The sequence below is a fragment of the Lytechinus variegatus genome, chromosome 16 (genome assembly GCF_018143015.1).
Source record: "Lytechinus variegatus isolate NC3 chromosome 16, Lvar_3.0, whole genome shotgun sequence".
NCBI classification, from domain to species: domain Eukaryota; kingdom Metazoa; phylum Echinodermata; class Echinoidea; order Temnopleuroida; family Toxopneustidae; genus Lytechinus; species Lytechinus variegatus.
The window spans coordinates 12,710,590-12,765,402 of NC_054755.1; the positions used below are offsets into that span (position 1 = coordinate 12,710,590).

The following is a 54,813-nucleotide window of genomic DNA, read 5'->3' on the forward strand; positions in this document are numbered from 1 at the left end:
TAGTATTTATCTTCCTCTCTATATTTCGCATTTACATCTGCTTGTATATTCATATAATGGATGTTTCACTGTAATATATGTCCATTTAAGTGTTTGTTTGTAAAATTGAAAAGGATCCAATATGTGTGGATTTTGACCAATGAATTTTGAAACTTGAAATTCTCATTCTCTTTCCATATCTTACTCTCTCCATCTCTTTCCATATTTCAATCTCTCCATCTCTTTCCATATTTCAATCTCTCCATCTCTTTCCATATTTCAATCTCTCCATCTCTTTCCATATTTTAATCTCTCCATCTCTTTCCATATTTCAATCTCTCCCTCTCTTTCCATATTTCAATCTCTCTCTCTACTCCACTTCTCTCCATCTCTTTCCATATTTCAATCTCTCCATCTCTCTCCCTACTCCACTTCTCTCCATCTCTTTCCATATTTCAATGTTCCTCCTTATTCCATTCCCTCTCTCCCCCTGTGTCTTTATGTCCCTCTATCTGTCTCTATCTCGCTCTCCCTCTCACTACGAATGCCCAATTTACTACAGACACACAAAGCAATAGACAAACAAATATTATTATGCTTTTCAGGATGCAACGTGATTTTTTTTCTTTATTCATGTATGTCTTATATGCAGTACTGTATACCCCAAAAAATTCTTAAATCAAAGTTGTTTTTTTCAATATTTCACACACAGGTTGGTTCCAACAAAGTAACAGCATCCAGCCTTAATTCTGCGATGCCAAATGCTTGTTGCCAAAGGCAACAACATCTCATCGAACAAATACGCTAACACAACTGTCATAACAATATCAACTTTCAATTCAAGATCTTCTGTCGTTCTGGCCATAAACAAAAAATTCAAAACTGAAGTGAATAGCTATCTAAACCTACCTATAATAGTAAGACCATCATTCATCATATTTTGTGTAAATAGAATTGGAATATATTTTTTATCTCATACATTGTGTGGGTGTAGAAACGAGAATGAAACCCCATTGTCTATTTTGAGACTATAGGACTTGCTATCTTCAAACACACAAAGGACGTAATGCATTCTCTTCTCAATGACTGGATATGATGATATGAAATATAACATGGAATACCTATCTCTCTACGATCATACGATTATATTGTAATCTAAATTGTCTATGTGAGATTAAAATATTAGTGTTAGCAGAGAAATTCCTACAATTGATATACTATGAAAGTTATGTAGAGGGCAACGTATGCTTGCATGCCAGTTTCAACAAAGTATGACACTAATTTTAGATATGACAATGTTTTAGATGCTACATAATCTATTGTCCTACCCCAATACATGGAAAGCTACACTCACTCAGTCTGCTAGTGATTTGCGAAAACAGAGTAACGTCTCGTTTTAAGGAGTGAATTTGAACTGGGATATATAGAGTGCACTGTAGGAATTTCACCAAATGTCAGAGCAGTGTCTTTCCTGCAGGTATCCCACAAGCGCCCTTACGTCGCTAATCCTCCCATTTCATCACCGACAAACACGGAGGCTGCGGGTAAAGACGCAGTAGTGACTTTTTTGCAGTAATCTTGCTGTAAAGGCATTGTGCGACTTTCCCGCAGCCCTGCTGCCTCGTCTTTGACGAAACGTCGAGATTCGCGATGAAAAGTCGCTAGCGCCTAGCGACATTCCTACGAAAAGAAACGAGTCTGACCGTCAGTGAGGTGCCTTAGAAAGAACGTGCTACTAGTGCTCCAAGAAACTACCCAGCAAGATACACAACTGTAAGCCTTGTAATTGTAAACAACACTGCCGGTAGTAAATTACAGCATGATATATAAATCCATGTATTGCAAGACTGCGGTTGAAACAAACTAAGATATTACTAAATATTCTTCACACATAATATCTGCCAAGTAAAATTGAGAAGTTACGATGTGGGAACTGGAAAAATCATTTTGGGGAACATTAAAAATATAAATTCAAATTATTATCTTTTTTTTATCAGAGTATAGCTCTCTTTTATCTCCCCGAACATGCTAACTTCTTTGTCTTCTGTTGTTTTTCTAATGAAATGGTATAATTCAACCAACAAAACAGAGATTTTGGGCAGTTTCAGATGTCATCACCACCTGCGATGGATAGCGCCGACAATCACCAGTGGCAATGAAACATGTCATTCTGATGTTATCGCAACTTTTTATCCATATCACAGACGGGGCTGCACGTGGTGGTAAATTATTATTGATCAATCACCACTCGTAAAAAAGGAGCATTCAGATGCCATATATCGCCACTGATGCTTAAAGGCGTGATCCACCGCAATTGGAGAAAACATTTGAAAGAGGGGGAAGGGGCTGACAATAGCAATGTTAACTGAGATTGTACCGGTTGAAGACTCGGATATGAACGATATTCTCATCCATAAATGCAATCACAGAAGATCACAGGGAGTTTTTCAAAGATTAATAATTACGCATCATGCATTTTATATAATCCTCATATGATATGTGAAGATTTATTACAGATACATTTTAGTAAGTGAAAACTCCCAAGGGGACAGATTCCCTGGTCGAATATAACTGGGAGGTACGTATACTGCATGTATATGGGATGAGTGACTACAGGTAGGGGTCTCCAAACAATTAAATACCAATATCCAGATCTAGACTTTTTTTTACACAAGATTAGTGGTCTATTGTGTTCAATTAAAACAGAATTATTCATTATCTTCCAAAATAAACTGTGCTTTTTTCCCCTTCTTTTCTCCTCTATACATTGGATGACATATCTCGTATATATTCAATAAAACAGAACAATGATGCATACATTTCTGAAATTTGAAGTTATATATTTAGTTACTGTACACAAATGCGCAAATCAATTCATTAGAACTTTCATAATACATTAACACATGAATCCACACTCTGCTCATACCATTCATTACAGTCATACACAATTTTCTTGGAAGCAATCGAACATTGTCAAATCATAATTGTAAGTAAGCTTCTTGTGCACCACTCAAAATTAAAAAAAAATATATATAAAATTGCACATTCATACAATTCCAATTCTCTATAAACAATCATAGAAAAGAAAATAACTTTGGATAGAGTTGCAAAATTATGCAAACCATACTTCTTTGACCATTATTTGACTTCTCAGTAAGAATGGGGCAACTGAATAAAAAAGAAAATTAATCTACAGATGTAAAACTTTTAATTCCTCAATATTTAATTTCAGACATCTAAATTTGTTATATTTTTTTTGAAGTAGGCATCAAATATCAAATCAGCTAGACTAGATTATTAAAAAAAAGAATCCTGGATAATTCACAATCATTGCAATGTTAAAGATTTATGATGTTGCGATTTTAGCAGTCAATGTAAGTTGTGAAAATAAGCCCCTCCCCCCAGAAATAAATAAAAAACAAGTTTTCAACTGGAGCCAATGCAATTGATTTATTAAAAGATCTGCTTAATTCAATTAATTTTATTTCGATGCCATGGTAATTCATTGATAATGAGAAAGAAAGGACAGGGAGATTAGCCAAAAAAGAAGATCTTTATACAAGTGTCACACTAAAGTCTCAATCTTTACAGAAATTGATTACGATGAGAATATTACAATTGTCTATTCAATTTGTTAGGAGCTACAAGAATATTTCTTTCGGAAGTGCAATCGAAGAAAATGCTTGGTTCGCCCTTGTAAAAATGTCTTGCTGCTCGGTAGAAGTGAGGGGAAGTCATGAATTCTATATTTAACGAAAGCCAATATATCTCGCGTTTATCAACGACAAATTCTGCCCAGAAACACATTTTGAAACCCGAATTTAACCCCTGAAAAGAGAAGATCAACACAGCTATTAGCACTTTCAGTATCGGCCAGCCTTACAACTGTTGTTTCTAATGATGCAAAAAATCATATGAATGAAAAGAAAACAAAACATGAGAAACTAAATTCTGAATCTTTAAACAGAGCACCTTATAATATATGTGACAGGCACAAAAAATATGGAATGATTCCATTAATATTTAAATATGCAACAGATTCGTTTATGCTACGGAGGAAAAGAAAAGTGTAGGCTAAAGTCTTTTGAATAATTGATCAAAGTAGCTATAAAGATAATTAATTCTACAGCTTGAGCTAATCAATTAAAAAGCAGTTAATGAAAGAAGTGAATAATACAAGTCTCTACTTATCTACACTGTTATCTATTACATTGTGAGTTCCTTTTAGCACATTTTCAAAATCTCAAGTTTAAATGTCTTCGAAGTATGGCATTTAGCATAATACAGTACAGAACAATAATTAATATCAACAACAAATAGGCACATCCTGGCTATTATTTTAGCCAAACAAAGAAAACAGTTCAGCAGTACATAATCTGGACACAAATAGGCATCTTCAGTTTTAATAGACATACGTATTATCACGTTTATTGTACTTTTGCAAAGAAAAACAAAGACATTTGATCTTGCCCAAGTAATATCATATACATATATGTGTATATATACAGGCTATTGCTGTCATAATGGACATTTGATTTGAACATCTTTATACTGGCATAATATGATGGAATAAGTATCATCCTCCTCATACAGCGAGCAGAGGAAAGGGAAGTCTTTTCTTCAAGCTTGTAGACCACCAATATGCCGTTAGGCTCTCCAAAGTTGTCCAAGTTTCATCAACTAAATACTAGAGGTTAGCTCAAGATGCGAGAGATAGTAGCGAGTGATCTTTGAAAAAGGTGGTTATTTGAGCACTGAGCAAGCGGTCATACAAGGTGGAATGCATATACGCTGAGCGGCACACAGTCTAATCTCTTTTAGCAGTGGCTTTCCGCAAGAAAGGGTTCTTAGAGTTGAAAGCATCAGTGCGTCGTGTTCGGTCGGTTCCCCACGGCACCGGGCGTCATCGGTGTGTGGTACTGCGGCTGCTGCTGCGGCGTTGCCTGTGACGGTGCCTGCTGTTGCGGTGCCGTCGCTGCAACCTGCGAGTATTGCGGTATGTCCTGCTGCTGCATCCCTTGCGATAGATGTTGTTGCTGTTGTGGCGGTTGTTGCGACTGCTGCTGCTGTGTTTGCCCAGTTTGTATGTGTAACTGCGAGTGTGCACCGGTCTGTGGCGTGTACTGTGGATTGGAATCCGGCAATCCTCCAGGGTTGGGCGTGCTGTGCGTCTGTTGAGTTGGTCTTGGGTGCTGAGGGTACGCTGCATGGTCCGATAAAGCTTGACCCATCGTATTCTGCCCTAGATTTTGACCCATTTGGTTTGGCATGTTGGGATACTGCTGTTGTTCCTGTAACACACAAAACACAATAGAGATGGGGTTAGGTTTAAGGTCAAAGGAAATACAAGCCAAGTTCATAAGACCATTAGCATTATTCCCTAATATAAGCAAATTTCAAAACAAGTCCCTAGTTTACATAATTCTCCATTGTGTTAATTAATAACAAGAGAGAAAGAGAGAGAATCCCTGTATTGTCTGAGCTATCAAAGCAATACCTAATTGAATTCACAGCTCAGCAACCTTGGGCTCAGGCTATCAAGCAAACAATGATCTAACCACATATGACAATGCAAGGCCTTTAATTTCCAACCTACCTTTAAGAGATTGAATTAATTAAAGTGCTTATGAAATTCGAACAGTGTTGTTTCTGGGGTCTTTTGTGTTATGTTGTGATCAAGACCATCATTGGATACCCACCTTGTTCTAAACACGGACCAGGAACCAATCAGAGTGGTTCTTGCATATTTGAAATTCATCGCACAGCTTTATGTTACAGGGCACTGCTTCTTTTAAGTACTGGTGGGTGTTCCATAAAGCTGTTCATAAGCTACGAGCAACTTTACAAACGACTGGTGAACCTTTCCTAAGGTAAGTGATACACACCAGTTTTCCACTGGCATTGATTTAGTTCCTAAAAAAAGGGTCACCCGTTGTTCGTCAAGTCACATGTATCTTACAAACAGCTTTATGAAACACCTACCAGGTTTGATATGGTACATACCTGTGTTGGTGGTTGGATGGGCATGCCTTGGTGTGGGGCAGCGGCTATGGCCATACCGGGGTTGGGGTTTCCTTGGGGCTGGGCCGTGCTGGCCTGTAGTCTCTTTTTCAGGGTTGTGTTCTCCTCCTGGAGCAAGTCATTCTTCTCTACCAGGATCTTGATCTGCTCCTTCAGGACCTCCACCTCCTCCCTCACCGCAAACAACAAGTGACTCTTAACCAAGTCCTGTACAATAAAAAAAAATGAAAACAAAGAGCATTTTGATGAGTGCATGTCGAAAAGCTCTAGAATGTCTGTCTCCAGTGCTATATTCAGATTTCGAAGCACTAAAGACTTATTCAATAGTGAGAAATATACTGTATATCTTTTTCGTTTACTCTCTCCCTCTGTAACCCTTTTTTTTTTAGCTCCAAGGCCCTTTTTATAAGGTTCAAATGTTCAATGCTATGTAACAGGCCAGTTTGAATGCAATGTGATTAACTCAACCTGGGCCGATTGCATTAAAAGGTCTTTGAAATGACTGTCTTTCGTGTTGCTGATTTATCATGACGCACCATACAAAGGGCCTTTTGTAAATTTGTCATCAGCTATTGAAATTAATTATCTCACGTTTTAAATCCCTTTTCATGTAATAACATAAGATATGGTATTTATAAACGTTTTTTTTTAAATCAAACTTTAGAATACCGGTAGGTTTGTAATTGATTTGTTAGAGGAATTTCATACGGTGCATCATAAATAGAGAACACAAAAGACGGTCCCTGCAGAGACCTTTTCAAGCAATCGGCCCCTGGTCTTTGTGAAACATGCCCCCAGGTTTTCTCATCATTCTCCATTCTGTCATGTTAGTACATGTACATGTAGGTACTTTCCTAAGGAAGGACAAAATACATTAAAGGTATTTTCTAAAAGGTCAGGTTAGCTGGCTGATCATAAGAGTACATATACCTTATGAACGTGCCTGGGAACAGACATTGGATCCATTAGAAGACTTTATTTAGGTTGATCGATGTTTTCGTTTCTACTTTGGGAGTTGCTATAAGGATTATTATACAGTCACAGCACAAAGACAGGAAGAGGTATTGAACAAAAACAGATCATAGGGAGAAAAAAATAAACAGTCGATGAAAACCATATTAACCTAAATTACAAGCAGCCAGGTCATATGATTCTGACGGCAGACATTTTGAAGCCACCACAGAACATATGTATCGGTCCTTTTTAGCCCCATTCCATTACCACAATACTTGTAAAGTGAATTTAGAAGAAATTGTTCAGGCCTTAAATAACATGTAATTATAATCGGTGCCACAGTTTTTTGCGGAATTACTGAATCCACATTCAGGAACATCAGAACAAAACCATTTTGTGTTTTGTTAACTGAAACATGATTGAAAATTTTCAAAATTGAATGACCAATTGACCACCATGTTCAAGTAATTAGCATGCATCAAGTCAAACAGGATTTGGAATATCCCAGTAAAGTATTGGACTTGTTATTCATGAAGCATGTCTAAATAAAACCCCATGAATGCTTTTTCTATCAAAATTGACAATTTTTATATTCAAACTTCAAAAGACATGACTATTATAAAAGTCAAATGGTCCTTAATTCAGTATATGCTTATTTCTCTTGAGCCAATCATTTAATAGTATTTCAGTAGCTTATAACAATAATCGTGAAAATCACTGAATACTTTTTTCATGAAATGCTCTCCATGTGAATGAACAATGGGTCTGCAATTTTTATAACAAAGACTACATCATCAGAGTGAGCGTGACAAGCCTGGCTTTGAGGTGATGAAAATGATGGGATTTATACAGCTCAATGGTTCCTGGTAGCACAAGGTCTATGTTGTGGCATAGAATAGCCTCCAAATGGGCCTTGCATTTGACCCTCTACTGTTTACTCACGTTTCAAAACAAATTTTGGGGTGAGGAAACGTCAATAAGAGCACTATTGTATCATGTAATATTTTACCATCAATGACCTTCTGGCTCCAAGCAAATTGAAACCTTTCAATACCATCAACTGTTGAACTGTAAAAGTGCACTGAATGACCTTTTTGCTCTAACCAAAATGTGGGTGACCCAGCACAGGAGTGCAAACCCTTCATTAGAGTTAAGGGGTCTGAAAGCAAAGCCTACAATGAATTGTGTTCTGAAGGCCCTATATGTGCTAGTCTTTGTGCTAAGTCCCACTTGTTGAGAAAAGTTTCAATCAGGGTCTGTGCCTGCAGACAAGAGATCCATGTCTATTAGAATTTCTAAATTCTGAATTCTTCTTATCACTAAACCATGGTTCTGGCCACTCCTGTCTGATGAGACTGCTATATTAACACCGTTACCACAACTGGCATTAAATCATGCATACCTCTATAATGTTAAAATGTATTTATTTTTCTTCATTTGATTAATTTATCTTCATTACGTTAGATTTTAATAAAAAAAAATTCTGAGAACCTATATTTACAAGTCATGCTTTTAATAGGTTGCTCCTATTTTACAATGTACTTTTTTAAACAGTGAATGTAATATTATTTGTCATTACATTTTGCTCAAGACATATGTAGACTTTGTGGAATGTGACACAATAAATCAAATCAATTCATTTTTAACATGCGGATCAGCAATTTTTATTTTCAATCCTGGACGAAATAAACTACATTATAAGGCTTTAATTCTGGGTTGACCACAAATCTGCAAGTCATGGCACCACACCCAATCAATGCAATTACCAGTGATGTGATCAAATCTAAACTCCATTTCCAAGGAAGGCAGCGTATTCAATCAACAAGTTCAACAGCAAAGCATATTGATTTTCATTCACATTACAGGGATTCTCATGTCAACACCAGCACCCTTCCAATACCATTTTTTCTTGTGATGAGGATAAATAATTCATTGTTCCAAATATCACCATGGAAACTGTAAACGTCTACAAGGATATTGTCGCATGGGCGGAAAAGGGTGCAGTGTCACATTCAGTCACGTATACCAAATAGAGTAAGTCTGATAACTCAGACTCTTTGAGACCATCATACCCCTTTCAATATATAGTTGGTCCATGGCTCATTCATGCCTTGCAAAAATTAAAACTAAGTTCGAGATCTGGTATACAGAAATCTTACTTTGGTAGGAAAAGGTTGGAAGCAAGTGTTTTTCGTACATTGGAATGTTTGTATTTAGAAGAACAAAATCTAAGTCATAATTCAGGCTTGCTTCAAAATTATATTCATTACCACAGGCTATCACAGGATTTGCCTGGTGTCGCTAACACAGGAAACATGTGGGACCACACATGAATGAGACAACAGTTTTCAGTAATTTTTCTAATCTTCATTTGCTTAATACTCTGTAATTTTCCCCGAAAGATTGATTGGTAGATGATTATTAATGTGTAAGTTTAAAAATTCTGCTGAAGTTTTGTTCAACTTTGGGGACATTTTTTTTTATTTTCTGTTGTTTTCAGTACCAGAGTTTACGGTACGGTATCTATTACTCATTAAACATTCAATAGCTCCAGCCTTTTAAGGTTAATGTTTTACCTAAGAGACAGTGCAATGTCTACCATGTCTACCATGCACTTTACGAGTCTGATAAAGGTCTACGAGTCAAGACTAAGAGATAAGTAAACATACATGGGAGGGGACAACATTCAAGCCAATGACGTCACTGGATTGTATATCTACTGTGAGGGTCAAATGTAAGGTCATGTGATGGGGAGACCGATTACGATTACGGGAGGTAATTCAGGCCTATGATACTGCCCGCAAGGAAAAAAAAATGGGAAGGGGGTAGAACAGAATTGAGGGCAAACACACTATCAAGGATCATATTTTTTGATGCTGGAGCCTAGTGCTCAAAACCATATTGTCTCCTGGCTTAAATTTTAAACCTTGTATCTCAAAATCATTATTTTTCAATGAGAGCTAAGAATAAGCTTGATTTTTTAGTGAGCGCATGGGAAGCATCCTTCTTTTGCCTAGTTCTTGACAGGTATCAGGATATTGTCACCATTGCCATCCATGTATTTCAAAAAAGGTTGTTTTTTTTATTAAAAGCTTCCCTCCATATTCAATAATTTTGAGATACATATTTTGAACATCCCCGCCACGATATACATTTTAATTGATGATAGCTAATGCTTCTCTTGTTGTTCTCATAAAAATAATTGTTTTTTTTACTTTATTTATTTATTTAATGTGGATAGTTATTGGGCTGTCATGTGCCAGATTTATCACTTAATCATAATTCCGAAGTACAACTCCCATAAAGTTTCTTATCACTCTTTCATAATATCTGTGTAAGTATGTCACATGACAAAAATTATAAATCTATTACACACAATATAAAAATCATTTGAATAGATCAAGCTGACAACGACAAATGCTGGAAATAATACTTGTTTTCAACAACATCTTGGGGGGGTAGAGTTCAAAATCCATGTTTAAAGTGATCTGGAAAATATTTGCATGTGTTATCAAAGTTCTATTTTGGTCTCATTTCTGTGATAACAGGCTGTCATACTTATCGTTATGCTTCAAAGGGCAGTGGAAAAACCCCACGGAAATCACCGACTACCTGTATTTTGAAATAAGTTTGTTATGCAACAAAAACTTTTGACCCATATCTGAAGTCACCCAATGACACTTTTACAGCATCTGATTCTAAATACAGGCTGAACTACTCAAAATCTTGTTCGAAACCCCCAAATTTTCAAAAGCAAGAATAAAGGGCAGGGAGAACAGTTTTCTTTAGGGAAAAGTCAACCATTTTTAACCGATTTCTCTTTTTGCTTGTCAAATCGTTTTGGACACAAAATGACTGGCAGTTTAGGAGAGTTTTAAATGACGTCATGTTTTTCAAAGCCAGAAAAGAAAAGGAATCAAACCCCCTAATCAAAGACCCTGGCTACGGGGTTGAATCTATGGATATTTCTTCAGGATTCTGATCATTACCGCAAATGGACAAGGGGTTACACTTGAAGACTAGCTCCACCCTTCTTGCCTTCGAGCCAATATAAGCAATCAATATAATCAATGCATGCGCCCTTCTTCCTCTATCTCAAGAAGGTGTACCCAAGCATGGTAGAACTGGAGGACAGACATCCTCCTTCAGATAACATCTTTTGTTTTACACTCATATTTCTATGAAGTTGATTTGGATTTGGAAGCTAAAAGTTGACTCTCTTCTGAGTTATAAAAGTGACTCATAATTCATTTCACTTGAAATGGCATCAGCTGAAAATCACTAATTCTGAGTCAAAGTAACTCAGAAAACAGTAATTTTGATTCAGAGGCATTAAGTGTGTTGTGGATTATTGGGGGGGGGGGGGGGAGGGGTAAGAGCCATCAAGGAAACAATTTCCTACTCCCTGTTGTTAATTTTTTGTTGTTTTGAACTTTGAAGCTTTTCATCTACAATGTTCTCATCCCCCAAGCTCATGAGCTACACATCATCCTTTGATTGTACTTGTTCAATACTGTATCTATCATTCTACAATGGCTTGTTTAATCAAAAGAGTAATTCAATCAAGAGCTTGTACATTAAATCAATACTGGTAGCCCATCACAATGAAGAGTTTTCTTTCAGTCATGAGATCCTAAACCTTATCCCTATTGTCTATACATATGGTTTCATAACAGCCTTCTGGCTCTAAAAGGATGGAATTGATCCTTTCTTACTCCAATGTTCCAATCATTGTGTTGCATATGTTTGCCTGTATGATTTCATAACAGCTTTCTGGCTCTAAACAAAAGGCAAGGAATTAATCCTTTCTTAGTCCAATGTTTCAATTATTGTGTCGCATTTGTTTGCCTGTATGACTTCATAACAGCCTTCTTGCCCTGAAGGCAAGGAATTGATCCTTTCTTCCTCCCATGGTTTATGCGAATGCGAATGCATGCATTCAAGGAGGGAAGCAAAGTGACAATAGGGATGAACTTGAGTTCTCAGCCAGTTTAAGGACAATGTGGCGTCTGAAGCTGTGTCATATCTGTCTGGTTTCATAAGAGCCTTCTGGCTTTAAGCAACTGAATTGATCCATTCTTCTTCTGTTTATGTATTGTGTATTCAAGTGAAGCAATGTGACAGCAGGGCTTAGACTGAGCCAGTCAAAAGAAAATAAACATGGTTTATGCAGACGGAAGAAGGCAACAGTTGCGAAACACTTCAAGCATGCTGAAAAAATAAGGGAAAACCCCAGAAATACTCGGCACCCTGTTCATACCAGTTATATGAGAATTAAATGTGGATATTTTATAGAATCCATCTGATGGTGTTTATGATAAACACAGTGAATTTTGTCTTAGATTAGTAGTGGGCTAGAAAATATAAATTGTTGTTTTGTTTTGCATAGGGAATCTATTAACCTTTTCCATCTCAACATGAAATGAACTATATTTTGGTGTCACACACAGGTCACATGATATGCCAACTTGTGTTATGGTCCCTGGGGGGTGTTTCACAAAGATTTAAGTATGACTTAGGTCGCACTTAAATGTCGACGCGTACATGATATGCAACGCGCAATCTTATTGATCAATACGCAGTAGCGCGCGTCCTCTTGGCATGATCTGACCAATGCTGCCTTGCCTTTTATACTGCGCGCAACTAGACATTTAAGTGCGACTCTAAGTCATACTTAAATCTTTGTGAAACACCCCCCAGAGATATTTAGAAAGAAGTTGAAGACGTACTCAACAAATGAAAGAAGTGTACTACTTCCTGCAATACCCTTGCAGTGAAATGTATCGAGAAGATTGATTTTTTGTTCCTTCAAGAAGGCCAAGTAATTGTAAACCTTCCTGGGTTCCACCTCCTGCAGACCTTCCCTTGGTCTATGATCAATATCTTTATAAGATATCAACTTTCTGACCCCCTGCGGCTTTTTCTAGAGGTCCTCGGAGTCCCCCTTGCCTGGGTTATGTTTACCTCCCCCCTCCTACCAGACTAGTCTCCACGCACAGACTCAAAGTTGACACTTAAAAAAGACATCTAGATTTTACACTAGTGTTTGGGACTTGACTCCAGACCCTCTGCTCTCTTGCGAATTATCCACAGTAAATGGTTAATTCTAGTCTCCCACTTCAGACTCCGACCAATTCAAGTTTAAATCAAGGGTATGTGCCAGCAGACTAATCCCAGACTAACATCATAGGCCGAACAATAATAATAATAATAACATTGGAGAAAATCGTGCTGGGGGTAACTGGGTCGATATGTAAACATAAAATGTATATGGATCGGATGCATCTACTGACCATTGTCACACTGCCAGTATCAATTCAATTTATTGATTTGTCTGATAAAAGGAATGCACCCCCAAGAGAGGAAGGAGAAAAGATCATAAACTGGGGGTCAATACGATCAGGGTAAAAGGAAGCTTGAAAAGGTGGGGTTCTAGTCTTATAAAGTTAACCCTAAATTTGGCAATATTGAGAATCTAGTCATTTTATTCATCTATTATTCAATTCATTTCTAAACTATGTATAACTATGTCCTTTAGATGTTTTATGAGTGTAAACTATTTTCAGATCATGCCGTGTCATTTTTAATTTTTAGTACCTGGTAATTATCAATCTTTTAAATGTAAAATGTAGGCCTGTGTATGACTGTGACCTTTGGATGTTTTTACGAGTCTAAACTTTTTAAGTTCATGTCTTTCATTTTGAATTATTAGTAATGATCAATCTTTTAAATGTGAAATGTAGGCTTATGTATGACTGTATCCGTTCGATGTTTTTTTTGGGGTGTAAACTTTTCAAGATCGTGTCTTTCATTTTGAATTATTAGTAATGATTGATCTTGTAAATGTGAAATGTCGGCTTATGTATAACTGTGTCCTCCAGACATTTTCAGGAGTGTAAACTTTTAAAGATCATGACTTGTCATTTTGAATAATTAGTAATGATAGATCTTTTGAATGTGAAATTCACCCACAACATAATGCACATCTGTTCTGAATTGGTTAATCATCTTTACATGACCCTATTGATCTCCTGATCAATGGGAATTTTTGGTCTATCTAAACAACATCAAAACCATATCCGAGGGAGTACTGCCTCATGAAAATTGATTGGGAAACCCAGTCGTCAATGTTCAGATAACCATCAGTGTGGGGGTTGGTATAAAAAAAAACAATAGCCTATTAAAATAAAACCCACCTAAAATAACATGTGAATCATGTTATGCACGACACCTATGATAACAGCATGTGATTCTTGCCATGTAGGAAAGAACCCTATTCATTGATGTATATTGTTTGTTCATTTTCCTTCTGGATAAACATTTAATGTGGTTTTCTTTCAAAGTCACTTGGTTTGCAGTATGAAATCTGATATTTTTTTTTCAATAATCTTAAAATTGAACAGCTTTGGGCCTACGAACATGACTATGGTGGAGAATTTCCAACCCCTTTCCAAGGAAGACCCCTACTATTACTGACATAACAAAAACGGGTATTCCCACATTTTGGGGAATTCCACATTTTGAGTTTAGGGGCAAAACTAAAGAGGTACAATCCAAGAACCGAATGCACACATGCACTACTGTTTATTTCATTTGGGAAATCCAGAACTTATCTTGCTTTAATATTGGATGCAGGTTTTTCAGAGGTTTTATGAACAAAATATCTACTTATACAAATTCTTATAGGTCTATACACTAGCATATGCTACCTTTGTCATGGCAACAGACCAAAATCATTTATTTCACAAGGATTCGGAAATGGAAGGCAACTTTTTATGATTTCAGGCTGACTGAAAATTGAGGAACACCAGCACATTAGGAATTCGCTCATTGGTATCGAACCTCTTAATTTTATGCTAAGAAATCAAGAATCCCCAAAATACAGAAATTCTCCTTTTGTTCCCCAATTAATGCACAAAATCATCTTGTACTTGTAAAAGTGGTCAAGCTTTGTGGTGAAAATATCATCACAGAGCTATCAAAGCTTAGCCAACATCTAACCACATGGAATTTACAGCAGAACCAAGATATTTGTTATTCATTACAAATTTATCTACTGGTATTTTTTAGCCATTAGATTGTCTATTTTAATACATGTATGTTCTTGCCTTTCATGTTTCATATTTAGGCTTGGATAGAAAATCAGTCTTTAGAAGAAGCAAAGCAATTTCTGAAAATTTACTACATACACATGTATTTTGATTTTAAAGACAGAAACAATTTGACCCCCCAAATGAAAATTTAAACAAAATCATAAAGAAAGACTGATCATAAAAGTACATGTAATTGTGTTGGCATTGCTGATGTGGTTTTCACCTTACCTGTATGTTACAGTAATTATTCATAGGCCTGAATTGTCAAAAGATGTTTCAATTGTACCATGATGAACTATGTAGGGTGTACATAATTACGCATATTCACCGCTTACATTTTTTTATATAAATGCTTACTTCTGACAAAGGGGGCTTCCTACATGCTAGAATAAGGTGCGATAATACAAGAAATCTGGATTAGCCATGGCCATGATGGCTATATGTACCCTGGTTAAACTGAAACCTCTTTTGAGAAGACAGGCCAATGGGTTAATTTTCAAAGATGCCTTTGGAGTGTTCGTGTCACACTACATGTACATAGGCCAACATGAAGATTATTTTCTAGGTGGTTTCAAGAAACAAGTGTTGACGATTACATGTATGATTGATGTGGATTTTCTTGTCCTTTGGCCCTCTATAATGATAACATACACAATGCTTTCATTCAACAGTTGTCAAAAATCTGTAATTTGAAAAACAATCATCAAAATGAGGCAAAAAAAAGAAAAGAAAGTTAGGTACTTACCATTGCTTGCTCAATCTTGTTGTCGATAGCACCACCGGCAGGTGAAGTGCTGCATAGGAGAAAAGCAGAGAGTACATCATTGTTAATTGAACATGTTCGTTTCTTTGAGAAGGCAATCTGTTTCTCGTTTTTAAGTTGTACCCGAGGTACAGTTTTGTTGTAGAGCATACGCATGGTGCGTAATGTCTTTGGTCTAGATCACTAGCAACTGAAGTGACAGCTGATGATTCGGTCGTTGGTCGGTTCTGTCCTACTGGATGAATGATATCCGGAAACAAGATGATTGAATGGACAAGACTGTTGTTCTAGATAAGATACATGTAGTTTACTTGGAATTGTGACAGAGTCAGAATCAAGTCCCGATGTGTCAAAGTTCTGCAGCTGAACTGAGTGCGAGTCTCTGAAATTTGCGCCTAAATCAAATCAGTGAGATGTTGCAATCGGAGAATCAGCTGATTTGCGATCACTACCGTGCCTGATGACGTGGTTCAGACACATAGAACGTCAAGCCTGCGGGTTAAATAATGGTACCAGCCGGTATGGACTGGTTTGGAATCGCCCAGAAAATCCTGACGAGCTGTTGCCGTTTTATCTGCTGCTGTCACCTTACTGACAGGGCCTAACTGAGCGGAATGAGAAGTGACAACCAACGAGGGTTGCTATAATCCAACGCCTAACTGGAAGTTGTGGGTGACGTCAGCATGGGTGATAGGCTAGTTCCTGTATGCAGAAAAAAGGGAAACCTCCAGCTCTCTGAATTCAACTTGACTATAAAAGCTCCAGAAAGGTCCCTGGTAACACGAATAGTGCTCTGGAGCCGATACAACAAATGCTTTCAGTATTCAATTTGGTAATGGGGTTTCACTACTGTTACAAGTCCAATTTTATTTCCTCCACCCTGGGACAGGGATATCATCCAGGCAACATAGGCAACGCTGACTACTTCCACTAAAGGTTCAATGCCTTCGAAAAGATCTCTGATGAAATGCTATGACAGCTTAATATTGGAATCGACAAACGATTCTTGGCACAGTAGTCAGTAAGAATACAGTCCCATGTAATTGCTCCCGGGTTAGCAATCTTGGAACAGCGACGACGAGCGGAGAGAAAATGGGGTCAGCACTAATGTGACAGACCATGTGACGATGAGGAGATAGAGATCAGCATATGTTAATTATCAACAATCACGTTTTTAATCCGAGGCAGGCCAATGTACAAGGTTTTCCTCTATCAAATTGCAAGGCTGATCAAATGTACCAGAAGATACATAAATGCACGTTAGTCACTCAAGCTCTCTTCAGTTCAGCTCATTCACAGTACTCAGTAGTATACTAGCACAAAATGATGGTTGCTAAATTTCAGACGATCTGTTGAAATATTACCCCAAAACCCAGGATTTTTTTCAATAATACAATTTCTGGCAAGTGTTTAAGGTATAGTTTAGGATAAATCCATTCAGGATAAAAAGCACTTTATTTAATGATGATATTGAACAGCAATAGGTAGGCATGTGTTCCCTGAGTCGGCTGGGCTGTGCTATGTTATGTTGTTCATTCAGAATTTCATCGAGTTCCCGGCAAAACGGCTTTTTAAAAAATCAATTGGTCACCTGCAGCATACCTTACACACAAACACACACACATGTACACACACATATGTAAACTCAATAGAGTCATTGGGCGAGTCTGGAATTTTCTATGCAAGCTACATGAAGAGCTCTGGAAAATTACTGGCTGTGTACAGGGAATTCCCTGGAATACTCCACTTCTAGAGAGGGGTATTATTATGAAGACCAACTACAAATTAACAATCAACATTCACAATTTGAACAATCATGGACCACATTACACATTAATCTCATGAAATATATTGAAAACAAGGTATTTTGTCATTTTGTTTGAAAAAAAAAATATTCTCTGTCCAACATGCTTTAATTTATGGAAATAAAACCAGAATGTCCCCCCAAAGACACAATGGAAGAATCCCATCACATGCACACTGCATGATACTGCCTAGGCTGTGAATAAATTGTCCTCAAGAACCTTTGTGATAACAACCTCCAATGAACCTGGTTTTCCATGCGCGTTCACTCAACCAAGGAAGGGTAAATAGTAAATACAACCATCCTATACACAATAAAACAACAATAACAAACTGATGGCTTAGAATTATAAAAGGAAGACACGCCCTCAATGGTGAGTAATATACAGTTGCCTTTGACATGATTGGTAAAGCGAGGAATATAATTATGCTATAATTTCTGCATTTCATAAGATGGGTCACAATTATGTAGGGCATTTCATAATCTCTCAATTGGAAGTAATGACACAGGGAAAAATAATGACTGCTGTCATATGAATAGTAACAAATATTGACTGCTTTAAGGGACATAGTTCAAACTATATTTTGAGAGGTTAATTTTCTGTCTCAATGTTATGGCATAGAGAAAAATAATGACTGCTGTCATAAGAATAGTAGCAAATATTGACTGCTTTCAGGGGCATAGTTCAAACTACTTTCCTTGAGGTGATTTTCTGTCCCAAAATATGGCATTTTGACTGACTGCCATATACATTATATAGTAACAAATATTGATTGCTTTAAGGGGCATAGTTCAAATTATTTTCCTAGAGGTGATTTTCTGCCCCAATGTAATACTGTAAAAGCTGTTATTTTCGCGTACAGAATTTTTCGCGAATCGCGGGGGTCCCGACATTTTCGCGGGTTGTTAAATTCGCGATCGGAAGATGTATGATACATTTCCACAGCATTTCAAAGAAGCAAAACTAGTGCAATTCATGTGCAAATCTACACTTTTCAAAGTAACCATGCTGATATGTCTTTTGTACATAAATATGTCCCTGTAAAAACAGTTACAAATTGTGGAAAAAGTGGCTTAAATTTCACTTTTTTAACCTTTAGATCTAAAAATTCATCATGCCACAGGATCTATAGGGTTAAGCAATCTTTGGAATTTGTGTTTGATTCGATTCATTTTTCAAAAAGTTGGTAAAAAGTGCAAAATTGTGGAATTTTGTGAACAGAATGTTCACCTTCAAAATTCTGGTCATGTGACTTATGAATATTAATGAGTATGCAAATAGCTACCAATACGTGTGTATAGAGTCAATCAGATGACAATAAAATCAAATTGTTTCATGGAAAATACATTTTAATATTACAGTGAGTGTATAAATATTGATAAAATAATGTTAGAAAACAGTTTAGGCCCTGATTTTGTGTGAGAAATTAAAAAAAGTGAAATTCTAGCTAACTTTTTGAATCACTAACTGTACTTTCTAAGCCTATTTTTTGTACATATAGAGGTGCATATCTCCATTTTCTCAATATGCAGGATGTTTTCAATAGCAAAGCTTTGCTGTTGGGGGCATTGGCGCTGACTAAGAAATGTGTCAATATTTTCGCGTGTTGTTAAATTCGCGGCCGATCGGCAATTCGCGAAATCCGCGAAAATAAAACCCCCGCGAAAATAACAGCTCCTACAGTATTGAAGGCATAGCATGGATGAAAAATCACAGAAGGAGAATAGACAAACCTTGTGGACCAAGCATTTGATTGCCAGTCACCCGAAAACAAGTCAGTTTTAGGATCAAAATATCAATTTTAAAATAATTGCACAAAATAAAATGGATGTCCAATTCTAAAGGTGGTGAACATTTCATTTTGCAACTGTTTTTTAACTTCTGATATAAAAAAAAATTTCAATGCAAAGTATTGTGCATAATGTGCTTTTGCACTGAAAACAAGATATTTTAAAGCAATTCACTGACTATGCTAATTAAAGGGGAAGTTCACCCTGAAGAAAACTTTGTTGTGAAAATAGCAGAAAAAATAGTAAAAAATATTGGTGAAGGTTTGAGGAAAATCCGTTAAAGAGTAAGAAAGTTATTAGAGTTCAAAATTTTGGATTTGTGACGTCATAAACGAGCAGCTGCCCCATGTGTTATGTAATATAAAATGTATGAATTTCAAATTTTGTATGGTTCCTGATGACTTAATTTTGTTTTCTTTTCATGATCGGGTATGAAATGATTTGTCTATTGATATACAAAAGTTACAGTGAAAACCATTTTCAATTTTCTGAGAAAATGACATTTCATTGATTTTTTACCATTCGCTATGTAGGAATGCTGCTCGCATATGACGTCACAAATCAAATAATTGAAATTCTAGTAACTTTTTAATTATTTGATGAATTTTTCTCAAACCTTCGGCAATATTTTTTATTATTTTTTCTGCTATTTTTACAATAAACTTTTTGTCAGGGTGAACTTCCCCTTTAAGAGGTGAAAAAGGTGGTTTCAATATAAGCAGATATTAGAGAAAAAATACTGGTAAATATTTAGTGAAAATTCATCACAGAATAAGAGGGCAATGAAATTCTTCATTTTTTTTAAATTCATGATGCCATGTGAGAACAGCTGGCCCATACATCATGTAATATAAATTCCATAAATTCTAATTGTTTAATGAAAAAAGAAAGGTATACATATTTATCTGTCAGGAGGGGGTATGAAATGGTGCGCCTGATGATGTATCCACCTCACAAATAAGATCACTTCCATTATTTTGAGAAAATGGGATTTTGAGGAAATTTATAGTACAAAACATATGGAGGTGCTGCACGCCTGTGACGTCATAAAATCCAAATTCCAAACATTCATAACTATTTTATTCCTTATGGATTTTCATTAAATCCTTGACCAACTAATATTTTCCTTAAATCTATCTCCTTGTATTGCACAAACCTATCGTCAAAATGAACTTCTCCTTTATGGACGCATATTTCTGTTCTGATTACAACATGGCACAGGGTAGATTTGACCTCTGACATACATGTATTTAGTCGATGAAACTCACAGCGACCCTTTCATGCTACTACATTTAAGCAGGTAAAGTGCTTCGCCACGTTGCTCTACCATCACTTCTCTACCTCCCATTTTCATCTGCGCCTTACCCCATTCAAGTTCGGCAGGGACAAGCTGTATGAAGAGGGTATAAGATAGCAGAAATTTATGGTGAAATGTTTCTCTGAAAATATGTTTTGCACAGTCATATCACGGATATGATGGCTCTGAGGATCGCCAACAATTTGTGTTCTGACAACTTTCCTTGAATTTGATAGGCTGAGAAGCAATGTTACTATGGTAAATGCCGGATGAAATGGGAATTGTTGGATAAAATATCCAAGTCCTTTCACGAAACGTTCCCCTGGCTTAACTACATGCCCAGTCGATCAGTACTACGCAGTAGTCAATAGTATTTCATATTTGACCAATCAGCAGCCTAGAATATCAAAGCAAGAGTACATAGTTAAAACTAATGCCCAAGATGATATGGAGACTGAACTTTCTTTAATCAACTGGAATAATATGTTATTATTTTTACTTTAAGTCCAGTGACACATTCTGAGTCATGTTTCAAATGAAAATATTTAAAAATCAATTTGGCCTAATTAGCCTGAAATGTTCATTTTCAAGATGATTTCCATTTATGAGAATGATCATGAAAAAAAATTTCACAGAATACAAAACAAGTGACGAAGTGTTTGTATGTGCAATATTGTAGGAAATAGGCAATTGCTTGGAAATTACACAAATTATGCTGATAGAAAAATATCAATTTCCTCACCCTTTAGGTGAAAATAAAGGGAGGGGGCCTTTGTTTACCGCATGGCAACAAGATTTACTTATCCAACATATCTTTTGATCCATATATTAAATATCAAAACAATGGAGTGAATGTAAATCTACACTTTCTTTTCATTATAGTACATCATGTAGATTTGTATACACCTAGTGGATTGCTACTTATTTCACACCATCTATCCAACAAGAGTGATTTATAGGCCTACTTCTAGAGCATGGTACTAGTCAACTAGAGAAATACAACCCCCCCCCCCCCCCGTCTCTCTCTCTCTCCCTATATCTAAAATCAAATATTCAATAATTCATGAAGAGAACACAATATACACCTGCTGGTATTATACTTGCAAATTAGGAAACAAATATGCTCATTTTCCATACCGTGCTCAAAGTGCACACACAGGTAGGTATGGGTTCATTCACCTCTCACTATCCCCATTACTTTAAACCACACACACACACACACGCACACCCAGCACGCATGCAATAGTGACACTGTTGCATTGCTCGAGCCTCCAACAGCACTTGTTCACGGGAAATGGAATAATTCGAGGGGAACGGATATCTACCCATTAAGAAATTAGGGTAAATTTAGATTACCGAAATTCAGTCTAGTCATGAGAGCAGTTGCTTTTTTCAATAATTATTCACTTGAATCCAATTTTCTCTCATTAAAAAACATCAACAACAAAAAAATGCAACCATGGTTTAGTTCAAGAAGAAAAAGAAAAGTGACTCAAAAAATGCATCGGTCACATGCTCTTTCTATTATATATGCTCGTATTAGTAATGAATAAAGAGATATAAAGAGTATAATTTGTACAATACTCAACTGCTGCAAACATCTAACATTGACTATCTTACTTATAGTATCACATAATCACATCACTCTCTATGCCTACAAATGCATCCCAAACTGAACTGCATACAATTCATTGATGCGTAGATCTACGACGACGACGAAGCATATCTGATTATAGATCGATACAAGATACGCCAGACAAACATACCGAGTCCTACTGACAACTTCAAGGAATGTAAATAACATGCATCCTCACAACTGAAACAGCATCAATAGCAATCCTCTCTCTCTCCTGAAACAGCACCAATATCGTTCCACATACGGGATGGGGTAAAAAAAGAAATGGAAGCATCGATACGATACAGAGAGGGGGGTCGGGTGACAGAATGAGCTTACGGTTTCCTCTTGTTCAGTCTGGTTTGGGGTCCCTCATTACGGGCCTTATCCATGAATAGCTTAGGAGGATGGAGAGAAGCAAGCCTACGTGCATTGGGGAGCAGGGATGCCAGCGTAACTGGGGGATGGTGATGATGGCGATGGTCGGGCGGTCGGCTGGCGAGCTAGGTTCCAAGTGGGATCCGGTGGTATGGGGTTGGATGCTGTGTTTGGCTAATACTAGTCTCTGGGAATAGACCATGTGACAGGAAAACTTTTCAAGTGACCTTTCGTGATGATAAGAGCCAACATCACACTCTCTCTGGACAAGTGATTTGTCGGTGCTTGGCACTTCAGTTTTTCTATTCCTATGATACCTATGTTCCTATTAAAGAAGAACTCAAGAGAGTTCAAGCAGCATAAAAATCCTTTTCTCCTTGTATACCTGATATCTTTAGGAAGATGATTCAAAATGTCTTTTTTTAAAGATACATGTATCAAGGGTGCAATGCCACATCAAATCAATTTCACTGATCAATGATCAATGATCAATAAACAGAGGTCTTTTCATTAATTATTTTCATAACGATTCTACTGTTAATTTGCCTTTTACAGCTTCTCAATTCAGAACATCCACAACATATTTCATGCGTCTACTTTCGATATTCTACCACTTCTAGAATTTGATATGATTATATCATATACCCATCATATTTTGAAGTGATTTGTGAATTAGGCCGTGTTTATGCTTCCACTTTTTAGGCCAGAATCAGCGTTTCCAAACGTGATTAGTCCAAAACACGGTTGCGTCCATGCTTACTTTCATTTAAACGCTGTTTCAAAACGCTGATCGTAAACTCACAAAAAGGTGCATTTGTAAACGTCGTTTGACCAGAATCAGGCTTACTGGGGAAGTATAAACAGAACCACGATCGTAAACGTGTTTAAATGACGTCATTTGGTGCATGCTTCTGGTGAGATGAAAATCTGCGGGCAAATACAGTCGCATTGCTCCATGTCATCTGAACGTAAGAACAACACTGGAAAAAAAAACTTTTGAAAAAAAGCGCACCCAATTTCACCTCGCTTTCCTGCTCAATGAAAATTATGATGCGAAGCCAGCTGGAGATCGTGATTTCGCCTCTGAAAAGTTAAGCATAAACAGCACTCCCAGAACCACGTTTACGATCGGCGTTTCGAATCGACGTTTGAAAACGTTGATTCTGTCCTCACAATCGAAGCATAAACACACACTTAGAACAATGCGATAGAAAGACGACAGACTAGGGCTGACTGGTGATGATCTACGATTAGTTTAGTAACCTTTAAAGTACCAGCTGATGACCTGACATAATCATCATTATCGGCCTGGCTAAAGAATACACAAGATGTCTTATTCAGCAATTAGGTGCTGATGAAATTTACAATCAGCTCAACAACCTTTCAGTTTTAATATCCCTAGATATGACTGGGGCTGTGTTCAACTTTTTATGATATCTAAATGTGACTGAGGCTATATGTTTAACTTGTTATGATACCTAAATATGACTCTTGGCTGTGGTAAACTTGTTATGATATATAAATGTGACTGGGACTATGTTTAACTTGTTATGATATCTAATATATGACTGGGGCTGTGTTCAACTTGTTATGATACCAAAACATGTCAGGGCTGTTTTCAACTTTTTGTGATACCTACATGTGACCAGGGCTGTGTTCAACCATGTAAGTCCATGGTTCAAGTTGTTATATCTAAATGTGACTTGGGCTGTGTTCAACTTGTTATGATACCAAAACATGACTGGGCAGTGTTCAACTTTTTTTGTAATACCTACATGTGACTGGGGCTGTGTTCAACCATGTAAGTCCATGGTTCAACTTGTTATGATACCTAAATTTGACTGGGACTGTGTAAGTGATACCTAAATATTGCATGGGGCAATGTTCAAATACTATAACACCTCAATGTAACAGAAACTATTTCCATTTTCCAATCAACCCTTTCTTATCCTATAAACATATTTTTTCCTGATATGTTTCATTAAAACTGTGATTGTATTCAAGCGGTTTTTCATTGGACGTACAAATAATAATCTTCAAAATGCAAACATTAAAATGCTGAAAGAGCCATATAGCATGCACTATCTGTTACCACAGAGGGGGTTCTGCAATCATGAAAGTGCAAGTCACATCAAGATTGAATGCTACACCTGCAAAGACAAAATAGCATGTAGGACCTATTATGGAGACCAATGTTCACGAAAGACATCAAAAGCATCGAGGTACTCAAAAAAGAAAATACATTATGCCAATCTCACAATATCATTGAAGAAAGGTTAAAGTTGAATATTGTGAGAAAGATGAAATGACAGAAACAAGAACAAACATATTCTATAATTTTCTCTTTCTTAAACCTTGCATCTCAAGTTACTGAAGTGACTGAAACGATTGCTTGCAACACCACCCATCCTTTAAGCTTTTATTGACGTTTCCGTCACACCAACTAAACAGACTCTAAACCGGCAAATGGTACATCACTAAACACAACATGATATCAGTACAGAGTCAGTTTTTCCAATGTCAATGTGACTGTAGCACACGAATGGAAAGATTGATCCATCACCCTGATTCAACTGCTTGATGAACCCGACTGTATCTCTATCCATTCAAGCGTACAGACATAGCTTTGAAATGGCAAAGGTCTGGAAACAAGGTCATCCACAGAGAGCTGCAGAAGATGAGAAATGAGTTTGTTGTCAAACAACACCTACGTCCTACGTGCTATCAATCTCTCCCTCTCACGAATAACAAAGATCTTGTTACAGCCCACGTACAGTATATACACAAACACATAAATGTGTAGTAGAGTATTTCATAAATAATCATCAGAAATATACAGTGATAATGATGATAAATGTTGATGACGGTGATGGTGATGATAATGATGGTACTGCTAAAGATGGTAATGAGGATGATAATCAAGATGGTGTTGATGATAATAATGGTGATGATGATGATAATGATGGTGATGATAATAATGATGTTGTTGATAAAGATGGTGATCACGATGATAATCATGATGATGTTGATGATGATAATAGTGATGATGATGATGTTGATAATAATGTTGATGATGGGGATGATCAGTCCACGTATAGTATATAAACACGGCAAAAGCGATTGTGTATCTTGCCCACTTCTGAAAATAACCAGAAATATCGTGATTTGCGAGGGCACGCAACATAATTGTATCGAAACTTCATTGTAAAATGACTGGGATGGAATAACACTTGTTATAAGAGCCTTGCACGTAAACTTTAACGTTGACCTGCAAATGACCTTTGACCTTACCATGTGACCTCTGACTGCAGCATAACATTCAGGTCACCTAAGTACATCTACCATCCAAGTTTAGATGAAAAGTGAGTTACGGTTGCGGAGTTAGGTGTCATAATGTAAACTTTAACGTTGACCTGAAAATTACCTTTGACCTTGCCATGTGACCTCCAACTGCAGCATAACATGCAGGTCCCCCAAGTCCATCTACCATCCAAGTTTGGTTGAAAAGGGACTTACGGTTGTGGAGTTATGTGTCTTAAGGTTTGTGACGGACGAACGACGGACAATATTGATGTGATAATGATGATGTTGATAATGATGATGATAATGATGTTGATGATGATGTGATAATGTTGATAAAGATGTTGTGATGATGATGTTGATAATGGTGTTGATAATGTTGATAATGGTGTTGATGATAATGTTGATAATGGTGTTGATGATAATGTTGATGATAATGTTGATAATGTTGATAATGGTGTTTGTGATGTGGATTTGGTGTTGATGATGATGTTGATAATGGTGTTGACAATGCTGTTGATGATGATGTTGATAATGATGTAGACCTTCTTTTTTGATGAGCGCGATCATGCCGGCGCTAAAAAAATTAACAAAATATCTTGCTCCTTATTAAAAAAAAAAAGAAACTTCACCAAAAGTTGCTGAAATTTCACATTCTACATCCTTATATTCATGAAACAGGCACAATTACTTGAAATTATTTTGATTTAGTTGGAAATCACCAAAAGGAAGAATATTCACCTGTTTCTTAACTCTGATTTATTATATTAAACTTGGTAAATATTGTAGTCCCATAAATGTATGTAGATTTTCAAGGTGTTAACCAAGTGTAATTGATCAATAAAGATCAAAATGATCATACAATCCAAGATAGTTTTCAATTAATGTTGCAACATCATGGAAGTCTACATGTGGAACTACAATATTTATCAATTGTAACATCATCAATCAGAGTAAAAAAGAGCTGAATATTCATTTCCCCAATAGTTTTCAACTTAATCAAAATCATTTCAAGGAATTATGGAAAAAAGATCGCCATTTCATGGATTTCAAGATGAATAAATATAACATTTTAGCAAGTTTTTTTTTTAAAGGAGCGTGATATTTTGTAAATTATGTATTGAACCAGGCCTAGTTTCACCACAGATTATAATAGCTACACAGCTATTGCATTTAATTTTTTTTTAATCTACAATTTAGCATACTGTGTATGTATCAAATGGAGCTCCTCTAGGGGAGCGATTCTGAGGAGCTCAATTGAGCTCCTCAAAAAAATAAGGAGAGCGATTTATTGAGCTCCACGAAATTATAAACATGAAGGACTTGATGATGTTGAAGATGATATTGATAATGATGTTGATGATGATGATGGTGATATGCCACAGAAGCACACACAGTGGAAGTCAAGAAAGGTAAAAAGGCATGAATTTAAGCCTTTGAAAAAAAGAAACATGAATCTATACAACATCTTTCAGTTTGGGTTTATTTTTGCACTGATAAGCTATATAAAGACTCTGCGGAAGAAAAATATTCAAATAGACTTAAAAATACTTAAAACTGGGTGGTTAGATGAATATGGCCTCATCTTCTTAAATAGTGATTCAAACGGATGTGAGTATACCCCATGCAAAAAAATAAAGAAATATAAAGGCACAAATTTAAACCCTAAAAATGAATCCGTAAAACATTTTTCAGTTTTTTTATAGTAATTATGAACATTGATATAAAGAATCTGTGGGTGAGAATTTCTAGAGAACCATAGAAATACTTCAAGTATCTTGATCAACAAGTATGGATTCATGTTCTAAATGTAGATCTAGAGCATGGCTTCTTGATTAAAAGGAATAAGTAAGTGTATTTCAAGATTCATCTTTCTAAAAAAAATAACAAGGCCTATATAATCAAGGACCTCAAGGTACACATGGATAACATGTTTTTCTGTTTCTGTCATTAATGAAAAACAAATTTTCCTTAATTCATCAGTGATTTTACAAACCGGCCCAAACCTAATTTCCGTCAATTTTTCGAAATTATTTGTTTGCATATTACGAAAGCATGTGATTCACGCTATTGATTTGCCAAAATTTCAGATCAAAATTCACATTATTTGAAGAACTGGCTCAAACCGTGGTTTGTGTCGTCAAAAAACAGTGCGCACGGTGGGTGTGATTTTACGAATTGACTCAAACCATATGTTTTGGGTAAAAATTAACAGCTTCTGAAATGCATACATGCACTTCCTTAATTAATACGAATTGCGGGAAAAATTGTATATCATAAAAGAATATAATCCAGATGCTTTAAATTGGTATTAATAATTGATCTGGTTTCTTTCAAATCGCAAAGTTATGAGGGTCTGAACAACATTCAAAATTTAAAAGCGAATATCTCAAAATCATATTTCAGAGACCAGCCGAGGTTTAAGCCAGTTCAGAAAATCACTGATGAATTTGTCATTTCATTTATGAAAATTTAAAATTTATTAAAGAAGACATTATCGGAGATCAGAGAGACAACACAAAGTTTAGCCTGTGCTGTGCTAAAACAAAATGACAGAGCTGTAGTTTGTGTTGTGATTTTGTTTTCATGTTTTCAAAAATGAACTGACAAATTAAAATTCAGTTTTCCTTCCTCATGAGACAAACAGAAAAACAACTTATAAATGATATGTAAAGTACCTTGATTCTACACAGGTTACCTATGAAACCATCTATATGGCTTGTTTTACAACCAGGGTAACAAAATGTCTCATTTGACTATAAAAAAGGTTTTGTTTTTCCTCAATTTATATATGTTTGTCATAAAAAAGTGAAATGACATTTCTTTGAAATTTTGAAGCATATTAAAGGTCACCCATTTTAATATTTAAATGGCATGTTCTGTCAATTGTTTGAATTATCAAGTAAATGTGGGCAATATGTAGAAGAGTTTACTGTAAACTCTGCGGAAAAATACCAAATTCTGACATGTTTTTGGACAGAATTGGCACCCCATTATTGGTTTATATTCACATAGTCAAATTATCTGTAGCTTTTAGGAATTTAATATTTTAAGCATTCGCATTTCAATAATATACTCTGATTGGCAAAACAATGCCTACTGATTAAAACAATGGAGACGGACAGGTTTGAAATCGGAAAAAATAAAATGAGACAGTAATGTTGGTCCTAAGATGTCAGATATGGTTAATTTTAAGAGGTAAAAATGTATTTCAATTATTTCCATTCCTCTCGCAGTTTTCATTAAAAGTGGCCAATACCTTGCTACATGTATAATTCACTTTATAATGTACACCCCAGGATAATTTTGAAGCTGCTGAAAGGGATTATTCTTCCAAGATTTTCAAGATTCAAAAGGATTTTTTTTTTATAAGGAGAGCGTACCCTGATTGTATAAACTATAACTCAAATAATCTCAAAGGTACCTGTGGTGCATATGATTCTCAATAACACCATCACTGATGAGTATTATTTGTGACTAATTTAAATCATATCACTGTGTAATGAAGTATATCAACAAGCATGTTGCAATCCATTATGTCTAAATGATCTTTGTAACATAGTGTGACTCACGCACATAGGGGCGGGATGGGGGTGAAGGAATGAAAGGGAAATTTCCATCAAAGAAAGTAATAACAAAAATATGAAGAAAATTTTTTAAAAGAAAATAAGAGAACGAGAGGAAAACAAAGATTAACATACATTTATATCAAAGAGAAGTTATTTAGATATTATGCTGGAAAAGAGGTATGGACAAAAATAGATACACATCCAGAGAAATTAGAAAAAAGAAATAAAAGGAACAGATATACATCTTTTTTCACAGATATATGTTTCAGTACTAAAGTGAATTTATGAATCTGAATCAGAAATAAGAAAATATTATTTGTGAGAAATATATTCAAGTGGGGATGGTTCGGCAAGAGTAAGTCATCTTAGATGAATATATGATAGATTGATAAAATAAAGTTTTATTATTAAAAAAAAAACCTATTCAAATCAAGAATCCAACATGACAAACAAATTAAGAAGCCCACCTCTGGAAAACCATAATAATAGACAGCATGGCTTGGTCGACATCTTGGTAATCAAAGGCGTTTCCGTCGGGTGAGAAAGCAGCAACACCAACATCATTCTTAGCGAGGAAGTCCTTTCCTACATCTAAGATGGGCTTCATCTTCCAGCGCAAAAACGACGGCAGACAGAATCTTCTCGATCTCACAACGCTCAGACAGAAATTATCTGTGATCGCTTTTGGGTTAGTTTCTTCTCTTTTCTATAATTAATCTTGAACATTTCCCAGCTATCCAACACCTATTCATCAGGCGTATCCACATCCAGACAAGAATGGCTCGACAGATTTTGCGATAGGGATCAAGATGCTTGAATTCAGAACATTCGACAATAATGAATTGTATAAATGTATCCCACGCCGGCAACAATATGGTTCTGCACTGGTTTTGACTGGGTTTTCAGGAGTGTTGATGTTGATGATGATCACAATGGCGGTGGTTGAATCCTACTCTCTCTCTCGGACTCTGTACATCTCTCTTGCCATCTCATACCCATGCTGCTCTCCCGATCTCACAGCAGACCTGTGCTTCAGCACCACAGACATGCTAATCAGGAATATGACGTAGGTAACGCTCTGAACGCCAACCAATGTATAATCAACAAAGCTTTTTTTTTGCTTTCCCTTTTTCCTAGGATCCAAGGATGAGACAACCCAGCCAATTTCACATTCATGTCCATGAGCACGAACATAATAGAGTCGAGCCTGGTGTGGCCACCAAACCCTGGATGTGATCTTGGAAAGCTTTCAGATTACGCGATAGCCGTTGGACAATACAACCACCTTGTCACCTCCATAGAGTGATCAATCAGCCCGATTCAACACTGGAAAGTCTTTTAAGAAACTACTGGGGCCTGTCTTACAAAGAGTTGCAATTGATCCGATCAATCGCAACTATGGAAAGCCAGCAAAGTCAACATAGAAAATGCATGTTTGTTTGAAAACTTTTCTAGATATGAATGTATTACCTTAAATTAATTGATTTCTCAACAATTTGGTGTGTTCTCCTTTGTTTACAAAGGACATTGTGCAAATTTCCTGTATAAAAAAATATGACATTGATGGATTTCCATAGTTACGATTGATTGGATCAGTCATAACTCTTTGAAAGACGGGGCCCAGGTATACATGTACAAAGAAATTAAATACCTAACCACCCCCCCCCAAAAAAAAAATAAATAAAGGGACAAAATATCACCAAAGGGAGTACCAATCAGAACATTTTCTTTTCTGTTTTATCTTCTCTCTCGCTTGTTTTTCCCCAAAGGTTAAAAAACTTTGAAAGGTCAATGTTAACCTCTGAGGGTTCAGTGTAGAATACTACCCAAGAAGTAGAGATTTTGCATACATGACGTGCTGGCAATGACCAGTGTATATTATTATAAGCAACATAGAGGCATTATGCTTATGTAATGAACCCTAAAGCGGATCAGTATAATTATGGCTGGGGTAATGATATGATGTAATAGAAAGAGACAATTGTATACCGGTATATAGAATGTGGCATAATGCATACTATTATAATCATTATTCACTTACCAGGGGCAGCGGAATGGTTTTCAAAGTTGGGGGCCCTGACCATGAAAAAATCACAATCATATGGTCATTTTTACACGGTTTTGGAAAAAAAGGGGGGCTGAAACCCCCAGCCCCCCCCCTTCCACGGCCCCTGCTTACGATATTAAGTGAAATTGTACATTTTGCTTAATTATCTACACAACATAATATTGTCCCCCTCCTTATAATGATAACAAAGTCATTTAAGAAATAAAGAAAATTGAGGAAGATGTTTTGTATTGCACTCTTTGCAAGTTAGGTTCAGAAAATAATTCATTTACAACCATGAAAAGAAGTGCCTTCAACTTCTACAGAATGGGAAATTTTGCCATCCCTTATAATGACAGCATTTTCATATCAATTTATGTACTGATGCATGTATATTTAGTTAGCTACCATGAGCAGTGATATTAAATTTTTTTTTGAGGGGGTTCTTTTCCCCTGTTTGGGTGATTGTTGAATTTGGGGGCTTATTTTTTTCATTTGAAAAGATGCTTTTTTTGTGCAACAAGTAATTATGCTTTAATTAAAAGCATTTCTCACTATTAAGCTGTAAGTACAAAATAACTTTTCTAAACTTTCTTAAATAACGTTTTGGTAGATTTGGGGGCAAATTTAGAAAATATGGTCTCCGAATGCTTTCAATGTCAGAAATGTTAGGGACAATTTGGGCTGTTCTGAGGGCGAAATCACCTGTTGCCCTCACATATTTCCTGCACTGAGGTCTATGAGGCAAAGTGCCCATGATATTTTTTTTCTCAGCTAATTAATTAATCCAGTACCTTGCATCTCAACAATATTGTGGAGCAATGAAGGTTAGTGAAACATGGACAATCTCTCATGTTGTATATTAATCAATTATTCAATATGAGAGTATATCTCCGATATACTTGCACATGAATTCATGTGACCTTCAGACGATCACGCATGTATATCCTTGAATAGAAGCAATCGATAGAGCACTACATTCAAGCATAGAATGTTGTAGGAACCCATTTCCTCAATCCTGCGTCACATGCGAAGGGGCACAAAAACAGGTGTAAAGGGGGAACATAATGTTCCAGTGGATTCAAGACATTCGAAAGAATAGTTTTCAGTGATCTTATTGATTAACAAAATGATATTCAATAATTGGTAAAAGATTTCCATTTTGGGGCATTTTAAAACTTTTTTCTTTCTTTTATTCATTCATTCGTTCGTTCATTCATTCATTTATTCATTCATTGATTCATTCCTTCATCCATTGATTGATTGACTGATTGATTCATTCATTCATTCATTCACTCAATTAATAAAATTCTTCATTTACTCACTCACTCATTGGTTGATTTATTAATTGATTGATTCATTCATTCATTCACTCATTAATTTACAATCATTTCTTCCTTCTTTTATTCACCAATCCATCCATCCATTCATTCACTCACTTACTCATTAATTCACAATCATTCCTTCCTTCCTTTATTCACCAGTCCATCCATCCATTCATTCATTTCTATTACCATCTATATATATTTGTGGGGGTAAATTACATCCTGCTCAAATTGGAGTCCGCTTTGTTGGTATGACTGTGGCATAAACGCCCCTTTATCATGGAGATTGAGTGCAGGTAATAGATAGCAAAGATATGCAACATCTTCTCTCTGCATGAAATGAACCATGACATTTCCAACCAATGAGGCCCCCCTCCATCTAAAAGGGTGTACAAATAAACACAGACAATACTTCGTCATCATATAGCCTATCACATAAACAAACACAGCAGGAAAAATTGCATGGGGGCTCGGGGCGACCCCCCCCCCCCCCCCCAGAATGCTAAAAAAAGCAGTGCAAAGGATTTTTTTTTAAAGCCCTTGAAAACCCCCATTTTAATACTGCATTGGTAAAGTGTATTCTATGCAGCAGATTTAGGCAAAAGGTTGTAAATGAGTAGTCCCAAGACATTACTTAAAAAAGACATTTGCCTGCAATACGCTTTCTGCTTGCATTGTATAATAATTATGAATATAACTTTACACTAGCCCCCCCCCACTAAAAACATACACACACACAAACAAATCAAATTTATCTGACATGTTTTATAGTTATGTGTGGATGAAATACAGACAGGTATATTATGTTACACCCCCAAAAACAACAAAAATGTAATAGCATACAGGTGTGAATATAAAAAAATGTGGCACTATGAATATGAAGGAATAGAACATTCGAGGGAGTGGATCCTGCCTACACTTTACATTGCTCAGGAGCCTTTCGGCATCAATTATTCAGTTCTTGTCTGACACTACACTACATAATGCTCAAGAGAGATCGATCACAAACAAGCGACAAGAACTCAAATACAATGTGCATATCAAATTGACATTTATCCAGCAAATGATGGATTATTATTAGAATTGCAGATAATCTTAAAGGGGAATGAAACCTTTGGAACATGTAGGCTTGCCTCAAAAAAGAAAAATCCAAGAATATGAACAAAGAAAGTTTGAGAAAAATCGGACAAATAATGAGAACGTTATGAGCATTTGAATTTTCTATTGCAATCACTAATGCCTTGGAGATCCTCCGATTGGCAATGCGACAAGGATGTGTGATGTCACATGTGAACAACTTTCCCTTTGATGGACTATGAAATACCCCCAAATGTCTCTTTTTGCTTTTTCTTTTGGTGATACGAACTCTTTATCCATGATGTATTCTTCGAAAGTCTGCATTACAAGCCCTCCTATAGAAAGAACACATGATCTGATAGACGTGATAAAAGAGGCAGTTTAAGTGAAATATATACTAAAGTAATGGGGAAAGTTGTCCACAAGTGTCATCACATTTCTTTGTCGCATTGCCAATTTGAGGATCTCCACAGCGTTAGTGATCGCAATATTCAAATGCTCATAACTTTCTCATTATTTGTCCTATTTTTCTCAAACTTTTGTTGATCTTTGATTTTTCTGTTTTCACAAAAGCTATCCTGTTCCAAAGGTTTCATTCTCCTTTAAATGTTGAGGGGAGGAGTAATAGAAGTAGTTGGTTCTCAGGTGTTTAAACAAAAACTTCCTTGGTAAAAAAGGCAATCTTATTATCCTCCAAAAGCGTCACTTATTCTGAAAAATTATTTTTTGTTTGATAAATAAAATTATGTGAAGAATTATATCACTTTAATGAAAATAAGGAATGTCCCCATTTTACATCCGATTTTAATGAAATTTTTCAGCATTGTGCTAGTTTGATTTTTCTCTTTTCATTCAAATCAACATTTTTCCGGGGTGGACTTGACCTTTAATAACATTGTATTAAAAGGGAACTTTCCGAGGCTCTTTTGAATATTCTAGGACACTTTTAAGCATTTTGAGGGCTAAATCGCTCCAAGCCCCCATGTAATTTTTCTCTGACAGTAATTGTAGCATTCAAATATGAATTTGTTTAAAAAATCTTTAAAAAAAATTAAATTACTATTATCATCTTATGCTGCACTTTGCCATCTTCGCTACAGGCTTCTTTGATTAAAATTTATCATGTAGACCTGTACATTTACTGGCAAAAGATTAAACTCTGAAAGAATTGATTTTAGTTTTATGGTGCGCATTATGCAATACCCTTTTAAATACAATAAACTCCCACAGTTGCAAATCTTTTGGAAAAAAATTGCATTTCTTCATTTTGAACAAAGTTCTATCACTTGGCAGTATTTATGAAAGCTTCTAGACACTGCCCAAAGTGCATGGGCATTTCTCTATATTGTGTGACGCTTTATTTATGCTGTTTTATTCACCAGAAATGCAGAGGATGATTATACGCTGCAAACTTCAGAAATTGAAAGATTTACATATCTGTGATTATTTTTAGAGGGCATTTTCAAGCAATATGCCACGAATCATGCAGCAACTTAGAGGAAAATGTACATGTACATGTAGGCCTATGTATATCCCTTTTTTAAGAATAAGAGAGACAAGACTGAAAGCTTACGGCAGTTAAAGGGTTAACACAAGATAAAGATTGCTGTCTGATACATAGCCTATACTATCATCACAACCTTATCAAGAAGAGGCTCGCAACAGGGAGATGAGAATACACCTCTGTAATACTATGCATGCAGATTACCAACAATGGACACAAGAGGGCAGCATTCCACTTACCATGAAACAGCATGAACTTCTGTCTGGGTTCTTTTATTTTGGGGATTGAAGGAAGAAGACATTGGTTGATTTCAAGTTCAGTGTTGACCTTTTGGTGTTGGTGTCAAATTTTACAAGAGTATAACACCAAACATAAAATAAAGATGGTCCTGAAAAGTCAATAAATAGTTGTTGAGGTGTCAATAAAGTGATCTGGATCAGGGGAGCGTTTCATCAATATTTTCATCCGACAAGTTGTCAGATCTGACATCTTTCCATGATTTTGATGGGCTGAGAGGCACTGTTCCTATGGTAACTGTCGGATAAAATGGGACTTGTCGGATAAAACGTCTGACAAGCCCTTTCATGAAACACCCCCCAGTTTTACAAACTCAGAATAGATTTTGGAGATAGGGGAAGCAATCCAAAATTGTGCTTCCAACACCAACACCAGACTTGAAATCACCCATTTTTCTGCTTTATTTTCTACTCTCCTAAATTTACAATTCAGGTTTATTTCTTGAGGGATTTCATTTATTTTTCAGGAAAATGACATGACTTACAGAATACGGCAATGGTGATTATCATAAGGGAATGTGGGTGGATCTTGTCTCCACCTACATACATAGGTATTTCACAGCGGATGAAAATTAAAAACCACATTAATTAATCATAAACATTGAGAGTGAGGAGGAAGTTGAACGCCATTGTCGCTATGGTGTATAATCTACAACGTGGTAAGCTCATGGTGTTGCCATGGTGACAGAAGGCATTAAATCGGCTTCATGAATACACATCGGTTGTGTGAAAGTATGTTGTTTTTAGCTGTCATACATGTATATTGATACATGAAGAAATTTTTTTTCTACCACACCAAATAAACAAATTTTGGGTTTTACAGATTGAAACATACCCTTGGAAAAATGGTAAACAAAATAATTATAATTACTATTTTTAGGAGGGAATGGAGAGTATGGTATACTGCACATTAATGTTTGAATTAAAAGAAAAGATCCAGACATCACAACTGCAGTATATCATCAACAAACTATTAAAGAACAAATCCATCCTAACAAGTCGATTTGAATCAGAAACGCATATTGGGAAGTCTGAATAATTCATCAAAATCAGATGTAAAATAAAGGAATTGTAGCATTTTTGTGTTTCAGTAAAAAAACATTAAATGACATCCTTCATGTTCCTTGTAAGTTTTGTTTAAAGTAATACTATCTACTAAAATCAACAATTTATATTATTTTGCATCAGTAAGATACATCTTTGTGGCCCTCCATGTGATAATTAAATGCAGTTGGTTGGTGATCTCGCATTACTACTCTGTCCAGCTAACAATAGGTGGTTTCAGACCGCCTCGAAGTTCGCCAGTTCCAGGTATTCTCTGATCGGGAAATTTACCCCGATCAGAAAATACCAGGTATTTTGGTAATGTGAAAGCAAACTACGCGTAATCTCCCCGAAAGAAAATACCCGCTAAATAGTAGGTACTTGGCGAAATTACGAGAACTTTCGTGGGGATTTTTCCAAGGTCGCAGGTATTTTGGCGATGTGAAAGCAAATTACGGGAACTTTTATCCCAGCGTGTCGTTGGGCGCGGCGGCGTGGGTGGCTGCTGGGCTCGTGATTTTGAATCTCCCGCCTTGCCTGCTTATCAGACCACACTGCGCATGCTCGTAACTTCGGGAACTTATCCCGAAGGATGTGTTTCGGGGCGGTCTGAATGCAGGAATAATTAACGGGTATTTTTTAGCCTTACAAAGTTCTCGTAATTTAACGGGGATTCTTGTGATCGAGGCGGTTTGAAACCGCCTAGTGTTTCATATATCAAACCGTCATAACAAACTATTGTTAATTTCAAAATATAATGTCAAGGATCAGAGCAGAACATTAATTTGATTATCAACAAAAACTCCCACCAGCAGTAGACACAAAATTAATAATTTAGATTTGATAAATCCTTAATACTTTCAAAGGACAGCTCATGGACTTGCAATATTGATATTACATCACCAAGGCTTTTGTAATCAGATGTGATGGAACTACTTTAGGTGTGTTCAACTTCTGAATCCCCCTTCTAGTCCCCATCTGCAAAGAATGTTGTACAGACGCACATACAAATCAGGTACCCCCTTTTAGACATTATTGCCAATGGCTATATGGAGTGACGTTCTCATCTTTTATCCACTTTACTTTCTCTCCCTTTCTCTCTCTCGCTTTCTCTGTCTATCTCTCACATCCCCTCTCTCTCTGTCTATCTCTCTATCTCCCCATTTCTAGGTGGTTTCAGACCACCTCGATCACAAGAATCCCTGTTAAATAACGAAAACTTTTTCAGGCTAAAAAAATACCCTCTATTTATCCCCTGGAATTCATGCTGCCCCAAAACATACCCTTTGGGAAAATCCTTGAGGTTACGAGCATGTGCAGTATGGTCTGATAAGCAGGCAAGGCGCGAGCTACCACAGCGCCAACGGCAAACTACACGCTAGGCTAAGAAAGTTCCCATAATTTGGTTTCACACTGCCAAAATATCAGCGACCTTGAAAAAATCCCTGTGAAAGGCCTCGTAATTTTGACAAGTACCTACCATTTAGCAGATATTTTCTTTTGGGGAGATCAGGCGTAGTTTGCTTTAACACTGCCAAATTTACCAGGTATTTTCTGATCTGGGTAAATTTTCCGATCAGGAAATACCTGAAACTTACGAACTTCCAGGCGGTCTGAGACCACCTCCTCTATCTCTTCTCCCTCTTCCCTTCATAAAGCAAGTCAATGTGCCAAAGTGAAGATGCTGCAAAATTATTATTAGTCGACCGAGTTTTGGGACCCTGTTCACAAAGAGTTGCAACTGCTGTAACTTTGCCATTATGACAACTACCATGGCAACAGGGCATAGCAGCCAATCAAAATCAAGATTACCATGGTAGTTGACACAAGGGCTGTCTGCACCATCCCGAGTTTTCAAATTAGCGCGCTATTTCTGATCCGGCAAATTATCCCGATCTGAACAATCTTGAGATTATTTGCAGTAGAGACGCAATTATCGTGCTAGTTCATAAGAATAATCTTGAGATTGCAATCCCAAGCAACTTGGGATTATTTGCAAAATAGCGCGCTATTTTACGAATTATTGCACTAATTCGATGGTGCACACGCACTCGGGTTTATTTATTCACGGCATCAGACCATAATGCATCGATGCCTCCCTCGACCAGGAATCGCTCTTCTTGCGATGGTGGAGACGGAGTTTCTTGAATCACAAGATTAATCGCGAAGAGGGCCAATCGTGCCAAAATCTTGAGATTGAGCAAACTCAGGATGGTGCAGCAACGCCTATAAAGGCAAAGTTACAACATTTTCAACTCTTTATGAAACGGGCCCCAGGCATAGCCTTGGGATAATTTCATTTTGAATTGGAAGCACAAAATTAATGAGAAGAGATATGAAATAATTAAAGTGCCAGTGAATTCATCATCTGGCTTAAATACATTAAATGGTAGAGAACATTTATGTCCTGACAACCTGAAAGAAAAATTTATTGTTCATTATTTTAACAGTAATACGTACCTGCCGACCTTGACATATTCTTTTCCGAGATTTAATACAATTTTTCATTAAAGTACGAATATTTCTTCTACACAGGCAGCTATTTTTTTTTGGTTGAGAACATTTTTGTATTCTTTTCTTTGATCGTAACAAATACATGTTTTAGAGACAAAAATGCAGTTCGATCTCTTAAGTTGAAGATGGGGGTTAGGCATTCAATGAAAGATTATCTTCCTCTGAAAAGAATATTTTAATAATCCCTTTTCAGTAATTCTGGTGTTTATTCAGGCAAATTCATTCAATCCTAGCATAATTCTAGCTTTCACTTTTTTTTTCATATTATCTGAAATTTTGAATAAAAATCAGCACAAGGGCTGCCAATGAAATAGCTAAACATTTAATAAACAATTCAATATTAAGTCACTTATTTCTACTCACAAGCATTCCTTTAACTGACTAATAATCTCAGACCAGAGAAAGCGCCCATCCTGTCTCTAGTCCCTCATCAAAATGAAATTCATGTCGCATAATGAAATCACAATGTGCCGGGGTATGTTTCCTTTCTCAGTATTGCTCTTGGCACGTTGCTTTATAATAAGGCCCAAGTCACACAAAGATTAGCGATTGATCACAGAGCAGATTTCTATGATTGACTGCACTGACTTTTGTGTACAATCAATTGCAAAATTCAGCACAACAATCAATCGCTAAGCTCTATGTCACCAGCCCCTGGCTCCAAGCTTTGATAGTTGCCAGATTTATCATTTGTCTACTCACTATCTTTCTTTCTCTCTATTTTTTTTTTTGGGGGGGGGGGGGGGGGGGGGGTGGGGTGCTTACTCACTGTTCAATTTTTTGTGGAAATGAAGTGAGAGATGGTTAAGGCCCAATCTTACTTCAATATTGTCTGCAAGACTTGATTCCAACATCAACGATAAAGACGTGTCATTGCTCCCACAGATTTTGACGCATTATTACATTATTCATTACTAGAGTATCATTTGGCATTCCAAAATGTAGAATTCAGAGGTACTGACTCTAACAGTAACTTAATTTCTACAGAATTGAACATTCTTCTACCCATTCACTCAAATTAAAAAGACACAGGAGGAGAAATAAGAATGAAAAATTAAAGATTAAAGAGGAAATGCATCGTACATGTAGTATCAAACTAGTTCTATTAAATGTAGATAGCAAAAAAAATAAAAGAAACACAAAGATCCATGAAAAAAGATACATGTTTGAGTTTAAAGAGAAAAGCCAGTAGTTGCAATAAACACTGATTTCATGAGAAAGTCTGTAAAACCAGGCTTAATTGTCAGCATATCGTCGAGGATCTAGATCTGGTACAGTTACATAAACTGAACTTTGTGAAATCTTGAAATCTTCGCTGAAAAATGTTCACACTGAAGATCACCAACACAGATAGGCACACGTGGGACAGTGTATCATTATTGCTGGAATAAAGACCTGACGGAAGTGACCGAATCCGCGCGTATTTTGCTGATTTGTCAGCAATTACACAAATTCTTCCAGAATCCCTTGGCACATATTTTTTATTCATACAAACAGACACTTGGGTGGTCTTTATATTAGTAAAAAGTCATTTTGAGATCGTTACCAAAACTGGAATTTATCTTTAATGTTTGTTTCGTTTCTTTTCTTGTGACATCACATTGAAACCGCTCTGTGCATGATGTGTGCTTCAGATTTAATTTGATCTGGGAGTACATCACAAAACATTTAGATCTGAACTAAAAGTCATACTCAAGCGCAGAACTAAAAGTCATACTCAAGTGCCAAACTGCCAACGGCCAAAGCGCACATGACATTTAACGTGCGATCTCAAGGATACTCATAAAGTGAAATTAATAAGTAGAATTTTTCCCCTGCATACTGTATATCAGTCCAAAATGAAGGACATTTCGTCTCCCGGAGGCCCCCCCTCCCCCTCCATATCTTCTCTTATTTTATGGGGTGCATCATTAAATTTTGAAAGATTGCACCTTCCGCCCCACCCAGCATCCGCGCCTGTAAAGCACAAGCACAAAGAAATTTAAGTGCATTTTCGAGGCACACTTAAAATCTTGGCAAAACATCCCCTAGAAATATCAGAATGAACAATCTACAGTATGTAGATTACAGTAGTGCTGCAGCAAACTGCATGTCATTCAACGAAGAAATCCTCATCCTGTTTCTATCAAGACTGCTTGATTCATTTTATCAAGAAACTGAGATTTGATTGATCTGCATGGAATCGACGGCGATTGGAATGTCGCCTTCCCCACCTGAGTCGATCCCTACTGATTACATTTCACACTCAAATTGGCAACACCATAAAGAAGACAATCAGACAATCTTTCTGCACCCATACATCTTCTTGATCACCCAACTTTTGGTGGAAATAAATGGAATTAAAGGGGAGAGTAGTTCTATATTCATTATTTTCCATTCAGATCAGAAAAAGATAGAAATGATAAAATGTGTTTGTAATGTATTATCAAATCAATCAGACATAGAAAATGTAAGATATGAAAATCAAGATAACGATATATCATTATCTTTGTTGCAGAGTTGGGAAATGGCTAAATTCAATCACAATTTCATTTCATGTCATAATGAAAGAGAATTGAAATAGAAATGGAAAAAAAGGCAGTTGGCATTTTTTAACCTCATGGGTCTATAAAGGTGAAGGTAACTTTCTTGAACCAGTCCATACTTTGAATCAAAGTATGGACTGGTTCAAGAAAGTTAACTTTAGTTTGATGCAAATGTATAACAAATTACTCCACTGAATTAGGATGATAAACATGCATGCTCCTATTCAGACCACTAATTTTTTAAAGAGCATATGGTAAGAGATGGTAAAAATGTACACTTTAACTTAATCATGGATTTTAAATAAATCATCACTGACTGTAAATGTCCAGCCAATCTCTGGATTTGATGTAACAAAAAAAAAGATGTATCCAAACAAATCCAAAATCTTTAAGCTTTAAATCAAAATCAAATGTCTGTCCCTGCTAGCTATCATTCATTCGTATTGCCAATCTGGATTTAATCTCTCAATCCATGAAATACTGTACCACAATATGCATGTGAATAAGGCACCTGTAGTGTAGGTTGGTTGTCTAATGCACATACTGAAAGTACGCCATCTGTAGTCTGTAGTTCTATATTAAACAGTAAGTGTGCAATTGTTTTGTCAATGGCTTGGATTGGAGGCATTTACATGTACATGTACATAAGTGCATTGCAAAGAACCACTGTGACACACGTCTAACTCACAGGCGTCTACATGTTACTAAATATAATATTTCACATTTCAAAAATTGCAAAGTAAAAAAATAAACTTTTGAAATATCTAGACTGACTGTGAATAATGTCCTGCCATGCCAACTGTAGAAAATACATGTACTGTAGTAGAACCCTAAATTACCATGGATAGATAAATACTAGTCTTATAGCCTAAATTGTTGCACAAGATTATGAATGTTATTGAAGACTAGAAGTTACAATCTTTAATACTCTAAAGGAATCAAATTTCAAGTATTAATTTAAAGCATTTTTTTTGGGGGGGGGGGGCAAAGGATGTCTCACCTAGATGCACCTACATCTAAACAGCATTTGTTAAAAAGACCCTGTTCTCATTTACAATCTTGAAAGTTAACAAGCATCCTCATCACCATCTCCAGAACTGGTTCCAGAACCACTTCCCAGACGGCTTTGAACACCCCCATTACACGTTAAACAGGTTTGCACTATGCTGTTTTCCACTAAACTAGTTTAACAGAGTAAATGAGAACAGGGTCTTACTTCCCCTCCATCCCAACCCAAATAACTCCACTGACATCTACTATAAAAATTAAACAAGGTTTTTCCTTCCTCTTTCTATTGATAACCAGACCAATCAAAACACAACTTGGATGTGATCCCTTCACATCCTCCTGGGCACCGTTGCAGAAACAGTTGCAATCAAACGCAATTCTAAAAATCATGCGCAACTTGATTTTCAACCAATCAACAGTGCGCATTTTGGACTTGCAATTTACTTTTTTTACTTGCGTTTAAAAACAACTCTTTCTGCAACGGACCCCAGGTTGCCCTTCCTGAACCTTTGTAGACTCCATGATGAAAGAACTCATAAAGAAAGCCTGTAACAATAGGTGGTTTCAAACCGCCTCGATCATAAGAATCCCCGTTAAATTACGACAACTTCTTTAGGCTAGAAAATACCCATTTATTATTCCTGCATTCACACCGCCCCGAAACATAACCTTCGGGATAAATTCCTGAATTTAGGAGCATGTGCAGTATGGTCTGATAAGCAGGCAAGGCGCGAGATTCAAAACCACTAGCTCAGCAGCCATCCACGGTGCCCACGCCCAACTACACGCTTGGGCTAAAAGTTCCCGTAAATTGCTTTCACATTGCCAAAATACCTGCGACCTTGGAAAAATCCCCGCGAAAGTTCTCGTAATTTTGCCAAGTACCTACTATTTAGTGGGTATTTTCTTTCAGGGAAATTACGCGTAATTTGCTTTCAACATTGCCAATATTACCTGGTATTTTCTGATCAGGGTAAATTTCCCAATACCAAATACCTGGAACTGACAAACTTCGAGGCGGTCTGAAACCACCCCATGATGAAAGAACTCATGAAGAAAGCCTGTAAACATTGAGGATGTTCTGTTATCAGAAGTTGCAACTAATATGATCAATCACAAATCTATTAGGGGTCCCCAATTAATCAGACATCTTGCAATTAATCACAAATGTTCAATTGTTGCTGATGTCTTCTTCTTGCAACAAGGAATATCACAAGCATCTGTTTTGCAATAAAAAATTGTTATCAATTGTGAAATTTCATACATGAATTTGAAATTGATTGCAACTTGCAAGTGTTCTCTGGTAACCCCCCCCCCCCAGACTATTAGGAAATTGCATGGTCTCATGCAGTCTATACAAATCTCCAAACTAAATGGAAGTTCGCCAAACCTGGCATTTCTAAACGGTTTGGTATTACAAGGATTTAAACTATTACAGCTATGAAGAGTGACCAGTCGATGGTGGGACTTAAGATTAATCCATAAAGATTTAAATGCTAATAAATTTGGATTAAAAAATAAATCTTTAAGATTTACATTTAAATCTTTAAGGATTGATGTTAAATCATAACATCGACTGGTCACTATTCATAGCTGTAATGGACGTATTTCAAATCCCTGTCTTTTTAGAGTGTAATCAAAGGTAAAACTAGGGCTGCGTTTATGCGACCTCGACCCAGAATCATGATTTGAATCACAATTTGAATCATGATTCAAAACAGCAGCATGAATCACGATCCGACAGAATCAGCGTTTATACGACCATCTTTCTAACGCTGTTTCTCCCTGAATTCGGGCCGATCCAGTGCGCATCACAGTGCGCAGTTTGACCCAGGAAGTATAGGTCAACATTTTCGCACGTGTTTCTAACTTCACGTCGGCTGCTAGATTTTTGCTGCCGCCGGAGCTAACGAGCAAACGTTTGTGCAAGTGCAACGCTTACTCGGCTTCCGAAAAATAAATCTTTTACTTCCAGAATTCCGTGTATTGTACCTCATATTGTTTTTGATCGGGAACCAGAAGGGGTCATTATCCTCCCTCCCACCTCCCGATCGATTTTTCTTGTCTATGATGGTCCTGTACTGGGCACGAATTCTGTTAATTTTGTCTCGACAGGCGGTGCCACATCTCCGTTGAAATCCCTCCCTCGCAAGCGCCGCTGAAAGGGATCGTCTTATTTCTGTGAATCCCGGTAAGGGATGCTTGTGCTTCAGGCTGAGCCCGGGCTGAGCCCAAAGCACAAGCAGAGCCCTGAGTTAATTCATCGTCGATCAGTCCAATTTGTGCCTTTGGAACTTGAAGAAATGATTGATGAAAACAATGAAATATACAAATGACGCTACAGTACAACCCCGGGGTACAATACACAGAATGATAATTCCTAAATGCTGGCAATACTGCTACACGAAAATTAACCTGCACGAAACACAGCGCGCGCCTTTGAGTCGAACCCGGAAGAAGCACGACACAATGACGTCATAGAATCATGATTCAAATCACGATATCGTTTATACGACCTTTTTCGTTCGTGATTCTACAGAAACGTCTTTCCAAACGCCCCTTTTTTCGTGTTTCATGTTTGTGATTCTAATCATGATTATATTCAATTTCGTCAAAACGCAATCGTGATTCTGCAGAATCGTGATTAGAATCATGATTCTAATCATGATTCTAGGGTAAAAAAGTGTCGAATAAACGCACCCTAACATACATGTATGTCTGACCAAGGCCCAACAGATTACAAGAGTGGCCTTGATTAATACAGGACAGCTCTGTGCAAGGCCCAACACAGATGTACAAGCATGTAATTATTGAGTTAATGCTACTACAGTGGGCAAGAAACCACATGCAATATTTCAACAGTAACTAACATTTCATCTTTCAATTGTCAAACTTTCAATTTTGATAGCATTCCATATGAATTTCTTGTTCAGTAGACAGACGTCTCGCTGTACTTGTTCCACTTCTAACTGCAGAAAAGCGTGTTTATATTCCACTCTGATCAAATATGTACAGAGCAAATAGGGAGAGTCGGATATGGGGACTAGCATGTCAATATACACGCTATTCATGCACTGTTTGGTGAGATATCACGGTATAAAGGCATTAAACTATTTTTTCTAGGTGATAGAAGAAAAATTTACAGAGCATTTAACAGATCTACATGAACACAAATACATCTGATCAGTTTCAACTAATCCTAGGACTCATAGGCAATGGCCTTGGCTGGCCACAAAGCACCTCTCGCTGGCCATGGGATAGTTAAGGGCCCTTCTCTCCACTTTTGCTATTTATATGTGTACAAAGATGTCCTATTAAAGAGCGGCCTTGCCCTTTGCAAATCTGAACATAAAGGCCACATCCACGGTCCACCCCATGTAAGAATGATTTTAAAATGGAGAAAAATCAAAGAAGCCTAATGCTGAAAATTCATTGAAATCTGAGGTAATGAAAGTTATGACAAACACTGTGTAAGTTTTGCTTATTTTAAAAAAACAGCTATGGTCAGTGCAATGAGGGAACTGATGACATCACACTATTTCTCTAATATTGGTTTGCATTATCTGCATATGAAATCAGTCAAGCATGTCAGCCTATGATTTGACTCTTCAAGACATCAGACATGAAGGACGACATGTACATGCAGTTATACATTAATATCATGACAAATGGCAATAAGAGAATCAAGAAACAATTTCCCGGGGGGGCCACCTCCATTGACGAGTGGATACCAAGCGCGACCAAAGAAATACGTAAAATTAAAAAGGATCTCGTTTTCAAGGTTGGGCATGTTATGTACGTGACATAATAAGGGTGTCAAAAACACTAATACTGGAAAGCTAAGTGTTTATGGTCAAATTTGCGATGGTATAAAAAAAGACTAAAAATGCTTTATAAAGAATAAAGGATGAACTTCTTGCCCAAACACTATGTGTTTCGAGATGTGGCGGTACTAAACCCAATGTTAGTACAGGTACAGGCGACATCCACATCCGTGATAACGTCTGTGACATATTATTAAACTAATCGCTGTACTCGTTTAGGGGGTCAATGCAGGGAATACTTATCAAGGGTACTGTTTTGTGTCCAATACTTGTTAAGGGTAGGGTTTCACACGCCAATACTTGAATAAGGGGCGCATTTTTAGAATATGGAAAATACCTGTTTAGGGTGCTTTTCGACACCCCATGGTCATGCTGTATCCACTTGTCAATGGAAGTGCCCCCCCCCCCGGCACAATATACAAGTACTTGGCATAAAACATCAATTTTTTCTTTAAACCGTTGCATGGGCCTACATTATGGGAAAGTTGCACTTCTATAAAAAAAAAAGCCAAAATGAGTGAGTACTTAATACTGACTGTCCACTGCAAACAACGGTCAACTTTAGCGAGAGAAGGACCATCAATTCATCAATCTTCCCTGAATTTGATCTACATCTTTATACTGTACATACTAGTATTAAAATCAAGAGCAAAGCCAATACACTGATGTGTACACAGTCAATATTCAGTAAACAAAAAGAGGGCTACACGTACACAGTACAAGTGCTTGGCCCTCTTCTGATCTGGGCAGCTTTCGGTATTGATCGAGACACTTGCAGCACCATTCTAACTTGTGGTACAGATTTTCTTTAATGAATTCTAACAGAATACCACAACAAAACCACCAGTACTGACCGCACAGAAACGTTGTTGTAAGCGCTAACAGAGGCCCTGTTACAACCGGTAATGTGGCAGCGATTAAATGTTATAACAAAGCATTACTTACATGTACACATTGAATTAATTGTTTTGACTCCACAGTCCCAAAGATGTGACTGGGCTTACTGTTAGTGCACTGTTAACCTTTTTTTGTGTGGCCGGCACAGATGTATAAAATAAATTTGTGCCTAATAATTCCGCTGGAAAATGAGTAATTATCAACAGTATAGAAAAGACTTTCCTCCACTGACTGCAGGGTATACACGTAATACATCATGTGCCCATTAAGGCTTTATTCCTGTCTTATATTTTCACTCCTTTTCAGTTCAGGTATAAAACCAATCTACCAAAACTCAATGGCATGTATATACAGCCTTTTTTGGTAAAGAATCTAATAATTTATACTTTTACAGAATGGTTGTCAGACCAACAGGTTCTTCTAGTTGTGCCATCACTTGGCCTAATGCATAAAGAATTTCAGTAGAAAGAGTCCAGACCTGGACTAATGAAAGTCTTCAGTACAGTCTTGTACACTCACTCACTGCATTGGCATGCACACCAGATACACCAGTCCTCTCTCTTTTCACCTAAAGAAGGTGAAAAGTGAAAAGAAAAACTCCAGACCTAGACTAATGAAAGACTAGCAAGAAAGCCAAAGGAGGCGTATTCAGACCACCTCGAAGGTTGTGAGTTTCAGCTATTTTCTGATCTGGAAATTTGCCCTGATCTACAACTACCCCAATCAGAAAGTACAAGAAAATTTTGACAGTGTGAAAGCAAATAACTTGTAATATATCCCCCAAAGAAAATACCTTCTAAATACAATGTAGGGGACACTTGATACTGAAATTGCAAGAACTTTCGCAGGGATTTTTAGTACTTGGGCATGGGCGCCGTGGGTGGCTGCTGAGCTGGCAATTTTGAATTGCGCACTTTGCTTGCTTAAGAAAATACTGCGCATGCTTGCAACTTCCAGCACTTACCCTGAAAGGGTCTGCCTCGGGTCAGTATTAATGCAGACAATAACTATCAAGCATTTCCGACTGACCGAGCCGGAACAACTTCTGGTAGTTTCACAGGTATTCTGGTGATCGAGGAGGTCTGAATTCACCAAGAAGGAATGAAATCTATTTATGGCCCCACTTGCCAGGTTGTGACCTCACAAGCCACCAGCCTCCCAAATATCTGTCTGGATCATGTGCATTTATCAGAGCTTTTCAATCACTGCAAGATTAGAGGTGTGTGCAATGATAGGAGAGGGAGAGAGTGGGATACTCTTCAGACACAACATTAAAGAGAAATCCCAGTAGTTGCAGTAAACACTGATTTCATGATAAAGTCTGTAAAACAAGGCTTAATTGTCAGTATATCATTGAGGATCTAGATCTGGTAGTTACATTAACTGAACTTTGTGAAATCTTGATATCTACGCTGAAAAATGTTCACACCGAAGATCCCAACACAGATAAGCGCACGTGGGACAATGTATAATTATTGCTTAGAGCATCGGGCCCGACGCTCTACCCGAATCCTGTGCTTATTTGCTGATTTCTCAGCAATTACACAATTTCTTCCAGAATCCTTTGGCACATGCGTTTTATTTATACAACAGACACTTTGGTGGTCATTTCATTGGATTCTGTACGAACTCATTTTGATATCGTTACCAAAACTAGCATTTACCTTTCAAGCCGAGCTGAAACTTTGGCAAAGGGTCATTAATGTGAACTATACTCAGTATAACCATTATAGCTCTATGGTATAACATTCTAATCATATAAAAGCATAGTGACCATTCAGTAATTCTTTTATAGCTAGCGCCCTCTCTTGGTGATGTTTTTATTTTATTTTTTAAGGGGGAGTGCACTGTGTGTGGTCTCTCATTGACTGTGTGTTATAAATATTCAGTCTTAAAATATAGGCCTACCTTTTCAGATATCTACTAATACTACAGAGAATAAATTTACCTATAATATAATTGAATTTGTATAGAGAAACTAAAATGTTTTGAGACGAAAAGTAATTGTTGCGGTATACATGTAAATGTATTGAGTAGTCAATTAGCATGTTATTGTTCAAGTGGGTCAATATCACTAGACTACACTAGCATTATGGGTCAGGAAACTGGCCAGGTATCAGTAGTTGAGGACTCGAGATGGCGCTATTGGTTTGTATCTGCTTTAATAGAAGGCTCTTATGCACATATCACTAAAAATTTACAAATTGGATATTACTACAGACGAAGATTATATCAGGAAATTTTCAGCCCATTCCATGAATCGAAATAGGGTTTTGTATCAAACAGAAAAAGACTCACAGATATTTTATTTTAATCAAAATGATGAAGTGAAGAGTTGCCGATTTGGGCTAGAATCCTGAAATAAATATCAAGCTCATGGAAAACAGCTACTCTTGATGAGAATGCACATCAAAATCTGCTCACAAATAACAAAGTTATTGAATTTTAAAGTTGAGCAATATTTTGTGAAAACAGTTTAATATATGCATGTCATCATGAATATTCATTAGGTGGGCTGATGATATCACATCCCCACTTTGCATTTTCTAATGTTATGACATGCGATCACAATTCAGGGGTGATATTCACTCTTGAGAAAAAAAAAGAAGACATACTTAAGTGAGGGATCGAAGGGACCAAGGGGGAGAGTGTGGGAGGGAGGTATCCCCCCTCCCACAGTAGAAACTTTTTGCATTTCGGGAGTTTAAATTGTGCAATTTTGTGAACACCTTGAGGGAAATTTAATACCCAAACAGGACTGTGCTGTATCCCCATAAATGTAGGTATCAATTCTCAAGCACTCTAGCCCTGTATATATAAAGAAATACCCCTCAACCCCCCCCCCCCCCTTTTCAACATATAAAAAAAAAAACATTCTGCTAAATAACAAAACCTTTCTACTTCTGATCATACCCAAATAGGACTGTGCTGTATGCCCACAAATGTAGGTATCAATTCTCAAGCACTCTAGCCCTGTATATATAAAGAAATACCCCTCAACCCCCCCCCCCCCTTTCAACATATATAAAAAAAAAACATTCTGCTAATAAAATAACAAAACCTTTCTACTTCTGATCATACCCAAATAGGACTGTGCTGTATGCCCACAAATGTAGGCATCAATTCTCAAGCACTCTAGCCCTGTATATATAAAGAAATACCCCTCCACCCCCACCCCTTCAACATACATGTATGTTAAACAAAAAAAAAACATTCTGCCAAATAACAAAAACTTTCTGCTTCTGATAAAACCCAAATAGGACTATGCTGTATCCCCACAAATGTAGGTATCAATTTTCAAAGCACTCTAGCCCTGTATATATGAAGAAATACCCCCACCCCTTCAACATGCCCCCCCAAAAAAAAAACATTCAGTAAATGACAAAACCTTTATACTTCTGATAATACCCAAACAGGACTGTGCTGTATCCCCACAAATGTAGGTATCAATTCTCAAGCACTCTAGCCCTGTATAATATAAAAAATACCCCTCCATGCCCGCCCCCCCCCCCCATCTTCAACATATTAAACAAAAAACATTCAGCCAAATGACAAAACCTTTCTGCTGTTCATACCTAAGGACTGTGCTGTATCCCCACAGATGTAGGAATAAATTCTCAAGCACTTTAGCCCTGTATACACGTAGAAATACCCCTCCACCCCCCCCCCCTTCAACATGCAAAAAAAAAGAACATTCAGCCAAATGACAAAAACTTTCTACTTCTTATAATATCCAAACAGGACTGTGCTGTACCCCCCCCCCCACAAATGTAGGTATCAATTCTCAAGCACTCTAGCCCTGTATATATATAAAAAAAATAACCCCTCCACGTCCCCCCCCATCTTCAACATATCAAACGAAAAACATTCAGCCAAATGACAAAACCTTTCTGCTGTTCATACCCAAGGACTGTGCTGTATCCCCACAGATGTAGGTATAAATTCTCAAGCACTCTAGCCCAGTATATATGAAGAAATACCCCTCCACACCATCCCCCCCCCCACCTTCAACATATCAAACACAAAAACATTCTGCCATGAAAAAAACCTTTCTGCAGCTAGAGTGCTTGAGAAAGGTTTTTTGGCAAAATGTTTTTTTTTGTTTGTTTGATATGATGAAGGTGGGGGGGGGGGAGGTATTTCTTCATATATACAAGAGGACTGTGCTGTATCTCACAAATGTAAGTAGCAATTCTCCAGCACTCTAGCCCTGTATATATATACCCCTCCACCCCACCTCCCCTTCAACATATATCAAACAAAAAACATTCTGCGGTATTTCTGCCAAATGACAAAAACTTTCTGCTTCTGAACATACTCAAACAGGACTGTGCTGTATCCCCACAAATGTAGGTATCAATTCTCAAGCACTCTAGCCCTGTATATATGAAGAAATACCCCCCCCCCCCCTTCAACATATCAAACAAAAAAAACATTCTGCCAATGACAAAAAAACTTTCTACTTTTGATAAAACCCAAACAGGACTGTGCTGTATCCCCACAAATGTAGGTATCAATTCTCAAGCACTCTAGCCCTGTATATATGAAATACCCCTACCCCTTCAACATGCCCCCCCCCCCCGCCAAAAAAAAAAAACATTCAGCAAATGACAAAACCTTTCTACTTCTGATAGTACCCAAACAGGACTGTGCTGTATCCCAACAAATGTAGGTATCAATTCTCATTTCTCAAGCACTCTATCCCTGTATACTGTATATAAAAAAATACCCCTCCACGCCCCTTCAACATATCAAACAAAAACATTCAGCCAAATGATAAAACCTTTCTGCTGTTCATACCCAAGGACTGTGCTGTATCCCACAGATGTAGGAATAAATTCTCAAGCACTCTAGCCCTGTATACACGTAGAAATACCCCTCCACCCCCCCCCCCCTTCAACATGCAAAAAAAAAGAACATTCAGCCAAATGACAAAAACTTTCTGATTCTGAACATACCCAAACAGGACTGTGCTGTATCCCCACAAATGTAGGTATCAATTCTCAAGCACTCTAGCCCAGTATATATGAAGAAGCCCCACCCCCCCCCCCTCCCTTCAACATGTCAAACAAACAAAAAATATTCAGCCAAATGACAAAAACTTTCTACTTCTGATCATACTCAAACAGGACTGTGCTGTATCCCCATGAATAAAGGTTATCAATTCTCAAGCACTCTAGCCCTGTATATACAAGGAAATACCTTTCCACCCCCCCCCCCCCTCAACATATCAACAACAAAAAACATTCTGCCAAATGACAAAAACTTTCTACTTCTGATCATACTCAAACAGGACTGTGCTGTATCCCCACAAATGTAGGTATCAATTCTCAAGCACTCTAGCCCTGTATATATGAAGAGATACCCCCCCCCTCAACATATCAAACAAAAAATATTCAGCCAAATGACAAAAACTTTCTGCTTCTGATCATACTCAAATAGGACTGTGCTGTATCCCCACAAATGTAGGTAGCAATTCTCAAGCACTCTAGCCCTGTATATATGAAGAAATACCCTCCCCCCCCTCCCTTCAACATGTCAAACAAAAAAAAAATATTCAGCCAAATGACAAAAACTTTCTACTTCTGAACATACTCAAATAGGACTGTGCTGTATCCCCACAAATGTAGGTAGCAATTCTCAAGCACTCTAGCCCTGTATATATGAAGAAATACCCTCCCCCCTCCCTTCAACATGTCAAACAAACAAAAAATATTCAGCCAAATGACAAAAACTTTCTACTTCTGATCATACTCAAACAGGACTGTGCTGTATCCCCACAAATGTAGGTATCAATTCTCAAGCACTCTAGCCCTGTATATATGAAGAGATACCCCCCCCCCCCCCTCAACATATCAAACAAAAAATATTCAGCCAAATGACAAAAACTTTCTGCTTCTGATCATACTCAAATAGGACTGTGCTGTATCCCCACAAATGTAGGTAGCAATTCTCAAGCACTCTAGCCCTGTATATATGAAGAAGCCCCACCCCTCCCCCTCCCTTCAACATGTCAAACAAAAAAAAACATTCAGCCAAATGACAAAAACTTTCTGCTTCTGATCATACCCAAACAGGACTGTGCTGTATCCCTACAAATGTAGGTATCAATTCTCAAGCACTCTAGCCCTGTATATATATACATGTATATACGGTAGCACTAAAAATACCATATCAGAAAAAAAATAGGATTTTCAAATTTGGGTAAAAAAAATGAAGGAAAAATAGTATGCCTTGCTAGGAAAAAGAAAAAAAATCAGAATTTCGATTTAAATCAGAGGAATATCACCCCTGATGATTGACTTTTTTCACACATGTGTAAAAGAAAGATATGTCCCCTTTAAAGTCGCAGAAATGAATATCTTATGCACTTAATCAGTTGTCAATCCATTTTTTTTTAGTTCTTGGTAGAAAAAATTTGAGTCAACCTATCTAAAAAATAAAATACAAAAGAACAAGTGGGAATATGACATCATCGGTTTGCTCAAAGAATATTCATGAAGTCATGCCTAGAAATTTTTCACCGGAATAATGTAAATCTTTAGAATTCTGTAACTTTCTTATTCATTGTCTGATTTCAATCAAATTTTCAAAGTTTTGTTTGTCTAATTTTTCTTTATCTGTTCAAATCATATTCAGCCTGGAGTACCTTTTGAGCTACATGTAGAGATTTGCACAATGAACTACTGTACTTGCTAATAATCGTTATTTAAAGATTACTGCACAACAAAATTGCTGTATTTGTACTGTAAGTCTGATCCATTTCCTTATATCATTTTCATATTGCAGTTTTCACTCACGTTGCTGATAACATGCCTACACTGTGTATTAAGCAAGGATCCTACAGAACTAGGATCCGTGGCATTTTTGCCTAATGTGGTTTAAAATCAAGTAAACCACAATATATGCATCCATTCAGGATCATATAGAAGAACAGGGAATTGTTAGTCTAGAACATGGATAAAATGCCCTGTATTGTGTTCAAAACCAACATTACAGTGGTGGTCATCGAGGGCTTTAACCTTTTTTCCAAGCCATTTTTTTTCTCAGAAAATGTTAATATATATTCAGTTTTTATTGGTAATGAATTTGACTTTTCGAGCAGAATGCCACACTTAGTGTTGGGCATCATGAACATATAAATTTTAATAAAAACATTTATTGCATTAACTGTTCCTGCATCTGAAT

At 36.9% G+C, this 54,813-nt stretch overlaps 1 protein-coding gene across 3 annotated transcripts; it reads right to left on the reverse strand.

Moving 5' to 3' along the window:
- Positions 1-585: 585 nt before the first annotated feature.
- Positions 586-30,186, reverse strand: LOC121429903 (uncharacterized protein DDB_G0285291-like). 3 transcript variants are annotated; one of them, XM_041627162.1, is made up of 4 exons: positions 30,032-30,186; positions 15,793-15,841; positions 5,983-6,207; positions 586-5,270 (listed from the first exon to the last, which is right to left on the reverse strand). In XM_041627162.1, the coding sequence occupies exons 1-4, from the start codon at positions 30,169-30,171 to the stop codon at positions 4,842-4,844; spliced, it is 843 nt and encodes a 280-aa protein (XP_041483096.1). In that variant the 5' UTR covers positions 30,172-30,186; the 3' UTR covers positions 586-4,841. The 3 variants fall into 3 exon arrangements, with proteins under 3 accessions (XP_041483096.1, XP_041483098.1, XP_041483097.1); XM_041627164.1 differs by lacking the exon at positions 30,032-30,186 and adding an exon at positions 22,657-22,724; XM_041627163.1 differs by lacking the exon at positions 30,032-30,186 and adding an exon at positions 17,413-17,483.
- Positions 30,187-54,813: the final 24,627 nt, after the last annotated feature.

Bases quoted from the DNA above. Each gene is read 5' to 3' on its own strand.
- LOC121429903 (XM_041627162.1), bottom strand. From the start codon at position 30,171: ATGAAGCCCATCTTAGATGTAGGAAAGGACTTCCTCGCTAAGAATGAT. The intron at 6,208-15,792 runs GTAAGTACCTAA...TTTATTGTACAG, and splicing joins ACAAGATTGAGCAAGCAATG to GACTTGGTTAAGAGTCACTT. The intron at 5,271-5,982 runs GTATGTACCATA...TGTGTGTTACAG, and splicing joins CCATCCAACCACCAACACAG to GAACAACAGCAGTATCCCAA.